Source organism: Ananas comosus, linkage group 21 (genome assembly GCF_001540865.1).
Source record: "Ananas comosus cultivar F153 linkage group 21, ASM154086v1, whole genome shotgun sequence".
Classification (NCBI taxonomy): domain Eukaryota; kingdom Viridiplantae; phylum Streptophyta; class Magnoliopsida; order Poales; family Bromeliaceae; genus Ananas; species Ananas comosus.
In genome coordinates this window covers 1,197,734-1,268,880 of record NC_033641.1, presented here as the reverse complement: position 1 = coordinate 1,268,880, position 71,147 = coordinate 1,197,734, and the positions used below count along the sequence as shown (strand labels likewise).

Below are 71,147 nucleotides of genomic sequence, written 5' to 3'. Positions count from 1 at the left end.
ATTTAGATGCCAAATTGGCTAGCACCTAAACAATTTGGCCATAAAAGCACCTAGAAGCACAAGGTATCTCTGACAACCTTAATAAAAGATCTTTACTAGAATATGGTCTGTCGCCAAAACCTAGAGGTGAAGAAAATATCATGATAAAACATATACAAAGCAGACGAAGATAAAAGCATTACAAAAATATGGAGTTCAATCCACAAAATCCTGTTAGAACATAAGATTAGAAGGAAGCAGAAGAAAAGAATTACAATGAAATAACTTAAAAGTTAAATACCGCATACAAGTAACAACGAAAAAGGGTTCATGCAGCAATGACCAAGCGAAAGAAGGTTAAAAAAACACCATACCAGGGGCATTTCATCTATATCAGGATCATCCTCATGTTCTGCAATCCAATTGATCGCGCCTTCGATACTGCTATTACCTAAGTAATGAAAGCTCTATAATTATTCAAACGCATCAACAGATTCTTATTGTCAAAAGAAAACACAATAATAGGGATAAAAGGCATGTCGCCAGCCCATTGACCACCCAATGTGACTGTCCAATGTTACTCAAACTCAAAGCAACACAGTCACATCGTGTTGGTTTGCTCAAGAAAACACTCTGGTATCACAGATAAGACTTTAAACACAAGCATATTACACAACAAGGCTAATGAAAATTGTGGATACCAAAGATTTCAGAAACTAATAGTGCGACCAACGACGTGAGATCAGGAAGGGCAAGTTGTATAACTTGTGAGCATGGTTCAGGATATGAAGAAAAGCACTTTTAAATTTAAGATTACAACCGTCATGGATTCATCGATTGGAAGCTTCATAGTCAAGTTATTTTTGGATCTTAACTGAATCAAAGGAGCTAAGACCTAGCTTGATGAAGTGTCGAAGCCTCTATAACCAAAACAAGAAACACTAATTCTCTCTTCCTTTATAGGTAGCAGATACATCAATATGATTCCATTTGATGTCATAGTAAAGTGGCTAAGCACCACCTATTTAATTTTCAAAGAAACAAAGGATACAACTGTAAAAATAATATTTCTAATCAAAAAGCTTACCAGAAAAGTGAAGCGCTCTTGTTGCACGAGCTGTAGGAAATCCCATTGACTCAAGTTCCTCGAGCATAGATTTATTAACTTCTGGGACAACCATCTCTAGAAAACCAAGAAAAATCAAAAACACCATAAGGTAACTAGAACAAAATAAAAATATTATCATATAATTACAAGGAAAGGCACTAACAAATGCTTCTAAGTTCTAATATGAAGAAAGCAATGATAAGAGAAAGGTTTGATTACTACAAAAGAATATATTAGTAGCATATGAGACTTCAATTTCATGATTGCCTCCTCAGCATTGATTTTACTTGCTTAGTTACCATTTGTAAGTATGAACCTTTGAAAGCTTCCATTTGCAATGCACGCATGTCTCCAGCTTCACATGCTCATGAGTAGATTGTGCTTGACCAGTGCTGTCACTTATCAGTAGATTTATCAAGTTGTCCAGATCACGCAAGAGGTCTCAACACACCCATGTTTTAGTGATCCTCTTGGCAACAAAACTCATCCAACACACAATAGAATCACCTGTTCTACCAACTTTGTAATTGGTTATTACTTTTATTGTTCAAAGCCTCAAGTAACTTATGTATGACTCAAAATTAAGTTGGAGACCAGAGACCTCAGCCTTAACCTCTGGCAACAGAAAGAGCCTATTATGTCCCTAATTTAGATAATTTTTGAGTAAGTAGTGCATGCCCTAGCCAAGCCAAGAAAGCAGAATGGTAGCAGCCGCAATAGCTAATAGTCATACTTTCATCAGCTTAAAATTGCATTTTATGAAAAGCTCATCTCAATTTTTCTGGTCCTTTCATGAGGATTCAATAACCGAGCAGGCGAGCAGATTCGAGCCCTTGCCACATGACGAACAAAGTCCAAATTCTCTCAAGAAGGTTTTACAAGCTCAGGACAAGCACTCCACATTACATTGTGGTATGTTACACTTGGTGCAGCTCTCAATGTATAAAGAAAAAAAAAATGATTCTACAACAAGCTAATGGAGCCTGAAAACAAAAACACATTGAGGACATAAGGCCAAAAGACATGGAATTTTTGGCGATAGAGATGATGAAGCCCAGAAGGTTCTTTCCTAATTATTTTGACTTAGTTCAGTAGTAAAGGTAAATGTGATAACTTGATCATCCTGATCATTTGAAAGATTTGTCCTTCTTAAGAAATTAATCAGCAGAAAGATAACTTGACCATCCTAAACCCAAAATTAAACAATTCACCTTCAGATTGGCCACCCTCGGAGGGCGCCGCTGCCGCACCCTCCTCCGCTGCCACCACCACATCATCCTTGGGCTTCGCCGCCGCCTCTAATTCGATGGGCTTCGCCGCCTCCAAAGTCTTATCGACGAAATCCGCATGACCCGTCCTCTTCGTATGCAGATCCACCTCCTTCAAAAGAATCAAATTCCCCCACAAGATACCAGCCCCGTATCAAAAAAATAAAAATAAAAATAAAAATAAAGAACCAACCCCAAAGGCAATGCTAAAGAATCAAAACCCACACCCCTAAAGAAACCAACCCCAAATCAAACAAAATCACTACCAAAATGCTCAAAATTTGGAAATACAAATAGGATCTAACTCCTTCAAAAGAATCAAAACTCCTCCCAAAGCAACAGCAAATCAAGCAAAATCACTTCCACAATGCTCAAAACTTAAACAAACCGTAATCGGATCCACCTACTTCAGTGGAATCAAAACTCCCCACAAGCAAATCAAACAAAATCACCTCTTATATGCTCAAAATTCAAACAAACCCTAATCGCAGATAAACCATTCTCAAATCAAAACAAAACCCTAATCGAATCGGAGCAAAGAGGAGAGGGGTGAGCAACCGAATCGTACGGTTTGGGATCGGCAGGGCTTGGAGCAGGTGGTGCAGATGAGGTTGAGGACGGCCTCGGCGGACTCGGAGAAGTTGGCGTGGGAGGTTAGCTCCGCGTGCTCCTGCGCCTCCTCCACGCTCTTCAGGTGCGCTCCGCAGTCGCCGCAGCGTAGGGAGAGCCCCCCCGCCATGGATTAGGGCAACAAAGAAGCTCAGAGAGAGAGAGAGAGAGAGAGAGAGAGAGAGAGAGGGTAGTGGAGAAGAAGAAGAAGAAGAAGAGACGAGAGAGAAATGGAGAAGGTAAAAATTGTACAGAGGCCCCTGAACGAAGAGTTAATTTTATACACACCCCCTGAATTTAGCAAAAACTCTCCAAAAGTGTTCAAACTATCAAAAATATTTCTTAAATTTATAAAAATTATCAAACTACTCATAATCTTCAATATTTGGGCTTTTTTTTTGCATTAAAACCCCCTTTAAAAAAAATTATTTGAAAACTAATATTACCAAAATTATAAATAAAGAAATGACTCTATATAACATATAAGCCACAGGCTAGATATGAAAAATAATATTTAATTAACAAAAACATGTTAATTCATTTGCCATTTCTAGTTAAATAATATAATGTATTTTAAATAACGCGATATAAGGTCCCTTCCTATTCACTTTTGTAAACGCGAAATACGAATCACTGTATTTATTTTAAATTTTTAAAATCACCATGCTCACTTATATATATAAAATATATGATCATATCTGAATTAATAATTTTGGTAGGAGGATACAAAATAAAAAGTTTTTTGAAAGGACTAAATACAAAAAAATATTACTATTTTGTTTAAAAATATGGCTAAATATTCATGTTGTTCGCTCTAGCTGGCTATAATGCTATTCCAGCTACGTGTAACCAAATAAATTTCTTTTTAACGCCTTTTCTTTCTTTGTTCTTTGCTGATTATCTTTACTTGAGGAAGGAGTATTATTTAGGATGCTTTTCAATGGTGTTGCAGAAACCAAATAACAATTAACCAGAGGCCTTACTTATTTTTCTTCAGTTTATTTTTTTTCCTTGAAAATTAGTTCAACCCACAACGGTCATCAGTGAGGAAGCCGTGCTGTGTCCGCTGTATAACCCTAACTTAGCTGAAATTCATCTTATATTTTCGATTAATGGTTGGCTCTATCAACCGCCGTATAATCCCGACTCAATCAAAACTCATCTCATATTTTCGATTGATAATTGACTCGGATATCAACAATAACACCCTACTTCACTTCTTAGAGAATCATCCATTCTAGAACTACTCTAACGCTAACATTCTTAACCCTCTTAACTTTTTGTATCTAACCACAACGCAAAATACTGTAAACGAGTTAAAAAGTCTAACCCTATTATATCTTATACATAAGACTATTTCAAATCTTAGGGGTGTCATATTTTCACTCCTCACCTGAACAAGCCATTTGAAGTTTTGAACAGGCAACTCCAACTGTAAAGAGATACAATAAAGGAACAAGAAAACATCAAAAGCACTTTATTATGCTATTAATCCTATATCATTATTTCCAAAAGCACTCCAACAACAACACTCTGTACAGGATCTGATACAAACAACTCACAAAAGAGGAGACAGATGAAATTGGCACAGAAGGGTCATGAAGGCAGGGCAGGGCAGACACTGTAGCTCAGAAACTTTTCCCACACTAATTTTACAGTTGCCTCAAGCATCTCTCCCACAGGGGTCTCTTCCAAATTGCCTTCCTGCAGAAGTTAAAAACAGAAAAAAAGTAAAAAAAATATGTTGTGAAAATAAGTTGGGAATCATTAGAACTTACCGAACATGTAAAGAGCTTGTTTAATAAATATAACACTGCTAGAAGGAAGAATAAACAGGATGGGAACTTGGACAAGAAATATACCACAAAATGGTTCTAGTAAAGGAATAAAAGAGAGGAGTTGCTACTTAAAATGATGAGGAATACTCCAAATTAAACAGGATGGAAAAGCTTCACTTTCTTTATTCTATATATTTCTTTCTAAAAGCTCAAATCATGGCGAGGGAAATGCAGATTTCTTAAATTTTACAAAAGAGTAATGCTATGGCTTCCTCGAATAAGAAATGAAGTTGGTGGAAGACCATAACATTAGCTCTTTTTTTTTTCTTTTCTTTTTTTTTTCCCCTTGTTCTTCGTCAACCATCAAGAAGAAAGGCACTCACTCTTAATAATTCAGAGATCGCAGACAGCTTCAGAGTAACTTCATTGGCCACTTCCCCAGTTGAAGTCTTATGGTCGAATCGGTCAGCGTGTCTCAACTTAAGCCTCATTGTCTTTGATCTATAAGCTTTGTATCTCGTAAGCCAGACTCCAACTACGCTGAATCTTTCAGCAACGGACTCCTTCCCAAAAGGCCATCGAAGCCCCCCTTTAACCTCTGAATCGATAATTGCAGACGAAATTAGTTGATTTATGCCGTTCTCAACCTCGTCCTGGAGCAAATGCATTTGAATATATAAATATTAAAACACAACAAAAGCAGTACATTTCAGAATGTGTGATGCTTCTATGTCAAAATGTTTTTCCAAATGTTAATGGTGAGTCAGCATTGTCCATGTGACAGCTAGTGATTTATTTAGTATTTGAGTTGAAATTCTAGCAAGTGCGTAGTGCGAAATTTGAAAAGCTACTCATCAACAAGATTTCGGGGGACCTTTTGAGTTAGGCATTGAGGAAATAAGGCAACTTACATCCAAATTTTTCAAGAGCTTTTTGGTAACCAGAATCAGTCTCAAGTCGAGATCCTTATGCAGACAAGATATATCTACCACCATGTGCCGCACTTGGTTTAGTTCAATCTACAGAAAAAATGAAAACAAAGAAACTAAAATAAAATAAAGACAACGAAGGAGAAGGGGGGAAAAAATGAATGAGTAGCTAGAACTTCTCATACGGTTGAAGACTACAATACTTAAAATGAGTTTAGAAAAACAAAAGGAACAAGAAACACAGATACATCGAGAAAATTCGTTATACCAGATACAAAAGGCAACGAGTAGGTACTTTATTAAGTGATAGTCAGAATGTTGTGCTCTAACATGATTACACAGGAACATAATAGTAAAATTTATGCGAGAGTATTTTCTCTATGCAATTTAAATATTCTTAGACATTTTATTCCTGGAGTAATTGAAGAAAAAGGTTAGTTACCAACAAATCAGAAAGTATTTCAACACCACATTTTGTCCATCGAGGCAACTGATCTTAATATAATATCATCAAGATTACCATAAGGTCACAAGGAATAACAAATTAACAAAACTATAGATAATAGTTAGAGTATTACAAGCTTCTAGCTTATCAAAATGTCCTAATATAGGGAAATAATATAACAGAATATTAAAAGTAAAGCACTTGTACAAAATATTGCTTAGCAGATGGAACATTACACTTACCTTATAAAGTTCAAGTCCACCATCCTTTCGCACAGTACATTTGCATGATATCGTTGAATCAGGTTGATGCTTGTCAAATACCTGATATTGAAGAAGATAACAAGCCGATAGTTCATGAATAAGCAAGTGAAAATGGCATTTGTCTTAGAAACCTAGGAAAAATGCAGTTGATTAATCAGTAAGAATATAAGATGTTACAGAACAATGTATACTGAGTAGCACCTTCACATGGTAGTGCTCCCTCTCTGACTCAAAGTCAAAGCCAATACTCTTTACAATTAACTGCTCGACGTTCTTCATAAACTCATTAGGTACATTTGTGTAAAATGATTTATGGACTCGATTCTTAAAACCTTCTTCAGCTACTGCAGCTTTCCGGATGGAGTTTAGGCATGTTGAAGGGTCCCTAATTACCAGAAAAGCACATGATACATCAATACCAACCGAATTGGTCATTAAATATCACACCTACACACAACATGACATTCATCATTTTTCTATATGACTCATCCTAGTGACAAAACAAATTGCTTAAAACTTGGCTCTTTTTTTTTTTTTTTTTTTCCTTAATGTACTTAGTCTGGTTTTTAATTTTCAAAAGCATTTCTAACCAGCTAAAGATGCAGCACAATTTTAAAACAGAAAAGCACAAGAACACCTTCGAATATAGGTTACTACAGTCTAAGCTACCTTTTAACTACAAGGTTTTTCTGATTAACGCTTGTTAAATTAAATTCTGATTTTCTTGATTCGAGAACTTCTATCTAACCGGATTTGCCATGAAGAATTATCAACAATCTCGACATATGTTGCTACATAATCATTGTTTATGGACCACACTAATTTCCCATATAATGATATAAATGAAAAACACAAATAAAAGTAAGGTTTCTTTAAACTTTCGCCATGTGGGATCAAAATATCACCAGAATCATAGTTTGAGGACCAATGTATAATTTATCCGAAGTATTTTTATTAGTACATATGCAATGCTTCCTGCGACGTTTGTGCTCGAGACATTTTACAGACCTAAGACATGGAGTAATTAAATAGGAGGAAAATACATTGCTTATGTAGCAGGACTCAAACACATGATCTTCAATTCTCTGTCTCACGTCTGAGTTCAAGACATTTTATATGCTTAAGACGTGAAATAATTAAATGGTAGAAAATTAAATAAAGCAAGCAAGCTGGTGAGACTCAAAATCAAAAACTGCAACTATAATATCGTGCTAAATAATATAAAATAATAATTTTTTCCCCAAAAAAATTAAAGAAAAAAAAAATACAAAGACTCTCTAAACTTTAGCTCTTTTATTAACAGGCTCCTGAACTCTCAATTTTGGCAATTAGATTCCTTAAACATTATAAAATAATTCAATAGACCCCTCTCTTTAATTGAAGTTATTGATTATGCAATCATTTTTTGTCGTACATATTACATATAGTTTTATATAGTTTCACATATAGGTTACTATGATCTAGCTACCACAACTAAAAGTTTTTTCTGATTAAAGCTTATTGAATTCCAAGTTTCTTGATTCGAGCACACAGCAATCTCGACATATGTTGCTACACAATCAGTGTTTATGAACCACACTAATTTCCCATATAAATGAAAAGCACAAATCAAAATAAGGTTTCTTTAAACTTTCGCCATGTGGGCAATTTGTTATATATGCTTTGGACACAAAGATTTTTCCCAAAACGTGTACGATTTTCGGATATCAATAGTCTCATATGATAGCCTCTTAGTAGTAATTTAGTAATTTACATTTTACAATGGCTAAATCTCTACTTACTCTCCATCAAAGTTCTCTCTCCTTAATTCTCTATAAACATAAGATACTGGTTTCTTATCATGAACAACAATGAATGAGCATATTATAATAAGAAGGAATCAAATCATACCCATGAAAGAGAACTTTACCAACCCTAGCCACAAACGACAACTTCGCGTTCCCATCCCCAGCATCCAACTCCTCCCTCGCACTCCGCGCGGACGCCACAAGGTTCTGCTCCACCCTCCGCGCTATCCCCACCCACGGCCTCTCCTCCTCCTCCTCCTTCCCACCATCGTCCGCCGTGGCGGCGACGACGAGAGGCTTCGCGCCGCTCCTCCGCTCGACGATCTCGCAAGGGAAGGGACTCGGGAACACCGCCGCCGCCGACGCCGACGCCGCCGACGATTCCGGCGAGCCACCAGCGGGAGACGCAGTGGGCGGCGTAGACGATCTTGCCACCGCCATGCTGAAAGGAGGAGGAGGAGGAGGAGAGGTCGCCGCGGCGGCGGCCGTGGAGGTGGGGGGAGGCTAGGGTTAGGGATTGCTTGAAGCGGGGGGGGAGGGAGGCAGGGGAGGGGGGCGGCGTCTCGGCGTCCTTGGAGTGGCGTTTGTGGGGCGGGATGTATGCCATGGGAGAGGAGGTGGGCGGAGCACGCACGAAGAAACCCTAACCCTAACCCTAACCCTAACCCTAGGAGAGGTTTTGGATAGTGAGAGAAGGTGGAGGAGTACGACGACGACGAAGATGGCGGGGAAGGTGAAATAAGAAGAGCAAAAAGAGAAGAGTGATAAATTTATATATAGAGCTTCTTTTTGCACATAACCCCTCCTAAATGTTTTTTCACACATAGCTCCTCAAAAAAAATATAATTGCAGAGATGTCCCTCTTCCACGCTAATCAGTAGAGGGTAAGCTGTGATATATAAGTTGAACACAAAAGTTTAAAAAAGAATTGTTATTGTGACTTAATAAAAAAAAAAAAACGAGAATTCAATTACGATGCTGTGGAATTGAACATGGTATATGAATTACGATATTTCTTTTAAAATTTTTAGTTGATCCTCTCTGTCTAGCGTGGCGCTTGCGGGAACAGAAAAAAAGAGTCGTTCCGGCGAGTGCAATGCTAAATACCCCAAAACATGAGGTATAAATCTTGTACCCTCTTGAGATAATTTAACAGAGCGTTTGGTCCCTCAAAAAAGTATAAAAAATTATTTTTTGAAAAGAAAAATTTTATGAACCATAGTTGAAAACATTATATAATCCTTTTTTTAAAAAAATTATTTTTTTAAAAAAAGGCTAAATTATAGAAAATTTTTATGTTAATATCCGTTTTTTTACTTTTCTCATTATCATTCAAAAACTTACACTTTATTTTTTAAAAAATAAAAAATATTCACAGGGAGTATGCTGTGATGAAATAACCAAATTACTTCTCATCTTCTTCAGGGTGGGCGTGGACGGAGAGGTGGACGAGGGTGAGGGTGAGACGGCACAGGCCAGCAAGAGCGTGTGCGTGGGCATGAACAGAAAGATGGGCGAGAACGAGGCGGCGCGGCGGAGGATGAAAAAAGAGGACGGTTTCAGGGATATTTTGGATATTAAAAAATAGAATATAAACGGAATCCTAACGGAACACTAACGGTAAGAATCAAAGTGAACATTTTTTATTTTTTAAAAGGACAAAGTGTATTATTTTCGATTGACAGAGAAAAAAAGTAAAAAAAGGGATATTGACAGGGGCTTTTCTGTAATTTAGCTTAAAAAAATAGTACTTAACTATTATTTAAATATAAAAATAATAAAACTGTATAATGTTATTATTTAAATTCATAAATGGTACAATTATAGACCTTTGTTGTTTGAATAATAAAGATGCGTCTCATCGCACCCAATAAAGCACATATTCGGTTCAAATCATCAAATGTCACATTGCCAAATGCTCAAATACCCACCAACCATTGAAAATTACAAAACAATCCTTTCTCTCCAAAATCTTAAATTTTTTTTTTTCAAAAACTTAAATTATCATAGAGCATTGATTGAGAACTATTACGCTAAAGTCCCCGTTTGGTTCTTAAATTATGAGACATGTGATACTTTAATATTCAAAGTTTAATTTATTATAGTTTTTGACTCGAACTTTCAGAATGATTACAATCAAGTTTTATAATTCAATTTAGTTAATTAAATATTGATATATCATTAATATAAAAGTGATGTAATAGTATTATAATTGATAATACGCTGATAATTAAGATGACATATTATTTTTGCATCAGTGATGCATCAATATTTGGTCAGCTAAATTAAATTTTGAGTCATAATTGTAACAGTTCTGAAAGTTTGAGTCAAAAATTATGGCAAATTAATATTTGAGGACCACAGTATCACCCGCCTGATAGTTTGAGGACCAACATGTAATTTATCCAAATTATTTTTATTATTACATATTCAACACTTCTCGCGTCGCTTAAACTCGAGGCATTTACATACCTAAGATATGGAATAATTAAATAGGAGAAAATAAATAGAGTGAAGTATGTAGGAGGACTCGAACGTAGGATGTGCAGTACTTTCTCTCACGTCTAAGCTCGAGATTTTTTATAGAATTAATATGAAATAATTAAATGTCAGAAAATTAAATAAAGCAAGGAGGCTGATGAGGCTCAAAATCAAAAACTTCAATTCTGATATCATGTTAAATAATATAAAATAATAATAATTAAAAAAAAACTAAAGAAAAAAAAATATACGGAGTTAATAGTTGTTTTTGAACTTAAATGAACAGTTAAAAATAAAATTTTTATTAAAAATAATAATAAAAAACTTAAATTTCAAATCGGTGGTATTTATCTTGTTCTGGATAGTAAGTAAAATTTTTTGTTAAAATTCTATCTAATTTGGATTGTTCAACACTGTTGAACTTACAAACGTGTCACATCAACCATTAAAATAGTTATTTTTAGATTCTTTGATCACTTAATAAATAATATTGAAAAATTATAAATTTTAATTTTTAAATAGTTCTAATAGTGTATACCATGCTTAACAGAATTGATCATCGAATCGCATGTTCCATTATCGAAAATAATTTACAAGTATAGAGGCCTTGGCGCTTTTGAAAGCACAAGACGCGTACTCTATGCCACTTATTGTTGGAAAATTAATGGCCAAATCAAGAAGAAAAACATGCACATAATCTATGGGGACAGTAAAGTTAATTTTCTTTATACAAATCAATGCCAAAATTATTGCCCTTAAGCGATTAAAAGAAATATTCGATATGAAATACTGATCATCGAGCGAAAACAAGATCTAGAAGGCTCTGATACCATTGTTGAAAAATTAATGGCCAAATCAAGATGAAAAGTTACATAAATTTTTACGTACTTTTTTTGGTGTTGAATTAACGTTGTAATTACCAAAGTCTGATATCGTCTTGTTTTATAAACTTCTTGATCCGCCTAAAATCTGTCTCGATCTCATGTTAATTCGTCTTTAGAATTGTTCTTTCTTGTCGCAATTCGGCTACTAAAGTCGATCGCAGCATACCGTCCAAATCTGTAGGGTTTCTGATGGTGCCTTGGAGTAAACCCAAGAGAGAGAGAATTTCGGTGGAGAGATTATTCTTTTTTTTTATATATTATTTATGATCAATCCCTCATATATTTATAGACCATATGAAAGACGTTAATGCTAATTCTTTTCTAATTGAATCCCACACGAATAAAGATTTAAACAGATTAGAATTTACCTTTAGTATTTATTTCTTATTATACGTGGACTAAAAATATTTTAGATAAATTTTAATATGGAGGAATCCTAACACTTTCCATTTTGTGTTTATTTTTCTTAGCCTAGAGGGCTACTAAAGTTCTAAGCACATGGTCTAATTTTCCTTTATGTGAATTATTATTTGTTGTGTTGCTTTTGTGGGGTGAAAAAGCATGGAAAAGTATAAAAAGCAAACACAATTGTGATAAAAGCATGGAGTGGTGCTGCTTTTAAAAGGGGATTGCTTTTAGAGTAAGTTTTGCTCCTCCCACAAAGTAATCATTAATCAGAGAGTTTGAGAAATTTTTATTTTTATGTGGGAATTGATATTGGTTAAAGTTGACATAATATATTATATATCTCATCATTATTTGATTTTTTTTTTTTACTTTGACAATATTAATTTTTAGTTTTACATGGGTCTTTAGTTAAAGGGGCAATTCTTAGCATAGATAATTAATTAAAAAAATTTTCAGTTTATGGTCAATCAAACAATCAAAATAAAAAATTATTTTTGTAAAAATAACTTTTTTCACTTTGGCCAAACATGCTCATAATAAAAGTTTGCTGGGCTTTTTTTTTAGGGGGTTGACTCATTTTTTATGAATCTCTTTTTTATTATTATTTACTGTACAATTTATTTAAATAAATAAATATTATAAAATTAAATTTTAATTTTATATTATATATTTTAAATTATATAGAAAGATTATGTATAGAAAATTACAGAATTTAAATTTTTATAATGAAATTTAAAACTACAGTTCATAAAATTTACTTTTACACCATATTCACAGAACATTTCTCCCCCACCATTTATCTTCAATTCAGTGTATTGGTATTTGGTACATCAAATATACTAAATTTTTTTTAAAAAAATTGATATTATAAAATTAAAACATAATCTTATAAGAGGCGATCTACGCTATATTAAAAGTATATATATAAAAATAGCTAGGGCTACTATACTCTTATGAGCATAGTCCCCTTTGTACTCATAAGTTTTCAATCATTGGACGAAAAGATGTGCGGTTAGGATGATAGTGGTTCCTGATTAGATTAAAAGTAGTCTCCTAGGGTTGAGTGGATGATTGGATAAATAGTATGATCTAACGGATGAAAATGATCAAAGAAGTAGATTTAACAATAAAAAACTTGTAAGTACAAAAATAACTATATTCATAAGAGTATAGTAGCCGAACCCATATAAAAACTTGTAAGAGTTTAAAATTTTATAATAGTATTTTAAAAATTTGACGTGTAAAATATATTTATACATTCATGATCAGGCCGTGTTTGGTTAGGGGATAGGGATAGGCCCTTATCCCTCCCTTTATACCCAAACGCTAATTTTTTACCCAAGAATAGCAGTTCTCGGTTACCTATAATAACCGGTTATAATTATCCCTACCAACACCTCTATTTTCTATATAAAACTATATAATATTTTTCTTATTCTATATTATCTATCCAAACGATATTTTTCTTATCTCCAGAAACAACCCAATTTTCATCCAAACGCTATTTTTCTTATCTCCATACTTATATCTATTTCTATAATAGTTAGTTCTTGCTTGTACCCGTACCAAACGGTACCCCAGTGCACGATACAATTTCGAATCTGCCGATCCTGCAGCACATCCTGTCGACTCTGACTCATCTCTGTCACATCCCGTCGGAAGAGCAAGGAACCTGTTGATCATGGGATTTACCTGCTTCCTCCTCTTTCCCATATCTCAGTTATTCAGAATCTGTAGACAAAAAAGGGCAAAATTACATGATCTTAAAAGCTTATTCAGAATTTGTACACATCATTAGATTACAATCTCTTCACTGCTTTGAAAGAAAACTGCTAAATTAAAAATATGAAACGCACAAAATATTGATACATTCATGAGTTGAGCTAGAATACTCTCAAAAATACCAAGAGATTGAACAGTATTCGATCCAAAGACTATTAGTAATCAAGAAGTAGATCCAAAGGCTAAAAATTTAAAAGCACCAAAAGATTAGCGCTTCTAAAAGTATTCTAGTTCAATTCTACATTCATTGCATAACAAAAGTACAAATAAAATAGACACAAACATTAATAATTTTCACTCCAAACAAAGGACTTAGTACAAGATTGTTAAAATCGCAAAATTTAATGGTTTGAGGACCAAATAAAACACTTAAGAGTTAAATTAACCTACAGATTCATCAGTCCAAAATACGAAATTCAATAGTTTTGAGGACCAAATAAAACACTAAATTAACCTACAGATTTATCACTCTTCTTAGTGAAAAAAAAAAAAAAAAAACAAAGGGGCAAGCACAAAAACTAGTAAACAATTAGTTATACATGAGCAGTAGAATTGAGGGCATTCAAGCCTTAGGAAAATAAAATTTACAAATCCAAAAAAAAAAAAAAGAGGAAAAAAAAACAGGAGCAAAAGGAAAGAAATTAGCATGAAGCTGGTGTTCAGAATAGTAAAATACATAGCAAGTTTTATTTTTCCTTTTTTCGCCGGCCATGGGGTTTCTGAACTTTGCAGAATAGCATGAACTTGCAGAACATATCGTAACTTAGTCGTAGAACCTCCGCAGGCATTCACCGCGAATAAAATGATTTACAGCAATCCATAAATTTAGACTCCAATTTTGAGTTTGGGAAGTGTTAGAGTAGGATATCAGAAGTCATCGTAGCAGATAAGACTTCAGAGTTTCAACGTGTCCTTACGCTTTGGATTCCAAGGCTAAAAGAATCTTCTTCCTCGGACCCTGAAATCACCAAAAAAACAATACGAAAGTAAACAATAGATGCAACAAACGATCACGTGAGGGTTTGAAGTTAACAATCTAATTGACAAAATGTAGAACAAGAGGTTGGGCCAGAAGCTTAGTAAAATCAACATTTCATAAACAACGTCTTCTTATTGCATCAGTAAAGAGGGGACAAAGTGATTTTTCACAGGAAAAAAATCGTTCTGAGTTGTTCTCGGTTTTCATAATAAAACGATGTACAGGAAAAGAAAAAAAGTTTGTCTCTTTGAAGGTTTCAATATCTAATTCGCCATATAAATGAATTGAGTTATATATTTTGAACGTCATCTTAAAGCATGTTTTGGACATTTCCACAATTCTATATCAGGGGAAGTGTAGTAATCAAGCAAGGAAGAGTTGATATATACATTGTATGCACGTGAACTTGGGAAAAAGGAACATCTGGGGAAAGCAAAACTGGAGTTATTTACATATAAACCCTAAAACATAACTATACAAATATATTTTGGTGAAGAGCCTGAATTTTCATGTATGCCCTCCAAAAATTTAATTTCTCATATAAATATCCTGACTTACAAAAATGTGCGGCTATAAAAAAAAAAAGAAGAATGTAGAGTGGAAAGCCAATATCAACCCATGAATTGGATGAATCATCATCTTGAGACAAAATCAAATTCTGCTGATAGATTAGATAACCCTTCAGCTTAAGATTTATTTTTGTAAAGGATTGCAAACTCGAAGAGTACATATAAAAATTCAGATATATGAGATATAGATATGTAATAGACAATTTTACAAGGATAAATATTGGTAAATACAGCAAACTGAAATTCTCAGAGGTGTCAGCATTACCATCGGAACTCCGAGAGCCTTGAGATCCTCATCTGTCATGTGAAGCAGAGCCGTCATGTCGACCTGCTGGGGCATCATGTTACATGAATAAAGACACAAAAATAGATAAATGGCAACAGAAGGCATATTAAAACCAAAAAGCCGGACCTCCTCTACTTGGAAAGTTATGGAATACTTCTCGAGGCCTAGGGACCTCAGGAAACCATCAACTGACGATTCAGGCTGCACAGTTGAAGAAAGATATTAAGTTCTATAAAAATATTTCAGCAGCAACCACAATGGACTGTTCACCAGAGACACGAAATTGAAGGTAAAAAATGTGGGGAGTCGATTTTATTTAGGATGAATTATGGCCTGGACCTGATCGACAATGGATCACTCACCTGAGATGCAATCATAAGGTACGTCGATGAATTTGTGATCTACAACACTTAAATATTTACATGCTAAAAACCATGGTTTTAGCTTTTCTAATAGCATTGGTTTTCAAGACTACCTGTTGCCTAGGTAACTAGTTTTGAAACTAATAATCTTTCATATGTAGATTACTTGGAGGTTGTACATCACATTCAATGGCTTACATTAAGGTTTCTTAGGCCTATAGTGTTGAAAATCATCGGCTGTTTCTTGCTAACTAGGTGGACCAGATCCACGCAATTATCTCAAATTATAGATCGTTCTGCAATAGATAGTACATTAAGATATGCATGAGCTAATATGGACGTGCTACCACGCATGAGAAAGTAATTTAGGAAAAAAAAAACATCTGCCAAAAGAAGATATCAATGATATATTTGTTCACTGCTTATTTAAATAAGATTACAACCTTCTGCTGAGATGTCTTCTTAGATGAAGTTGGTTTGGAGATCTTCTTAGTTTCCGGTGCAGGCGCATCTATAGGAGGTTCATATCTCGAGAGCTTGGCAACCTCTGGCTCTGACTTGGTTTTTGAAGGGATATCTCTACTTGGTGGCTGTGAGTGCATAATGCCAGAAAGCTTTTCACGAAGATCTCGGACCCCTGAATCCCTCACGCTGATAGATGATTGTTGGGAGCCTTTCTTCTGAAGCTTCAGCCTTAGATCCCTCGGACCAATGGACTCTAAACGGAACAGTGCATATAAATTAGATGTTATTGTAAAATTCTCTCCCCCCTCCCCTCTCCACACAGGAAAAAAGAGAAGAAGGCTTTTCCTTATCCTAAGAGACAATACAACAGGAAAACAAAGTAAGATATACAGATATATACTTGAGGTTTGAGGTTCTTCATCATCGTGATAAAGGTCGTGCTTCCATTTGTCATCACTTTGGCGTTGCCTGTAGTTCAATAAAATAAGTTAAGCTTGTGTAGGAAGCCCCTACAATATATTTAGCAACTTTGCAATATGCTCAGTTGCAATGTACCAGGGGAAATAAATGATGAATAATGTGACCAAATAGAAAACTATCAAGCAGAGATGAGTACAAAAAGGTATAGTCGATGAATTCCAAAAGCAATTGGTAAAAGATAAACTTATTCTGAAAACCCCTAGTGCTTAGCTTCAATTCTTCTTGCTTACCTTAGAAGTCATTTGACAATCGCTAAAAGTCTTCTTCTCTCTCTATACCTTCCATCTCAACTTTACTGAAGGAGCTCAGTAAGTGAGGTCGATTAGATCAACTTGACTGTCAACTCATTACCTGTTAGTGCGTTGACCATATTCGACTCATTGACTCGGCACATTAGGTTTAAATAAAGATTCCTTGACCCATTAGCAGGTCATGTTGAGTACTGATTAATCTCGTAAGTCTCCCTATGTCTACTCAATCTGGGAGAAAACTGACCTCCCCAGCTCTATCTTTCGATGAGAGACAACCGCACATTCTTCTAGCCAACAACTAGCCTTCTTGATGCAAGGTTCAGCGAAACCCGCCCTTCACTCTACGCCAGACAGTACACATGATTGCTACAAAAGTTCCCCGGAGGAGACCATAACAGAAATTTGGGTCCAGGGTCTACGAGGGTTTGGGACTAGTAACATCGAATCTCTCTCCACTTATGTTAGCTAGCAAAGAATGCACTAGACAATGCGGTCCATGCATGTGTGATTATCAATCATCATCCAATGATCCCCACAACAAGTGCAATTTTCGTTTCAATTTCTGATCATTAACTAGCTGTTAGCCTCGTTATCTGGCACGGAGATTCTCATCAACTTCAAAATTCAAATGTTAATGATTAAAACAATGATTTCTTGTGATCAACTTTGACAATTTACATCATCAAAAGGGTTGTCCTGGAGAAGTACCAAATGTAGATAACATTTTGGCAAACCTTCTTATTAGGAACAACAGTGTAATGGATGATAGGAAGGCAGAATTAGCCAAAGCATAATGGGTATAAATACTTCGGTTTAGAGAGGGTACAAAACTCACAAAAATGAAGAGGAAACCTAAAATCTGATCTCCTGAAAAACTTGTGTTGGTAAGTGTCTATCATGCTGCTCTTGCGATCATTTAAAGCACTAGTAGCGTCAATATAAGGATCACTCTGTACTTTATTAATCTGTCTTGAACAGGATATAATCAGAGTGATACTGCTCCATTAACTCATTGAGAGAGCTATTTGATCCACACCTTGAAGTTGAGCTACTAAAAAAATAGCTATATTAAAGGGACGATCAAAACCAAAGTATCCAATTCTCGCAGACAGCAAGCACTATAAGAAAAGAAAAACACCAATGTCATATGCTTCTATATCACTCGTATCCTCACTAACACACAACCAATCATCACCCAATAGTCATATAATTTTAACTCAGACAAATGTGAAATTCCTCAAATTGCTGCTAGGAAAGGTTAAAAGATAAAATAATAAGAATTTTCCCACATCAATGCTTTGTTATTAACTAGTATGACAGAAAGAGAAGCACTTTGGTTCCCACATATCATTAAGATAATATCAAAAGCCCCCATCTCCCCTGGAGTACAGTAACTATAATTTTCCTAGAGATTAAAAAGCATTCTTGGACTACCCATCAGAGCCTTTTGCATCACTGAGCAATCATTAATTCCTACTTTACATAAGAAACGCCAAATTTCTCTAATTAAAACAATATAAAGGTCTACTACAACATTAAACAACATGTAACCATTCAAAACCCTTGATTTCTTCTCAGAAGCAAAAGTGAACATATCTGACTTAAGAACCGAATTGATGTGAATTAATCGATCAAAAAGTACTCTTGCATAACTTCTGTTGCAAACTGCAACAAAGAAAATCTCCATCACACGTCTTTTGCATCACTAAGTAATCCTAACTAAACAAAACCTAGTTTTGTGACACCCAAAACACCCAAGTAGATCAAAACGCCAAACTTCTTAAACCAAAGTAGATATGCCCTAATTTCCCTATTCCAGCAGGAGATTAAACAAACAAAAACCATCCCAAACCTTCATTTCCCTATCCGGAGCAGAAATATGTATATCACGCGCATCTGGAAAAGCATACTCTTTTTGCATCAGTGAGGAGTCCTAAACGAGCAAAACCTAACTTTTCTACACCCAAACACTCGAGTTTCTAAAATTAAATCAAATGTACCCCAATTCCCGAACCATCCCAAGCCCTAGATTCCTTCACTGAACCAAAAAAATCACCAAACCAGAAGCATCCGGAAACGAATCAAACCAAAAAAAACCGATCCTAAAAGCGAAATTGGAGTAGACATAAAGACAAAAAGGCGAAAGATCGAACCTTTTCACGCCTCCTTGCCTGATCGGCGCGAAATCGTCGGGGAGGTCGCCGTTGAGGCGATCCTTGATGGATCTCTTCCGCGCCGCCGCGATCTGATCGGCGTACATCTCACCTCGCTCCCTTGGCGTCGCCGAGGAGAGGGCAAAGAAACCCTAGCTAGCGCGACGGGGTAGAGGAAGGAGAGGAGGAGGAGGGAGCGGTGGAGCTAGGGTTTTGGAGCGAGCGAGGAAACAATCGCGGGTATGCGAGAGTCTAATAAGGGTCGAAGGAGAAGAGAGGGAGGGGATGAAAAAGAAATATAAAGGAAGGGTATTTTGGTAAATTTAAAGCGTCCACTCTTTTGTTGGTGAAAATGTATCGAGGTACCTCAACTATAGGGATTTTTTAAGTAGACCCTTCACCTTTTTTTTTGTTTGGGGGGTGGGAATGAAAATGCGTAGAACATATTAAAACTAAGAACTGTATTGTGTCGAATATACAATCATTTAAAATTGTAATTTTACTATCTAATTTTTTAATTTATTTTATTTGAGTAAATGAATGGTATTTTAATTTTAAAATTTTTTTTTATTGAATAAATTTTTAGTGTTGAAAAGATATTTAACGATTTTTATCTTTCTACTTTTATTTTCTTTCTTCGGCTTAATGTTAATACGATATAAATTTAAGTGTCTATTGGCACACGCTGTATCCATCATGTCATATCGTATCAACAAAATATCGGTACGGTACGATCCCCGTGCCGATCCCCGTGCCGATGACATAACTTAAAACTTTTTATTCTTTAAATCAATAAGTAATTTTCTCAAAAAAAATCAAAAGATTGATAAAGATTTATAATAAATTGTTAGAATATTTATTGCTAAGAAAAAAATATTTTATGCCATTATTTGTCGGCACATATGTATTTTTTATGATTCGACTGTGCCGGCAAGTTTTCAATATGAACCCTGCCACGGCAATTAAATCCTTAGTTACAACTCCCTAAGATTGCAGACTTAAGCATTTCTCACAAAATTACAATTAAATTACACTTTTGTTCCAAAACTATGAGTTCCATGACATCTTGGTCCCCAAATGTTTATTTGTTGTAATATTAAAAGCGACACAGCATTATTGGGATTCATGATGTGATAATAATTAAAAAAATATCACATTATTCTCATGGGGCGTATATCTTAATAATTGATTAAATAAATTGGATTGTAAAACTTAATTATTATAATTATTATTTACGAAGTTCAAACTAAAAATTTCCAAATTTTTACTTAGAGGACCAATGTGTGATTAGGAATGTTAATGGATATGAATACCCGAAATAATATCCGAACCCGAATCCGAACGGGGCGTGTTTACCAGAGCTAAACAGGTATGGATTCGATTATGAGTATAGAAAATAAAAATCCGACGGATATGGATACGGATATGGATTTTGTACTTATCCAATCCGAACCCAAACCCGAACCCGAATAATTATATATATACATAATTTATTTTTATTTATTTATATAATATATAAAATATTTAATAATTTTTATTCCTTAAATCTTCATCCAATGATATGTATTTTTAAAATTTGTCAAGTTCAGGAACAGGTTCGGATTTCAGATTTTTGGTCAGGTACGGATATGAGTATGAATTTTTAAAATCCGTCGGATTTGAATCCGAGTTTAGATTTTAATTTGATTTTCGGATTCGGATTCGAATTTTTAAAAATTTGATCTAAACCCGACCCGTTGACATCTCTAAATGTGATTTAGTCCCAAAAAAAAACAAAATTTTCAAAAATGGAGTTGTGGAAAAATTTATGGCAATTACTAGGACTTGCAAACAATCTCAACCGTTGAATGGTAGATGGACGGATGTGATGAAACCGAGCGAACAACTTCCGCACCCGCACCTTCTAGAAACAACACGCCACGTCTTCTTCCTCCTCCCCCCCCCTCTCTCTCTCTCTCTCTCTCTCTCTCTTTCTCTCTCTCTCTCTCTCTCTCTCTCCCGTTCACACTGAAACAAAAACCGTTATATCATTAGCACCTCCGAGGGGGAAACGGGAAACGCCGTTACGTAGGGTTTGGGTGGGAGGGGTGGGGGGGAACGCGGAAACGCGGGAACGCCATGGGCGCGGGGAAGAGGACGAAGCTCGTCCCCGAGTGGCTCAACAACCCCCTCTGGTCCTCGCCGCCGCCCTCCGCCGCGGCGGTGGCGGCGGCGCAGCCGGCGCCGGCGCTGGCGCGGTATGAGTCGCCGCCTAGGGCTCCTCCTCCGCTGCCGCCGCCGCAGACGGAATCGTCGATGCCGCCGCCTCAGCCGGCGCGGGGTGTGAAATCGGAGGCGGCGGAGGAGGCGAGCCCCTCCGGGGCGTCGCGCGCGGAGGAGTCGATCCAGTCGCACCTGTTGGCCGAGTTCAAGCTCATGGTTAGGGTTTCTCCCTCTCCCTCTCTCTCTCTCTCTCGCGATCTGTCCGGGTGATTAGGGTTTTGGTTTTGGAATGGGGTTTTACTGATGGAATTGGATTTTGGTTGGTGATCAGTTGTCGAAGAGGGTGGTGAATCTCGGGGAGCTGCGGAGATTGGCGTGCCAGGGGGTTCCGGATGGTGCCGGTATACGCCAGACCGTTTGGAAGGTCTTGATCACTTCATTTCAATTTGATCTTTTGGAATTAGAATTTGTGCTACTTCTTTTCTCCTTTGTTTCATTTTTGTTTTGAATATGATGGTGTTGGTAGTTGATTAGATTTTAACTCTGCATTTTTTATGTTATGATATGAAATTAGGGTCAATTGTGAACTCGAATGATGCTATGTAATGAACTTTGAATGTGGTTGTTTGCGAAAAAGATCTAGCATGATTGGTAAGATGAAGTGGGGATTGTGCATTTTAAGGCCGCAAGGCCATGCATGATGGAGCTATCGATTCTTCATCGTAAGAAACGACAAAGAAAAGGAAAAAGATTTAAGTATGAAGTTATACATTAAAGAACACTTAATGGTCAAATGCTCTGTCAAATGTCAATAGTAATCACACAAAAAGGAAAAAAAAATAATTTTAGCGTAAGGATTACTAGATGAATTCATTAGTAATGGAAAGTGGGATGTCTTTGGCATCCAACATACTCTGCATATGGCAGAGATTTGGTTTGTGGTGAAACACAGAATCACCATTCATTGGCTATGGTTGGGGTGAAGATTTTGTTGAATTACATGGGTTCCTTTACGGTGTTGTTTGGGATGATATTAGTTCTTTGCCATTTTAGCCGCCTCAATTATTTTTCATTTTGCATTATTCATCAAGTATTGGAGTGATACACTAATACGTCAGAAACGTCTTATTTCCTTTATCTAGTTAAACTAGAAATTCGCTTGACTTTCTTGGTAGTTAGCAGCTTCTATTGGGATATTTGCCAACCGATCGTACATTGTGGGCACATGAGTTGGAGAAGAAGCGTTCTCAGTATGGTGCATTTAAAGATGAGCTTCTTCTGAATCCTGTAAGCTCTCTAGATGTTTCTAATTGAATCTGTCCTAATTTCTAAAGTCTCAGTTCATGAGCAATTTTACAAAATGTATCATCCAAACTTTATAATTCCATCTAATTTACAGTGACATTCCAAGCACTTTGTCTAATAGTGTGATGGTATTAACTTGATCACTTTTTGATGGCTAATACTTTTCATTGCTGGTCAGTCAGAAATAACGCGAAGAATGGAAGAATCGGAGGGTTTCAAAACTATAGAGTTGAAGTCTGAAGGGACTGGCTTGCTTTCAAGGTCAGAGATTACTCATGGAGAACACCCACTGAGCCTTGGGAAAACTAGTGTGTGGAACCAGTATTTCCAGGTACTCCTTCGAGATTGAGTAATATCCATCTATCTGTGGTCTATTGTATGGATTTCTGTTTATTTTGATGCAATTCTTCATGCTACATTACTGGTATTTATCGAGTACCTCACATAGCTTGAATCTCAACTTACCAAGATAACAAGCCTGGGTAAACTTTTCCAACCAATAAGCCAATAAATAAATCATATCATTTGAATTAGTCTTTTGTACTGCGCCTTTTTGTTGGAATTGATTTTCATACCTTGCTACCTTGCTGCCAATTTGGAGTTACTGCATGTTGCTCAAACATTAGTTTTTTGTTTCTTTGGAAGCACTGCATTTTCCAGCTAGATAAAGAACTGAACTAGGTAGTTTTATGTAGAAAGAAGCAAGTGAAGTTTTCGTACTAAATCCATCATTCAAAAATATTTTTTAATTCAGTTGAGGTGACTCCATCTCCTTCCCTTCTAGAGTACTGGGCTACTAATCTCATATAAATAACAACTTGACTATTGTTTTGGACAGAAGTCAGGAAATGAGACTCACTCTATTATATTTATAGTCGTTAATGGTTTGAAAATCATGCGGATGCCTCTTGTGTTGCTGGGTGTAAATTGTTAAATGACTTTTAGAATTTTTAATTTTCAGGAGTCAGAGATTGTAGAACAGATTGACCGAGATGTAAAGCGCACCCACCCTGAGATGCCATTTTTCTCCAGTGATACATCTCTCGCAAAGTCTAATCAGGTGAGTACCTACGTATATAGCAGAATGCATTTATTACTTTTCGATATGGTTACTCTAGAACCTGCAAAATTATCTATCTACTAATGCCTTTCTGCAATATCTTAACTTTTATATAGGCTCTTAGAAAAATTAATCTTTTACATATAATCCTCTGTAGTTACAAATATGCCACTCTTTAAATTTATTTTTATACAAAACCAACTTGACCCCATGAAATGTTTGACTCTCCAACTTAAGGCAAGTCTATTTTTGTAGGAAACTGCACTTTCAAGGGCTATGTATGAGAATTTATATTCGCAGGCTATACACAAATAGATGTAGTACTGATATATATGTTTAAGCCTCTTGTATATTTGTACATATCCTGATCATTCTTTTTCTTATGTTTTCAGGAGTCTTTGAGGCGGATACTTATAATATTTGCGAAACTAAATCCAGGAATAAGATACGTGCAAGGAATGAATGAAGTTCTGGCACCTCTATTCTACGTATTCAAGAATGATCCAGACCAGAATAATGCGGTAAGGGACTAAGGGTTATGTAATATGGCTATTCATTTGCTTAAATAGCATTATCCATCTCTTATATTAGTGTGGTGGCTTTAGTTTTTAGCTTATATGGATTTCCTATTGAGGCTCATTAGTGAGAGATAATTCAAGGCCTTCAAATGTGGCTAATATGAGAATATTGAACTTTTAGCACTTAATCCGAATGGAATCTTGCTCCTGTTATGTTGGTTATTTAATCTGCATATCGCCTTAATCTTTTAAGGAGCTGATCAGACTGTATGATAAATGATTTTTTTAAATTTTTTTTTAAAGAAAAACTGTACTTGAGATGGAACAGAGGCAACGGATAACCTTTCAATGATCGTGTAGTCTAGGATTTAGTTGAAGTGGACAGTTGGATATTTGATAGCTCATGACTCTTCTATTGTGAAGAATACGTAAGGACCTAATATTACCTGATTACAAGCTTTAAGGACCATTAAGTGATTTTTGTAGGTGCAAAGTGCAAATTTCATTAGGAGAATTTTTTTTATTTAAAAAAAGATTATCAACAATACATTTTCTGTAATGTAGTGATCATATTTATTCATGCTCAAGGAAAATCCTTGTAAATCACAGCAAATATATAATTGGTAGCTTAGGGATTGAGTCTCATCATTTTATTATTCTCCGAAAAGGATTTGCTGTGATTTACAATTGGCCTGTTGAATCTCATCATTGCCACAACAAAAACATATGTAATTCTTGACATGAGCTTTATGTATGGTGGACAACATTATGAAGTTCATCTACTAATTTATATATTGATTTATATCAATTATTTGTTCCACTTGCTTACCACATTATTATTCTTGCTCAACAGGCCTATGCAGAAGCAGACACCTTTTTTTGCTTTGTCGAGTTGCTTAGCGGTTTCAGGGATAACTTTTGCAAGCAGCTTGATAATAGCGTCGTGGGCATACGCTCTACAATTTCCAAACTATCCCAGCTCTTAAAGAGGCATGACGAAGAGCTTTGGCGCCATTTGGAAGTTACAACAAAGGTAAGATTTTTACAACGAAGATGTTGGGTGTATTTTAATTCACTGCTTCTCCTAGTAGCACCGCTAGTTGGACTTTGAAATTCCTATTCTTCTCTATTCTTTCCAGGTGAATCCACAATTCTACGCATTCAGATGGATCACATTGCTGTTGACGCAGGAGTTCAATTTCGCTGATTGCCTTCACATCTGGGACACCCTATTAGGGGATCCCGAAGGTCCACAGGTTTGTGCGCCAATAATTCCTTCTATAAAACCGTTCTGGTAAATGTGAATTATGGACTATTTGATTTCGCCACCCAAGCTTTCAAAATTTTGATTTTACTATCCAACCTTTCAATTTGTTTGGTTTGAGTCCGTCAACAATATTTTGACTTCAAAATTTGAATGTTTTGTTAATCTTTATAGATTTGGTAAATTTTGAAGTCAAAATTGTTTATAGTTCAGGTTAGTTCTATTAGGATTTACCAACCATTTTTTTGTAGTCGAAGTTAATTTCAGAGGAAAATAAAAAAAAAAAAAAAACTGAACTGTGTCGGAACATTACGATATAAAACGGTGAAATTCTTGAACAGGACACTTTACTACGGATCTGCTGCGCGATGCTGATACTCGTCCGCAGGCGCCTCCTGGCCGGCGATTTCACCGCCAATCTCAAGCTCCTGCAAAATTACCCACAAACTAACATCGATCACCTCCTACATGTCGCTAACAAGTTGCGCGGCCTGGTGGCCAACTAATCCTAATCCCTTGATTCTTCATATTGGTTTTTTTTCGTGGTTTTATTTTTCTCTTGTTTTTCTTTGTGTTTGTTTTACGCTTTACTTTATCTTAGCCATGTACATGCTATGTATCTTTTTGTGTGTGAATGTAAAACATCAACTTCTATGTTTTCACTGGTCCTTTGAATTACTTGGGTCTTTACCTCCATATATGGAGTATATACTTTTGATCCGAATTACGGATCAAATTAAGTTCGAAGATAGATTTTTCTTGTATTGTAAAGTGGATGGATACGGAAAAACTCGGTTCGAATTATGCTGGAGTATTATTTTGAGAGTAAATTTCAATTGAGATTTGACGGTGATCTTGAGACTCAGGTGAAAGATGATCTTGCAATTTAAGAAGGGTTTGTATCTGTTCATGCATTTGATGGTGGAAGTTACAATAATCATTTTGTAAAAGTATTTTCCATTCGTTTGACTTCTAGAAAGAATAGTTTTTTTATTTTATAAATTTTTTTTTTTTTTAGATTTTGTAGGAAAGAAGTGTTTTTATTTTTTGATTTTTTTTTTCTTAATATGGAATTTGAAAACTGGGAAAAATATTGGTGGAAAATAATTTTTCATGCTTTTTTTAAGAAACAAACACTCCTGAAACTCTTTCTTGCCTCTTTGTTTGAGTTTTGTAATATGTTTTTTTTTAATATATATTTTAATTCTTTTTACTGGGTGGTAATCTAACAAGTGATTTGTGAATAACATGCATTTAGATGCGCCGAATTAAGTAGACAAGTGATTCTATCTTATGATTCTTTAATTTGCGTTGCGATTCAAAAAATCAGAAACTGCTTCGCATATTTTTGTGTTACAATAAATTTCTTCTTATTTTAAAGAGCGATAAAAATGTTCGGATATTTTCTTTCGCTCCAGCAGTTTTTTCTCTTTTTTCCGCATGTAGCAGAATTCGAATTTAAGATCTCACTCAGAGAGAGGGGGAGATAAATTGGTAATAGATTGATTAGTACATTGTTGTCGCCATTGTAATAATTGCTTATGTGAAATAATAATTCGGTTGTGATGCGTTAAGATGATGATGAGATGCCATGGATGAACGGCCGAGATTTCTCATATCAGGAGTAATGAAGAAAATTAAAACAATTTTTTTTTAAAAAAAAGCGAGAGACTGCAAATAACATGGAAAAATAAAACAAAAACATTTGAACAAAATTTAGAAAAAAAAAAAGGGAATGAAAATAAAATAGAGAACGAAAATAATAAGGATTTAAATAAAACAAAAAGAAATAAAAATAATGTGGAGATGCGGGGTATCGATCCCCGTACCTCTCGCATGCTAAGCGAGCGCTCTACCATCTGAGCTACATCCCCTTTTGAGTTTATATTGCAAATTAAGTTTAATCAATGTCAACAATTTTCTTATATTTTACTATATTACAGTTGCGAGAATTTCATGATGTATATATACTAACGAAACCTGTAAAAGTAAACAATGTATTTAAATTTTAAAATGAAAGTGTTATCGACCGACTCAAATCAAACAAATTAAAATATTGAGTAACATAATTAAAATTTTCGAAGATTGGATAGGTAAAGCAAAATGGTCAGTAGTTTAACAAGTCCTATGCGTTTTTATCTCTTTTTCTGAAAAAAATATAACAAGTTATCTGGTCTGTTTGTTTTCGTTAGAAAAATATGAAGTAATTAAGTTTTAAACTTGTAATTCTGATAGGGATGTCAATAGGTCGGGTTCGGGTTAGATTTTTAATAACTCGAATCCGAAGCCGAAAACCAAATTAAAACCTGTATTCGGACCCGAACTTGGCGGGTTTTAAAAATTCATACCGTTAAATGAAGATCTAAGAAATAAAAATAATTAAATATTTTATATATTATATAAATAAATAAAAATAAATTATGTATATATATAATTTATTCGAGTTCGGGCTCGGGTTGGGTTCGGGTTCGGATTGGGTAAATAAAAAATCCATACTTGTATTCATATCCGTCGGATTTTTATTTGGTATACCCATAACCGAATCCATACCCGTTTAGCTCGAATAAATCCGCCCCGTTTGGATTCCAGTTCGAATAATATTTTGGATATTCATACCCATTAACATTCCTAATTGAAGAAAAAGTTCACGATGTACGAATGCACCAGGTGTAAGGAATTATTTACCACTTTACACCTCGTCTCTTTCGTTAAACCCTAGCAAACCCTAGAGAGAGAGAGAGAGGGAGAGAGAGGAAGAGGTTGGCAATGGCGAAGGGGAGAGGCGCGGGGAAGGAGGTCGAGGGGATCCTCGAAACCCTAGGGGACTTCACGAGCAAGGAGAACTGGGACAGGTTCTTCGCCCTCCGCGGCTCCGGCGACTCCTTCGAGTGGTACGCCGAGTGGGTCGACCTCCGCCGCCCCCTCCTCTCCCAACTCCCCCCTCATGCTCCCTCCTCCTCCGCCGATGAGGAGGCGGAGGTGGAGATCCTCGTGCCCGGGTGCGGGAGCTCGCGGCTCTCGGAGCACCTCTACGACGCCGGGTTCCGCCGCATAACCAACGTGGACTTCTCCAAGGTCGTCGTCTCCGACATGCTCCGGCGCTACGTCCGATCCCGCCCCGAGATGCGGTGGCGGGTCATGGACATGACCGAGCTCCAGGTAACCCTAATTGCCCTAATTGCTCCTTTTTGAAATCTTTTGATGGGGATTTAGTTCAAAAAGGTGGCGACTTGGCGTTGCTCGAGTTGTGAGATGTGTTAACTTGGATAAAAAACTGGACATTTTTGGAGTTAGTAGTAGTATTTCGGGATAATTCCGGGGGGTGGAACACTTCCTAGATTGCGTTTAAGGTGAATTATACGTGATTGGATGTGCTAACCGACGAAATTTTTCTTTTTGTCATTGCTGGTTAGCTTGTGATTCAACCTGTCGGAATTGGAAATATAAAAAAGTGGAAAAAGTTACTACTAAGTTTCCGTCTCTCTTGCCGAATAAATCTTTGAAATGTATGGACCGCAAGTAATACCCCATCTGCGGCACACTGCATCGCATAGAAAATTGAACTTTTTAAATACCAAAAAAAGGAGTTCATAACAACACCAAATGAGGATTTATTTTGTTGTTTTATGAAGACTTTTTAAGTTTTAACAGAGTATTGCAGAAACTTATGTTTTAGGGAATTCAAGTTGTTATGTATAAAAAATAGTTGCTGATATCATGAGAGATCCTTTAACAAGCCTGAAATTTGAACCTTTTCATTTTTTTTCTTTTTGTTGTTGTGTTTATAAAAAATGTAAGAAGCATTGTTATACTTGCGCTCTTTCCTTTCGATTCTTCGATCAGTGTCTGTTCCACGCTTCTTCCTATAAATATCCTTAAATATCTGCCTTATATTAAATTCTTAAATTCTTCAAAAACCCTTAGACTTTACAATCTTCTTCACTGTAATTTCTGCCTTTTGATAACTTACTAACCGCAGCTTAGCTTTAGCTGACTTTTGCAAACTACCCAGTTTGCAGATGAATCTTTTGATGTAGTTCTTGATAAGGGGGGATTGGATGCTTTAATGGAGCCAGAGATTGGCTCGAAGCTGGGAAGTAAATATCTTAAGGAGGTATTTCTCACTCAAATCTTGCAAATCTTCCCCTATATTTTAAGAAATTAAATCTCAGAATTAATTCATGAGCTTCTTACACCCTTGTCCTGGTTTTGATGAATCACAGGTGAAAAGAGTTCTTAAATTTGGAGGAAAATTTATTTGTCTCACCCTAGCGGAATCTCATGTGTTAGGTGAGCTTATACAAAGAGTTTGGATGTAGCAGTGAAAAGTCTATTTAGGTGCAGCAATTTCTATCTTGCACATGAAAAACTTTGGACCATGTGTACTAGTTTAATGTCTAATTTCCTTTCACTGTTTTTTTTTTTATTTCTTATAATCCTTGTTTTGTCATAGTTTGGACTTTTGACTTTACAACTTTTCATGCTCTTTGTAGGTGTACTTTTCTCAGAGTTTAGGTTTGGATGGGAAACAAGTATTCATGCTATCCCTCACAAGCCCTCTAATAAGTCTAAGTTTCAAACTTTCATGTTTTCTGTGCTAAAGGACAAGTTGGGAACCGTAAATCCAATTAAACAATCTTTTGACCAGTCGTCTGTAAATTGTAATGCTAAGCAGGTATAATAACTTGTTCTCTTGCAGTAAACAATCTTAAGAAATGACACCTTTTATGCGTTCTTATTATTCAATCTGTATCTTCAGGTCCAAGCTATTATTAATGAGGTTGAGAATGAGAATACCATCCGATTACAGTATTCTTCCGGTGCCGATATAGTGTACTCTTTACAAGATTTACAACTAGGGGCTATAGGAAATTTGGAAAAGCGTATTCCAGGGAGAAGGTTTCAACTTATTCTTGGAGAACAAGAAAGTTCGCTTTACAGCTACAAAGCTGTTCTTTTGGATGCTCAGCAGAAATCTGGACCGTTCTCATACCATTGTGGCGTTTTTATAGTGCCTAAGGTGGGAATGCTGTTCACTTCCACAAACATTTTTCTCATGTAGTTCGTAAGCTACTTCATGATCAATGAATTGTTGTTTAAACTCTGTTAATACTATAGGTCTGATTGGTTTAGCTGCTCCTGCTATTCCTGAAGGGTGAAATTAAAAAAGAATTTTAACTGGGATTTGTTGTTGCAATTTACATGTAGATTCACTTTAGTAAAGGAAAAGAAAGAAGATTAGAATTAGTTTACCACTGAAAGTAAACTGAAGAGTTCTAATTGAAAAATGAGAAATTTTCCAAGAGAAAGAAGTCTGAATCTTATATCCAACTTCAATTAGAGAAATGGGATTGTGCTACCGTGTTAAAATTATGCTTCTGATTTCTGTGAAGCAAATAATGAAGCTCATGGAATGGATAACGTTGGACTTGTCAATTCTATTCTGCGTCTAGCTATGATCTTTAGTCGTTGTACAAAACTTTTCCATAAAGTTGGAGGAGCATTTCTAACAAGCAAATTTCCATTTTCCTGTCAATGCACCAAAACCTTTTCTTATAGTGAATGTTTCAATTGTTGTGTTGTTTCATAGTTTTCGTTGATGAGCCTTCGTTGTCATTTTTATCTGCATCTGGCACAGTATGTTGTTAGACTTCTTGAAGTTTTTATAGTATTTATCAGATGTTCTTTACTTTAGCCTTAGTAATCTTCCTATTCTGTTAGGATCTATTATTATCCTATTGGCTATTTTAGACATTACTATGTGCAATACATGGTTCTTTTGATGTATTCTTTTCCTCTTTTTATTCTGCTCTCAAATCATGCCATCAATATGTTAGCACTCTACTTGTGATGTGTAACAAAATAGGTTGAGATGTATAACCAGTTATTAGGTTTCAGACTCGAGCTCACGAATGGCTGTTTACTTCAGAAGAAGGACAATGGCTTGTTGTTGAGAGTTCAAAGGCGGCTCGTCTAGTCATGGTATCCCTGCTTATTTAAATTAATATTTTGTCCTGAAAATGAAAAGATTCCTCTAGATTATTACTTATTCCATGTCCTGTAATAGGTATTCTTGGACTCAAGACATGTCGTTGCTAGCATGGATATTATCCAGGTCATGGTTTCTCTAAGTAATTATATGCATTCTACAAGTAACTCTTGTCATTATTCTCTTATTGGAGTCTGATTTGTCTTCTGTTTTTTTTGTATATTTTGCAGAAAGACCTCTCCCCACTTGTTAAAAATCTCGCACCTGGAAAATCTGAAGAAGAACCTCCAATACCGTATGTATTATAATGTTACCCAGTTTTTAATGCATGGTGGCTTACTAGATCATTCAAGATATGCCAGGACAAATAAATTCCCCTATTTTCTACTATTGTTGCTGCACCTTGTGTGTTAGTGAAGTTGACTTGGAGAGTGATTATTTCATCTTTCTATGACCTTGAGGTGCCGTGCTGATTCATGCGGTAGGATATACTTATTAAGAGAAAAGGCTATTGAAGGAGGTTTCACATTTTGATTTTGCGCCGTTCCCTAGAGCTAGTTGAGTGTGTAATATAAACGACTGCTTATTTCCCAATACAGAAAATAGTCTTGGTCTTAAATGAGAAGTCGTTGCAGTTAAGAAGAACTGATACATAGCTATCACATTAATTGGTCCGCACAAATGAACTGGTTAGCCACCTTTACTTGTTGAACAATTTGCTCCTATTAACCTCCTGAATTAACTGAACATTGAAATAATATAATTTAAGGCTTAGTTGGATGCAAATTGATGCCAATTTCATGAGTGTCGCATCGACTCTGGAATGGATAAGTTTCTAAATAGATATTTCTTCTTATGTTAAGATGTCTACAGTTATACTGCCTAAACTTCTCTCTATGGCTGATAACATTACAAATAGTGGTGACACTATTTGTGAATTAGCATCTAAATTTATCATTGCTTACGAAAGAAGAAACTTTTTGTTCTACAAATAGGTTGGACAACGCTAGCTATGTGAATTAGCATCTAAATTTTAGAAGTAGGCGCTATGAAAATTGTCTCTTGAAGCAATTGTTTAGTGGTGACACTTTCTCCTGCTATTTTTGATTTCATGATAACATATTTTTAGGGGTGGTATATATGGTGAAAAGTTTTCTGGCATATGTGGTGCGCATTATGCATTGTAATGTACTTTGGTTGGTTTATTTAGTTGATTGTTGATTTTGCTTTCCCTTTATCTTACCCAAAAAGAAAAGCTCTTCTTTGGTTGGCTGCTGCTGCTCCTTCAACTATTATATATATCTTCAAAATTTGAGTATTTGAGGACTCCTAACACTAGGAACTTTTGGCCCTTGTATCGTATTCGAAGAAAATGCAAGCAGAGAATCTGCTCATTCAGCAGTATATTTGCTGAAACTAATACTCCAAGTGTTTTTAATTCCATGTTTGGGCTTTTGACCTGTTATAATTTCTATATTTGTTACTTTACGACAAGTGTAATTGTGTCATTACTTGCTATTGCATTCTTTTGCCAAATTGATTTTGGAGTCCATTGTCGCTTCGTGTGGGCATATCATGAAAGTGGTGATTTTGTCAGCTGCTTAATGTTTTCTCAGAGTCATAATAGATTCTTTTCTTTCACTCTCTTTCTTTCCTTTGTTGTAATGATATTTTCCCCCTGTTATAATTTATGAAATAAGCAAGATATAAAGCATCGGTTCCCGTTTTTGACATATAAATGTGAATGCAGGTTTATGATGGCCAACGATGGTGTCAAGCAGAGAAAAATTTTGCGACAGGTATGATCTGTATAATTTCTGTGGAATATGTCTTGATGACTTCATGTTTTTAGTTTATTTGCATTGCTGATATACTAGTTTTCTTTGATTTCTTTCTGATTATTTGTTAATTGCCGGCCAATTGCTGTCTCTATTACTGCTCTATCTTATTTCTGCTGTATGTTTTATGTAGGTTACTTCTCCAATTACGGGATCTATAATTGTGGAAGATGTGATTTATGAAAATGCTGATGGGTGCAGAACAGGACCGAGCTCATTGGAGGATAAAATGTTCAGGCGGCTTACTTTTGAAAGAAGTGTTGGCTTGGTGCAATCTGAAGCACTGGTCATTAGTACTGATGGAATTGAAAAAAAGAGAAACAATTCGGCCTCCGTGTCTAGAAGAAAAAGAAGCCAGAAAAGAAATGATGGTAAGTGTTTTGTCACTTCCCTTGCTCTTAGTTCTTATTGTCGATGTTGGAACAACTTATGCAATGATAATGGTGCTTAAATTCTTTTTTTACGTAGAATACACGAGTAATTTGAAGATTGACCACAGCTCCCTGGCTAGTTCTTACCATGGTGGTATTATTTCTGGTTTTGCTTTAATATCATCTACTCTGAGTATTGCGGCAGAATCCGGAGGAAAGGTGTGACAATTTATTGTGGAAACAGGTTCTTTTTTGGGTTTAGAATGTGTGATCATTTTAGAATATTCAAGTTCTTGCTTCATATTAATATTGATGAATTTGATTTTAATAGTAAGAAGTTCCATTGCAGGTTAAAGCTGTAATAATTGGTCTTGGAGCTGGGCTTCTTCCAATGTTTCTTCGCGGATGTTTTCCTTTCCTTGATATTGAGGTATCTGATTGTGCTTTCTTGTTTATAAATTAAAATGAAGGGTCTTATATTTTTTGCACATTTACCTTCTTAAATATGCTTAGTTGCATCAATTCTCTTGCATTACTGCTATTTCTGAGGATTGCATTAATGCCTCACCCAAGGTATATATGGGAAGGGCTTTTCGCATTGATACCTTGGCAGGGGCATGTGCGCAAATAAAGTGAGTTTTTCAGGGGTTCATACACAAAATGGGCAATTTTGCATATTTGTTGGGGTATAGATGTGAAAGATCGCAGTATAGTATGTTCAAAATCCCGTGTTCGCGCAGGTGGTGGAGTTGGATCCTGTGGTTCGAGATATAGCAAGGGAATGTTTTGGCTTTGCAGAGGATGAGCAGTTGAAGGTGATTAACCTTTAACCGTTGTTGGATAAAAAAGTTTGTCATTTATTCTTGGTCTATTTGCTCTTGCTTATCTTAGATATAAATATAATTCATGTTTAACCTGGCTTCTGAAACAACTTCTCTACTTTAAAAAGCAATAGCGAAGTATTTGGGAAATGATATGCTTGTGGCTTTTGCTTTGGTAGGGAGCCAAAAATGAGCTCCTGAGCAATTGGAAGCATATGCCTTTTCTGTAGCAGGAACTCGGGAAGCTTTTGAGGCGAATATTCATGAAAATCTGTTAGTACGTGTTCGAACAGATTTATGCTAAAGCTCCAGTCAAGCCAAACAGGCACTTAATTTAGTTGACTTCACTTATTATATATGTATGCAGATGCGCCATTATATCTAAGTCATTTGAGATTTTATTAATATAACTGTGGTTTAACTTGTTTGGAAGTAATGAATTTATCACTCCTGCTGCTGGAAAATCCGAACTAAATTAAATTCCAACTTTATTATCAAATTTCTTTTTTTTTTTAATTTTTTTTCCCCCTCCTTAAGAACTCCCCATCAAGATCAGTTTCTTAAGGTCTCTGAGCTCCTCCTTTCTCTCCCGTGCCTTTTTCAGATAAATTATTGTGTAAAACTAATTGTTCCTTTTCGCTATTAAACGTTTTCTGTTTTATGTTGGAATTGAGCTAACCCTTTCCATCCTGGATTAATGATTAGAAGTCTAAGAATTGCTGTTAATAGCAGTTCGCGTGAAAATTGTTTCTAGATTTGCCTTTTCAAGTTCTCATAATCTGCATGACAGTCTTATTTATTACCTTGTTCGTGATTTTAGGTTCATATCGGCGACGGAATCAAGTTTATTTGTGATTCAAGTGTTGCAGTATGTGAAACAGACACAAAGAAGAATGAAAAGGATAATTCTTCCTCCACTGGATCAAGTAATGGTGGAAATAAATCAAACTCTCTATTGAATGGAGACAAATCTGCTGGACCAAAAATTCTCATTATTGATGCAGATTCCTCCGATCTAAGGTGAAACTCTTTAGTAACCTTCTAACTTTGTTTGTATCTATAAAAAGTGTAGGTAAAAAATGGTAACATCCTAGCTCTTCTTCCACCTCTGCAGCTCTGGGTTGACGTGTCCTCCTGTCGATTTCATCGAAGAATCATTTCTCTTATCAGTGAGGGGTTTTCTTTCTCAAGGAGGTCTATTTGTCATTAACTTGGTCTCTCGATCCTCTTCGGTCAGGGAAATGGTCGTCTCACGGTTGAAAGAGGTATATGCTATAATCAGAACACTGATATTGTCTTATTCATTAAATATGCAAATTAGCGTAAACGCAAATTGTCACCCAAACTTTAAGAGTCAAAAGAAGGATCTAAGTGATAACCTTTCTTTTGCAATCAACCATCCCGGAGTGTAAGAGTGGATGTAACGACCTGACCCAGTAGAACTAATAACTCGTTGGGCGCAAATCATTTGCCCAAATGCTTAAGCCCAGTTTTTAGTATTAAAGCTCTTGATCTTTATATTTTCAATTATGATTCTTTATCCATACGATGTAGAACTATTAAGATATTACAGACTCCTCCCGTTTAGATCCTGACGTTTTTGTCAAGTCCAAACCCAAACACATGCATACACCAGAATTATTAGGCAATGTGAGATTCTAGAGGCGGCTTCTATTAAACCTGTGGTGTAGCACTTTGTTTCGCATAGAATTTAGCTCTCACAGTTTTGGCTGGTATTCGTCTCTGATACTAACTGTAACAATCCGACCCACTAGCACTAATAAACCATCGACCCAAAGTGTTTAAACCCAGTTATTAGTATTAGTCCTCAATTCTTATATTTTCAATCATAATTTCTTTTCCATTTGATGTGGGACTATTGGGATGTTACAGTGGTAACATGTGACTGTCACGGATGATTTTATGTGAATCTAGTTTGCTAAGAGAGACTATATGAATCTAGGTTGGTGGTTAGTTTGACTAGGGCATATTTTTTATTTTTTCAAGTTATTTTACTTTTTTAAACTTTAGGTGGTCGGTTTGCGATTGTGCTTATATTTAAACTTCCATAACGCCAATCGTCATCTGGGCCTTTAGTGGAAAGTGCTCTGTTGGGGTCTCGGTCCGTCACTCGACTCTTTTTTTTTTTTTTTTTCTTTGTCACTTATTGGCGAGATACAATTTGGTAAACCCTTACATTAATGGAAAACCTATATCAGGTCTTCGACCACCTCTTTTCGCTTCAGCTGGAGGAAGATGTGAATGAGGTTCTCTTTGCTTCTCCTACGAAAACAAGCGCCGACCTCGACGTCGACTTCGACCTCGACCATTTTCCTGAGGCTGCAGCGGAGCTCCGAACACTGATGAAATTTCCCCTACCAGAATTAGAAATGGGTCCAAATAAGCTCCAAAGGTTAAAATAATTTGTTTAGTTCATTATTTTCCACTTTTAATTTGTCTCACTTCTTTTGGGATATTTTGCATGTATACCCCCTCAAGAAACATGTATTTGTGTATACTCCTTGAATTTTTGCTTGTATGGGTGCATGCCCCTCTACATTGCACAATAATTTCGTAATTATGGGTATTGGTGAAAAATAAACTTTTGAGTGGTATACACACAAACACAGGGTTTTATAGACTTTAATAAAAGTATATATATATGTGTAACACATGTTTTGCATGAAAGAGTTCAAAGTTTTGTTTTAAAATAATTTATTTATGAATTTTGATTTAGCTTGATTGTGAATCATTTAATCTGGTAGAAAAAAGAGGAAAAATTATAGCAGATTTAATTAAGTTCGGTTTATTTTAATTAGGGGCTGTTTGATTTAAGGTTTGTAATATTTAGGAAATCTATAAATTTCATATTTGGAATGGTAAATTTGTTACTAACTTATCAAATTATTTGGATTGGGTGGTTTTGAAGAACTAGTTTATTGTTATTAATAGGCTATTAATAATTTTTGTCAAGCATGGAAGTGAAGGTGCCTCTTAATTCTTAATAATTTAGTATTTCTATCACTTAGGAATCAACAATGATTTCACTATTTTACTGATATTTTTTTCAATTATCCAATTTAAGTTGAATAGTAATAATTTAAATATTTTCAGTAAAAATTATAGAAGATCATTGAAATATTATAAATCGTGAATCAATCGGGCTCTTAAACTTAAATTATGTATCTAACACCCTACTTCTCGAAGGTCGCCATCATTCTAGAACTATTTTAGTCACAACACGGTTTAATTCACTTAATTAATCTCTCAGATCTAATTACCGCCTAAAATATTATTACCGGATTAAAAAAATACTAGTGTAGGAATCCGCGTGATGCGGCGGATATAATCATATTTGATTAAATTTAATACTATAAAAATACTTTAAAACTTTTAGAATAAAATTATAATTTAATAAAAAATAACGAAAGATAAAAGAAATTATAGGAGAAAAAAATGTGTTACATAGAAATCGGACCCCTTTGTATCCTCATTTAGGGCATTCTCTACTAACACCGATACTTTCGTGAAATATCATAGCGCCTTCAATCCTTTTTCGACAAGTCTTATACATTACAAATATAAATGGTCGACATCGAGGGAGAAAGGTTCGAGGCTATGGTTAGAGTTCGACTCACTCGACGTTGACGGTGAGAGCGAGGGCGGTGCGCTTGCGGGCTTGAGGGGAGCAGACGTAGTAAGCAAGGTCGTTGTCGAGAACGCCATTTGCCGTGCCCACAGGCTTCTTGGGCAACGATTCTTAGAAAATAGAAACTAATGAGAGGGAAGTCGAAATAGCGACGTTACAAAAAAGGAATTATGAGATGGGAAGTCGAAGAGACATACGTTATGAAAAAAAATTCATAAGACGGGAAGCCGAAGAGATAGACGTTATAGGGAAGGAAAGCTGAAGAAACCGCTTAGTCATTTGGTTCAAAAGAGGGGCAAGTAAGGATGAAAGATAGACTGCCACGTGGTAAGATTAGGAGAAATAATGTTTAGGTATAGATAATTCTATTATATCTTATATATAGGTATATTTTAAGTTGTAGAGATGAGGTATTTCTCTCTCCTTCAACTATGTCAACAAAAATATCCAACCAAAGTTTATGTACAACTCTCAATAAAGAAAGGAAACTCCTTATTAGAGTACTCAATTTTCTCCTATATACCCTTTGAATTATTCAAACTATATTATTATCACAACATGGAAATTTGTTAAATATAGAAAATAATATTTAATAATAACATCACCATTTTCAAAAGAATGATCCAACTACATGACAACTCATGTGGCACCTAAAAATGGGAATGGACTCACATGCTTGTTAACTTTATGTTATAAAATGTAGGTTTAAAAAAAAACCCCTCAACTATAATATATATATATATAAATAACTATATTATATATACTAGTATATATAATTACATTGAAGTCAAACAATTTTTATTACTTTGATTTTCTGATAATCAAATTTAAGTATGTGTTTTAAATTAAAAGCATAGAATTTAACACATTACTTTAAATTTAAATTTAATTTTGATCCACATATACAAAAAATTAATTATTGGATCAAATTTGATATAAAAATTAATTAAATTTAATTATAATTAAACTCAATTTTAATTTTAATGTTAAAATAGATAATAGGAATCCCGTATTTTTTTTAACAAAGTGATCATAACCATTTATTTTTATTGAAGATATTTAACAAAATTGATGTATAAACGTAGGATATAAATGTATAGATGGATGAATGCCATTTTTAAATAAATGATCAGTAGCTGTCTTTTTGAAAATATCTTTTTAACAAATAACTCATAAACATAGAGAAAGATTCAATAATTTAATAGAAATTTAATAGATTGATCAAACCGTCTTCTATTGAGATATTTTTAACAAAAAAATTATAATCATTCGTAGGGAATATTTTTTTATTCCTTTTTGGATTCCGTCTGTCATTGTCGGAATTCCTATACGCTTATATATATATATATATATATATATAAAATTAAGTTTTTGTACTTTTAAAAGCACAAAAGTATTTGTGCTTATGACTTTTTAGCCGTCAGATTTTCTCAAGATTCGTGTAGCACTATTAACAGTGTGTCCCGTGAAGTCTCTTTTGCTAGTGCTGCACGGATTTTAAGGCAATCCGATGGCTAAAAAGTCACAAGCACAGATGCTCTTGTATTTTTAAAAGTATAGAAGCTCAATTTTTCATATATTTTTATATATAAAAATTGATTGGGACCTTCTATTTTTATTATTTAAGTTTTTACGTTTAGCTAAAAAAAAATAACTCAACTCTATTAGTTCTCAACTGTTAATTGATCTAATTTTATTTGTTAACAAGCAATTAAAGTAAGACTAAAATATAGAAAACTCCTCCCTAATATCTGAAAACTCTCGAATCCTAGTTAATTCACATGTCCAGCTAAGTTTATTTCTAAATAAAATAAACGAAGCGGGTAGTATGCTACCTATCTCTCTTTAAAAAAAAAAAAAAAAAAAAAAAAAAATCTGAAAACTCCTTTGTAATACCTGTTTTTTCAATTTTCTCTTTTGACTTTCAAAAATCTGTATTTTATCTCTTAAAATTTTATAAATGTTTTTAGGAGATTACGATATTAATAAAGAGAGCAAAATAACCAAATTACCCTTGCTTGTTTAATACAAAATATTTTTTTAATATATTTTTATCAATTTTAAGGCATTTTTAGTATAAATTATGACAAATGGACGAAATAGTGATGAAATTGTAGGGGTTAAATGGATTAACTTGAAATTTGGGGGGGGGGGTAAAATATAGATTTTTAAAAATTATAGAGAAAAAGTTAAAAAAAAAAAGTATTTACAATGGAGTTTTCCGTATTTTAGCCTTTAAAGTAATTAAACTTGGTCAAATTATCAATGAAATTGATAAAATTTTTTAAATTTTTTCGAGCGAAATCACTTAATTTCAAAACATTAGAAGTTGAGGGGCCCTACTAAAAGTTGTTTAGGGAGCTATTTCATAATAATGCATTGCTGAGGGGGGCCTCTGTACATTTTTTGCATAAAATAAAATAGTCCCTAGCATATATATATAGTAAGTATTCTCATGTTGACTTGACCAGTTCTATGGTTATTTTATATTCTTTCTAATTTATTTATTACTCTGAAACTTAAAACCCATATGTGATCTAGATTTTTTTTTTTTCTTTTTAAATTGTTGTTGACTTGACCAAGTAATAAAATATTTCAGCTTTTAGAGACCTTCCTATGTGATCTGGCTATCATCAAGTGGAACACGAGCGGGCTGTGACCGATTCATGTTCGCCCGGTTATTAAACGAGCCGAACACAAGCTGTCTTGTTAAAATATTAAGCCGAACAATTCAGCTATTGTTCTCCTTGTTTCTTAACGAGTCGAATGCGAGCTGACTCGCGAACAACAAGTTAGATTGTCAGCCCTATTACTGGGTGGAAAGTTGAAAGAAAATTTTAAAAAAATAGAATCTTAATTTAATAATAGAAATTTACAAAATATAGGTTTTTTTATATTTGGATTGACCTAAAATTCAAATAGTAAAAGTTTATAATTTTAATAGTCGATATAAGGGATTTACTCGTTTAACGGTATTAACAAATCTAAATCAATTAAATTTTGGTTAGATAAATTATTTAAATAAGATGTATCATCTTGATCTTGATTACAAAAATACAAAACTCCTATTATCATTTTGTAAAATACATTTATTTTTAATCATTCATTTTTATGTTCGCTTGATGGACAAGAGAACAATATCAATATATATATATATATATATATATATTATATATATTATATATATAGAGAGAGAGAGAGAGAGAGAGAGAGAGAGAGAGATTACAATACTATCGGTGGTAAATAGCCTAGTTTACTACTGATTTATTTTCAATGATAGAATTTTCAAATTGATGATTGGTATCGTTGAACAAGATCTAGACCTTGTTAACTATTTAGAAATCAAATTTCATATTTTTTTGATAATTTTTCTTTGTCCATCAGTTGACGTAAAATGAAGACCTGAAACTGAATATCCTTAAATAGTTTACAGAATTTTCTAATAAAAATTCAGCTAATTTGGACTCTTCTATATCGTTAAATAATCAAACGCATCTTATCGGCCATTAAAATTTACAAATTTTATGACCCTTTGGTCGTTCAATTAGTGATGTTGAAAAGTTGTGAATTTGATTTCTAGATTGTTTAAATTTTAAAAGATACAGATCATGTTCAACGGTGCCGATCATCGATCGGAAAACAAATAAAATGAAAATAAAAATGATAATTAAGCGTAAGTTTTTTAAAATAGAGGGTGGTAAAGTAAAGACCACTAAACCAGAGGGAGGCGGAACGAAGTTTACCCATGAAGAAAAAGTTGAGGGACCTATTTCAAAAAATGTCCTACCATTTGAGGGACCTATTTCAAAAAATGCCCAACATTTTCTTTTATCTTTTTTAAATATAGGAGCCAATCCAACATAATCATTTTGTCACTCTCATCAAATTATTATGAAAAAAAAAACCACTATTGATTTTATTTTTGTAAATATATGTAGAGAACCCCTTCAATTATGATATTATTAAAAATAAACCCCTCAACTTCTTTTCTTATTTACACCTCGTAACTTTTAATTTTTGTTAATTCGAGTTTTTTTTTTTCTCAATTGAGTTACGAGTTGTTAAAATTTAATGACTTTGTTTGTCTATTAGTTATTGACAAGTAGTAAAATTTGCAGTTCGATCCGTTAAAAAAATTAAATTTAACGAAGTTATCATTGAACTTAACAAAAATTCTAATTTCATTAGTGGAAGTAATGCAAATAAAAAAAAAAATCATATATATGTATGTAAAGGGATTTTTTCAAAATGACATATAGTTGAGGGGGTTCTCGTATATTTTACTATTTTTAAATCTCTATGTTTTAACTACATTTGTAACACTATCTAATTTACAGCATCTGTAACACTTTTTAACAACATTTTCGTAATCTAATAAAATATTAGATGAAATAATAAAAGATTAGATAGTAGAACCATACCTTTTAAATTTTAAATTTTAAATTTTAAATTTATATGGCCATTTCAAAATCAAATTTCCTAAATTTTGGTACCAAATTTCAAAATGGGGTATTTTTCTACTTAGGGAGTATTTGGTTGCATGCAAAACTGTGAAAAATACCATTCTCTGGAAATAATTTTTGGTATTTTTTTTTTTTTACGCTTTATAGTGTTTGATTTGTAGAGAAAAAAAATTTTCATCAATATTTATTTGGTTGGAAGGAAAAAAAAAAATTATTCGTTTGGTTCAGTAAAAATAAATAAATTAAAAAAAATTTACACAGCTTGAGTTTTTATTTTCAGCTGAGAATCGACAAAAAACGAAAACACACTATGTTTTACAAATTTATAAAAATAATTTTTCATGAACACACAAGAAATTATTTTTCAAATTAAAAATTACTTTTTAGTATATTTTACGGTTAACGAAACACATCTTTTATCTCTTCGCATTTCCCCTCCTTTCACATAAAAAGAAGAAAAAACTTCAAATGTTATTTCCGTGGTCTCACACTTTCTTATTTTAGTACTCTATGGTTTAAAGTGTATCAATTTAGTGCCCTGTAGTTTTATTTTTATCTTTTTATTATTGATTCCACTAATTTTTTTTGTTAAATCAGTGACAAAGTTAAAACTAAAAGGTACTAAAGTGAATATTCGATAAATTCAGGTGAGGTATCTAAAGTCCTTTGTATATAATTTAACGAAATTATAAACGAGAAGCTGACGAAAAGATAAAAATAAAATCACAGGACACTAATTTGATACACTTTAAACCACAAAATATTAAAATGAGAAAGTGCGAAACCAGAGGATCGTATTTGAAGTCTACCCTAAAAACAAATATAAGTTTTTCATTGACTTTGTCTTCTTTTTTTAGGCTATAGAGAGAGAGAGAGAGAGAGAGAGAGAGAGAGGAGACTTCAACTTTTTATATTGGAAAGACAGAGGAAAAGGAGGGAGAGAGAGAGAGAGAGAGAGAGAGAGAGAGAGAGAGGAACAACTCTTTAATTCTTTTGAGAGGATCAATTTTTTTTTTTCCCCCTCTTGCTTTGAGGATAATTTTGGAGCAAGTTTATTATGGCTGTGAGTTTTGCTTTTCTTTTTTTTTTTATAAAATTATTTTGGCAATTTAGAGTGCTTTTTGATGTGGGATTCTAGTTAAGCTGAATTTTATTGTTTGGGTTTTTGGTGTTTGATGATTTTAATTTAATTTGTTGGAAATGAAGTTTGATGTGTTATTAATATAATTAGTGATTTATTCCTCTTTATTCCTGTTTATCTTTTTCTTTTTTTTTTAAGTCTTAAATTAGTGATTTTAATTCTCCTTTGTGTATGATGCTTTGTTACATCATNCGTAATAAAGTTTTGTATCATTTATATGATAATGAATATATCACTAGGATAAGTGAGAGAATATTGGATGTGGCCTACGTGATTTATTCAAGGTGCTATTAATATAATTAGTGATTTATTCCTCTTTATTCCTGTTTATCTTTTTCTTTTTTTTTTTAGTCTTAAATTAGTGATTTTAATTCTCCTTTGTGTATGATGCTTTGTTACATCATATTATGCTTATGTCCATGTTCCTTAGTGAGAAAATAAGATGTTAAATTTAGGATTTTTTTTAAATTTATATATTATTATATAAATATTTTTGTAGAGAGTAGTTTGTATTCTAATTTGGTAATTTTAACATTAATATTTGTACTCTTAATTCCAAAATCATGTCATAAAAAGACTTATTTTTTAAAATTTGATTTAGGTTCTAAAATATGAGAAATTTAGAGTAAAAAAGTGCAAAAGTTTCAAAATATAGATATTTTTCAATCTTATTTTGGCTCCTTTTATGGTTTTTTTAAATATTTTTTTTCTAATTAGTCCTGTAATCTTGTGTTTTTTTTTGAAAAAAAGAAAAATGTTTTTTTTTTTTTTTCACTTATGCAACTAAAAAGCATTTCTAAAGTGCTTATGAATGCATTGAAAAATCTATATCATCATGATGAATATAATGGCATTATTTGTAAGATCATATTTAGATTATTATTATTTTTTTGTCCTTTACTGTTTCCTTGAATCTTATTTGGGTCAGAAATTCATTAAGAGGCATTTTAAAAGATAATTGCAAATGAAAAAGAAATGTTAGTGGCCAATGATTTCATTGAGAACTTGAATTGATTTGTATTTGGCATAATCTAAATTCAAAGAATTGAATTTAAAGTTTACAAACTCAATTTATGTAATGACAAAAGAGCAACTGAGAAATTTGTGCATGCATTTTATAAGGTTTTTGAGTTGGAATCATGAAACAGATACTGTACTGAAACAAGTGTAGGGATCTGTTTTTATGAACTGCTTTTGTTGCAGGTTTCATAGCTGTTATAAAATTTCTCCAAAGTAGTGTGACTGACTGCTATGTTTAACTTTCATTTGAGCAGCAGACTTACATCCCTCCATTTCCGAACTTGAGAAACGGCGACGATGTCAACTACACCGAATGCTTCGACATTGCTCGAGAGGAACGAATCGCCGGCATGACGGTTGACCCGAATGACTCGAATCAGAACCCGAAAACCAATCCACCACCACCACCACCACCGGCGAAAACCAAGAGCGAGGGGCACCGACCCGTTAAAGCTTCGACCCGACCCGATCCTCAACATTACAAGGACAAAGTGGATGATGGCTCTTCGCGCCAGAAGTCGAGTAAAGCTGGTAGTAGAGGAGGGCCATCCCCACTCCACCCAGCTCACGAATCGAAACCGTCGAGGAAAGACGGAGCGAATCCTCCCGCGGAGAGATATCCGACACATAATTCTCATCATCAGCAACACAAGGATCAAAGGGATGATGGTTCTTCCCATCGAAGGCCGAGCAAAGCAAGTAGCAGAGGACCATCTCCACTACACCCAGCTCATGAGTCGAAATCTCTGAGGAGCGACAGACCGAATCCTTTCGCAGAGAGAGTTCCGTCCGATGGGCGCGGTTCCCATACTCCGGGAAGAAGTCGGAGAAAACATGCAGGAGGCCAAGGCTATGAACCTGTAAAATTGTCTTACTCGTTTTCACCTTATGTTTCCTCGAGAAATACATAGCTAGAAAGTTGTTAGTGTCTGTTTGGTCTGGCTTTTGGAACTGCTTCTCTACTGTATAAAGTAGAGCTATGGTAAACTAAATGTTTTCACAATTCGTCGAGTAGAAGCCAAAATGAGCTTTTGGGTCCCAAAAGCCAAGACGCTGATTTGAGACTTTTGCTTCAACTGCAGTGAGAAGTTATTGAGGAGATTCTAGTAAACATTTTCTTTGTGCTCCTTGAATAGATCTAGTCATACGACACTTCTGTAGAACTTCCAACCGGGCGAAACAAGCCCTAACTATTGTTCTTCGCAAATTTAATGAGTCCAATGTCGGTTTTCTTTGCAGCAGAAGGAAGACCATTATGCGATCCCACCGCTCACTAATTTCGATGAAAATAACGCGGTAAATATTACCGACGTCTTCAAGAAAGCGAAGGAGGATCTATCATCTGCATCACCTAATGTTCATGCCCAGCCAACTTATCCAACTTATCAAACTACCAAGCACGAAAAGAGTTCCCAGAAGGTAAATTAAGTTCCTATGCCTATATATTTTCCTCCCATTAAGATCTTAGCCAATGCAGATCTTAAAGCAGATCTAATGGCTAAGAACTTATGAGCACCACACCTATCATACCAATAAGAGTATAGTAGCTGCACACTCTCTCTCTCTCTCTCTCTCTATATATATAATCTCACTTTTGATTCTCTAATCTTTTTTTGTCAATGCATACTAGAGTTGAGAACTCCTGATGAAGAAACACTATGACTCCATGAATGTCCAATTAAATCCTTATATGTTTTCATACTGTTAATCTTCATAATATGTTCCTAAACCTGTCGGATTTCGTCGCAAAGGATATTCTCATCTGCATCAAATCCATCACTTTTGATCAGTCACATTACGACGAGTCAGATAATTTTTTGTCAAAAAGATCAATTCTAAGTGGATGCCTAGTGCTATAAACTTGGGTCTAAACAATTTTTTCTGTTTTCGCAGAGTTGCTCGTGCTGCGCCGTGATGTGATTGGAAAATTATATGAAGATTGAAGAACCTGTATATATTTTTATATACATTCCCAGAAAAGCCTCTACTCTTGTGGAGATTTAAATTTCATTTATCAAAGCATTTTTCTTCTGTTTCCATGTGCCTTGTTCTTTTGTTCTTGTAATTGACTATTGAGTGTTTTATAAGCAAATGAATTGGCTTTTGCAGCTTTTCAATTTCATTTATTTGATTACAAAAGAGAGGAGGACATCCAAAAAAAAGAAAAAAAGAAAAAAAAAAAAAGGGGCTATCTTAATCTTCTGACAAAACATTTGTTATGCAGTTTTTTCTCATGTCAGTGATATTTCAATTCATTTCAGTACAGTTTTATATCTAAATTCAACAATTATTCCGAGTTTTTGTACCGATTTGAGACATCGGTAAAGTGAAGGATTGAAATTGATGCAATTATTTATGCAATTAGCCAATTTAGTGTTATTCATAGAGAAGAGAAATACATGGTAATTTAGTTTTGCACTTTTATTTAATGTAGTAAAATATAAAGTTTCAAATTCTATAAAACCAACATCAATCCAACATTATATTACCTAAAAGCACCCATTGCAGCTTCCACAAAAAGTAATTAAATATAAATAACACTGTGAAGTAGTTCTACAACATTCATACATATTTAACTCATGTTCAAAGATTACAAGAGAGAAAAGGCTCAACAATAGCTGAGAGTTGTAAATAATCACTATATTGGTAATGTAAATCGATTGAGATTAAGTAAATTGATAGACGAAATAGACAAAGAAAAAAAGAAGAAACTACCTCAGTTTCCTTATCGGCAATGCGCGACCGAAGACCTTTTCGACCTCATTTGCTTCCATCTTCATCTCATTCAGAAGGTCCATCTCTTCTTTGCCCAACCCCTTGAAGAAATTCTCCGCGTCTCTTATCACTTCCATGAACCCTTTTGCGAGCTTCTGAAACAACGTAAGTTCGGTTCTCCCCAGCTGCTCGACCTCTCCTTCTATCTCTTCTACTTCTCGGATAATGGTTTTCTCGCCTTCTTCTACCGTCTTCTCTATTCTCTCCACTAGGGGAGGTTCGGGCCCGCATGTGTTGTCTGTTCTGATGAACTTACTAAAGTCGCGACTGACACTTTTTGTGGCTTTTTCTAGCTCAGGGATTATTGTTTCTGGTAAAGAAGCACTTCTAGTATACACTACTGCGCCACCGTATCCATCCCATGCATCGTTTCTACCGCGGTAGTATACGAAAATATAGTCATCTGGTTTGTTTTCGACCTTGGAGGATATAATATACCTGCAGAGTTAAGAGAAAATAGACTTTAAAGAAGCATGGGCTAGAATAGTTCCCGAAATGCTACAATACTCGCAGTTAGTATCGAAACTTATTTCATTTAGCCTTATTTAGATGCATGAACATCTTACCGAGAATATCTTTTTGATTTACTCAACAAGCTTACAACATTTGGTAAATAAAAAATATGATTATATAGCTAGACTGGAATATCAAATTCAATCTTTAAATCATTTTTTTTAAGAATAAAATAAATTACATCAAAGGTGAAATATACTGTCCTACTAAATAAAGGATGCCAATACCTTTTAGGGAGAAAAAAAGAAAAAAAATCAAACTCCTGGCTTCCAATCGCACAAGAAAATCTCCATATCGTATAAGTTATCATTGGATAACCCTGACCCTGACCCATTTTACTTTCTAATTTTCACAATGCCACATGCCCCTGACACATGATCGATTTCTTACACAATGATCAGTTTAGTACTACCAAATGACCCTCTTAACCTACATGCTAGGTGCTTGAGACTCGTGTTGCTGTTATAATGGTTATTTTGAAGGGAAAAGGATTATGCGGAAAGCATGTTGCGCAACACACATTAGGTTTCTTTGGATAACAAAATGGGGTCAGAAATGCATAGCAAAATCTAAGAAAATTCATCGACTGGAAACTTTTAAACCTAAAAGTGCAGGACTAAGCTGCAAAATCATCAGTACATTATATCCATTAAAAAAGTGAGAGAATTTCTCTGTTTTCAAGTTGAGATGAATTTTACTTCCTTTCATTGATGTAAAAAAGTGTACCAGTCATCTTGGTAATGGAGGTACTCATTGTCGTGATTGTAAAGTATCCCGGGCTGTTGAGGATCTTGAACGAATCTCTGTACCGCCGATCGAGTAATGAAACCATTATCCAGAGTCTTTACCCTCCAAGATATATTTCCGACAAGTTTGCCCGATTCCACGTGAAACTCATGTAATTGGCAATCGAATGTGTCGAATGTAGGGTTCAGTCCACTTGTGATAAACCATTTTCCGTTGAAGTCTGAGATATTGAAGCTCTTAACAAGAGCAGACGGATCAGGTACGGGAAATTCACCGACATCAGACTTCGTAGGAACACATTTCTTGCGTGAGACTGCACACTCATTGAACTCGTCGACGACACTGTTCTCAAATAGATCTCCACATTTAATCTGCATAATAAGAAAAGCAGTTTTAAGTTTAGTGGTACAACTAAATAGGGCCTTTTTCTTTCTCTCCGACAGCTTTTGTGTACAATAGAAGCGGAAACTTCCCCAGAAGCTCATTTCAGCTTCAAGCCACAACAAAAGCACTAGAACTTTTGTTTATCAAACGTGTGGGTAGTGCTTCTTGGAGTAGAGAAGCTGGTACAAAAGCTACAGCAAAACAGGCACTTAAGTTACAAATGGACATGACAAAAAACTGAAAGCAACCTGGCATTCAGTCTCGTCAGGACGATCGTTACAAGTTTGTAAACATGCTATGTTTGCTGCGCATGATGGGTTAGCAATGCACTTGGCCAGCTCCACCCTGAAATGGAGAGAAAGAAGACATAAATTTTATAAATACATAATACACAAATTTATATTTGAATATGTTAATCGAAATTTCTTCACACGGCACAATAAATGTCGATTGGCATAGATCGGCGCGCCTAGCATATATTCTGTTACTATTGGAATCAATTGCCTTATTCTCCTTAAACATAGATTGGTATTTTTTCTCAATTTTGATACAAAAATTCTCAGTACTATCAGTCGCAGTTTTAAGACCACAGTTATTTTTTAAAGTGAATAAGAGCGACGTAATTTCACGTCATTAAGCTAGGAAAGTGTTGCGACAGTTACTGCTAAATTGTCATATTATGAAAATACAACAAGAGGACCTTATGACCCAATTATTTGATTTATATAGCAAAACCACTATCGGTGTTTGAAAAATAAAATGATTACCGCACTCATAAGGCAATTAAAGCACAGATCCTGACATACGCGACGCGATTAAAAAACAAATTCTCGAACATCAGTTTTCAGAAAACTTATCATTTCATACATACGACAGGGAAAAGAGGCAAAATATCTTCTGCAAATCTGTTACCTGCATTCCTTCAACAGGCAAGTGCATGTCTTGAGCGCGTCAGCTGCATCGGCCGTTGGAATAACTATAAAGCTGCTTGCTATTATTCCAGTTAAGGTGATGAGATGCAACCGCCACCAATGCTTAATAGGATTTGAAGGAACTGATATCGAAAATGCTGCTACATCGGCCCTAACCTGAAAATCAAATCTTTCACATGATTATACAAATATGGAATAAAAAAGGTAAAATGCAACAACAACAGGCCATTTTGAAGTGGGCTCTTTGACTCTTTTGTTTCCAAATCAGCACACCCTCAACTTTTGTTTTATAAATTGGGGATTTTATTGAATACATAGTGAATTCCATTAAATTTAACACCTTTAATCATTTTTCAGCAAATGAAATTTATAGCTCATAGTGCCAAATTTACCAAAGCCCTCAATCTAACAAACTGAACTGAGATTTTTTTTTTTTTTTTTTTTTTTAAGTGAGGGCCCTATTATAACATGGCCATAATCGACGATGGTGTGGTACAATTTTCACTAAATTGCACAAAATACCTTAAGAATAATTAATACTCACATCAGGCCTGATTACAGCAGCAGTACCAGCTTCACCAGAAACAAGATTAGATCCCCTGCACTCCAGCCGACAATAATGTATACGAGAATTCGCCCATGAACTAGATCTTGATAATCCCCTGCCCAATTTCACCTTATCGCGGCTTCTGTAATTCTTAGCGGTGCCTCCGAGTATCCTTCCACTGCTTGTAGAAAAGAATTTCCGGCACGGAATAGAGCTTTCATCCAGAGAGAAACAGTTTGTGCAGAAACTAAATGTCATGTCTTGATGAGTGGAAGTGACAATGCAACCTAGAAAAGATTTAAGGGGGCAAAATAAGTAAATGTTATTTACAAATAGAGCCCTGCAAAAATTATCTACTTATGTGTAAACCTGTGAAATCTGAAAATTTTCATATATGCGACACGTCCTTGAAAAGCTTCATTTTCTTAAATAAGTGAGAATTTTCCCCATGAATTCGAGGACGCCTCGACTTAAGATACAGGTTTGAGTATGTGTAGAAAGACAATATGCAGATAAGGACTTCTCTTCTCATCAGATCCTAGATGGAAATAACATCAACACATTTTGGAATTCTAAGGCATTTGCGTAGCGTCAACTTCACAATAAGCTGTTATATTCCTAGATTCGCAATAAGCAAAGCTCAGCATATACTGAATAACTAGTGCACAATGGTTTCAGTTATACCATTTATCTACCACAGTTAAAAATCTAACCGCCCTGCGACAATAGCGAGAGGTTTCTGGCAATGGTGGTACACACAATCCCCACTTTACAGTTGAGTGGGAAAAGTTAAACCCCTCATAGCAAGCTTATTATCGAGGAATTTCGATGTCCCGATGGCTAAGCCTTTATGCCAAGTAATTATAAGTAACCGCTAGCGATACCTGTTAGGAATATTACTGAGCAGTTTCCTGTCAGATCGGTCTTTTAAATAACATGTTATCTGAGCCAGTCATGAGTCCCTCCAGTTTCACGAGGTCCAAGGTTCAATTACTATCCACAATGTAGTGACACAAGTTCCATTCCGTCGCTTCCTCTATCACCTCTCCTATTAGAGCAGGTGACATGCATTTCCTATTAGGCTTGCTACCAGGAGCAGAGTAAAACTCCTATTAGAGATATTTTCTTATATCCGACTTATCGCGACGGTAAAAATACTTCTAGAGGGATGAACACAATTGAAATAGAAAGTAAAGTTCAGTGCATTAGCCGTAACAAAGTTCGGCGCACCAATATGACATTTTGCAGCAAGTTTAGCAACCAGTGATGTAAATCACACAAAATGCGGATTCCTGAGGGCTTAAATCAACTCCCAAGTGGACTTTCTCATTCTCCTCACATAATACCTACCGTTTTGCTAAAACTCCTAAAACACCTAACACAAATACTTTTAGTTTGCCGTAGTCGCATTTGCATGCTACTATTGCATTTCAACCTACGTCCAAATTGAATATAGTTGAAAAATGCAGCACCTCACCTGGAGTGAATAATTCATTAATTATACACTAAAGGGTAAACAAAAGATAAAAGTCTTGTTCGCCATCGTTGTCTTTTTTTAAAATTTTTTTACATAAATAATGTAAGAAGATATGGCGCATTGCTTGCAATCCTTACATCCAAAGTATTAGTTTGGCAACAAAAAACAAAGACTCAAATACAACCCTTTTTCGCTTCCGTTTTTTTTTTCCTTTTTTAACAATGATAACAAGAGAAAAAAGTCCTCCTGCTGATATTCCAAATTACGCACTCACACACGCGCGCGCGCACACACACACATATATATATAGAGAGAGAGAGAGCTACGTGCAGAGGCCTACGTGTTTTTATTTTCAATAATGGGATATCCAATTCGACGATCGGCTTTGTTCGACACAATCTACGCTATTAGAAATATCAAAAAATCAAATTTCATAATTTTTTGACATAATTTGCGTAATGAAAGAATAGCCTTAAAATGAACAGCTGAAAATAAAAATATCACAAAAACAATGATAAAAAATTTAACTTTCAAATCAGAAGTATTGATTTTACTCTTGATGGTAAGTAGAATTTTCTATTAAAATTTCGCCTAATTTGAATTATTCTATACCATTGAACTTATAAACGTATTACATCGAACATTAAAATAGTCATATTTGAAAGCTTTTGATCACTTTTATTAATGATGTCGAGAAATTATAAAATTTCTAATAAAGTAAATCGTATCTAATGGAGTCAATTGTCAAATTAGATCTCTCATCATCGAAAATAACTTGAACACATGAAGTTCTCCGTGCGTTCGAAAGCGCAGAAAACATACTCTCTCTCTCTATATATAATATATAATATATAATTAATATTAAAAAAATGGAAAATACAGCAACAATACGTAACTACGTAGCGCCAAAGAATACTAAATTTTCCGAGGAACCAAAAAGAGAAAAAGAAAAATGTATGACACAAATTTACGTACCTGGATGAAGGAGACGAAGGGGACGAGGGCATGGTGGGAGAGAGAGAGACGGATAGATAGATAGATAGAGAGAGAGATAGAGAGAGAGAGAGCCGTTGATTAGGGTTAAGAAATGGTGGGAACGAGACTCGGATAAGGAGAGCGTGTGGAGAGGGCGATGGGAACGTAGCCCACCAGTGAGGAAACTGTACCTGGACCAGGTCCACCACGTCAGCGGTGGTGGACCGCCTATAAAGGTTTAGTACGATGTAGCGGTGTAATGTTTGCCTGGCACTTGAATTTTTTTACTTTTTAAAAAAATTTTAAATAATTTTTAAATATTTATTTTTTTAAAATATATTTAAAAAAGAGTTTTTTTTAGAAAAACCTCTTCTTTTCCTCACCGTTAGGAGTTGGGGAGCCAGGTTGGGTCCCAAGTCCTAAGGTCCGTAGGAGTTTGGGCTGTGCTCGCCCAGTCAGCCCGTGCTGGCCCGCGGCCCTAACTGCGGGCATGGCCCAAGCCCATAACAGGCCGTGTCGTGTCGGGCCGGCCGACGATTGAGTTAGAGGGGCCCACCACGATCCGTGATGTCGGATAGGGTCCATCATCTTTTTCGGGGTGGGTGTGGACAGAGAGGTGGGCGAGGGCGAGGGTGAGGAGGCGGCCGAGGGCGTGTGTACGCGCATGAATAGAGAGGTGGGCGACGGCGAGGCGGCGCGGCCAAGGATGAGGAAGGATGAGAGTTTCAGGGATATTTTGGATGTAAAAATAGGATATAAATGAAACCTAATGGAATACTGACGACAGGGCCAAAGTGAACATTTTTTATTTTTTTAAGAGAGCAAAATGTAGATTTTTGAATGATATTGGGTAAATAAAAAAGTAGGTATTAACGGGTTTTTTTTTTTTGTAATTTAGCCAATAAAATATATAATAGATCATATATATATATATAAAAGCACTAAGCCATTGGTGCTTTTAGGTTTCTAGCCCTTGAATCTACTGTTATTAGCCTTTGGATCAAACACTATTCCATCTACTACCGCCTACTATTATCATCATAATCCTACATCACTCCATCTAAGGACTACAAATCCAAAAGCACCAACCCTTTGGTGCTTTTGGGAGTATTTTAGCTCAATTCTATATAGAGAGAGAGATGTGAGCTGAAATACTATTAATAGTGTTTGAACTTTTTTGCTATTGACAAAAATTCGATAGCAAAATAGTCTTAATATTATTAATAGTATTCCAGCTCAATTATATATATATATATATATATATATATATATACGAGTGAAGCTAAATACCCTCGACTAGAAACCAGGTGCGTTTACTATCGAGTTGTTTTCGAGATAGATCGCTTCCAAATTGACGAATCGGTGACCGTAAATATATCTAATCATTTAAAACTACCTAGAAACAAATTTCAAACGAAGGACTTGCGATATTGTCTCTTATCCATCTAGTGAACAAAAAACATGAAGGCTAAACGAAATATTCTTTAAAAATATGATAGGATCCTTGCAATCAAGACAAAGTATAGATCTGTTTTTAAATAGTTTAAGCGAATTTCTTAACAAAAATTCAAATTGATTTGGATTTCTTTACAACCGTTCAAAGCGAGAAAGCGTTCCTTAGTCTACGCACCATTATTCATCAAATTTTTTAATGCTGCCTTGTTAATCATTAGCAAATAGATCAAAAGATTTGAATTGATTTCTAAACACTTGCAAGTGATAGATCATTTTCAATACGGAGCCGATCGTCAATGTTGAAGCTCTATATCGATAAAAACTCGATAGTAAAACGCCGCCGTTACTATCGAGAGATTCTAGCTCAACCTATAATTAAATATATATGCAATAATTAATAATAGGTATATTATATAGTTTAGGTGAACATCATAGCACGGAGGCTCTCCGGTGCTACCTATCAGCGGTTGTCTCATTTTCATATATATGCGTTTCCAATCGACGATCGCTCCATTAGACTTGACTACACTATGAAAATATTGGAACTAAATTATAATTTTCCGACATCATTTGCTCATAGTGACAAAGGTCCTCAAATGACAATTTATGGTAGATGAACGCGTTTGAATTTAACGTTAAAACAATCAAAATCTGATAATAAATTTTAAAGAAAATTCTTGTTCGACTATTTAGAGAAGATGCTCATAACTTGATTTTAAATGTAACATTTTCATCATTTTTTATGATGTTTATTTCAGTTTCCGTCATTTTTAGATTACTCTTTGATCTAGGTAAAATGATGTCAGAAAATAATAAACATTTAGTTTCCAAATACTTTTTATAGTGTAGATCAAATCTAACGGAGCCGACGTGATTGAAGCCGCATAATAAAAAAAAACTGGTAGACAGACCCTCCGTGCTACGAATAGATATCACAGAGCACTCTATATATATATAATATATATATATATATATATATATAGGATAATATATAATAATATTACAGAAGTTTATAGAAGTGATTTTGAGTCCAATAGTTATCAATAAGATTCTTCATTTTAACACTTGCATTGATAGTAAGGGCTGTTTGGTTCTCTATAAAATCGCGGGAACAAACATTTTAATTAAAAGTTATGATTTCGAGCGTCTGTTTCCGTAAAAATTTTTTTTCGAAAAAACTTTTTTATTTATAAATCTGAGGAAAGACAGAGATTTTTTGTTTCTCTGCCTCGATAACGAGCAGGAAACAAAAACATTTTCCGCCGCGCTGGGCAGAGTGTGAACCTGCGTGGTCCGCATGCGGACGCCCACTCGTGGACCCGCGAGAGAAGATCCACTGGGTGGGACCTCCTCTCTCCCCACTTTTTTTTATATATATACAGTTGACGTACGGCAAAGGTGCACGTAACAATTATATTATAAATATACTTTCAAAACCAAATATAAATGTGTACAATTAATAATCCATAATTTTATATAATAAACTATATTTATATAATTAATAATATTATATTTATTAGAAATAATTCACACCATATCCACGCTCTTTTTTTTTATTATATACGAACATATTTCATATACTTTTTGATTTTTGATGAATAAATTAAAATAGTGTTTTTAAACTAAAAGCATCAAAAATTAATTTATATTTATTTTCAAATTTAAACATTTAAGATTGATTCCAACTGTAAAAAAAAATTAATTGTTATTAAATTTGATATCAAATAAATTAAATTTATAATTAACTCAATTTTAATGTAAAATAGCATAAATTTGAATGCTATTATTTTTAAGCAAATTGATCAAAACAGTTTGTTTTTATTGACAGGTATTTTTTAACAAATTGATTCATAATCGTTCATAAGAAATTTCTAGATGATAAAATGCTATGTTTTTTAATAAAATAGATCAGAACTGTTCTTATTTGAAGATTTTTTTTTAACAAATTGATCCATTAGCATTTTTAGAGAAAAATTTTCTTATAAGTAAGATTTAATAGATTATCATACCGTTCTTATTGATTTGAGATCTATTTTTTAACAAATAATCAAACCATTCGTAGAAAATATTATTTTATATTTAAATAATTAACATAACCGTTTTTTTTAATTTGTAGATATTTTATAAAAATTAAATCATAATCCATTCATAGGTAATATTATTTATATCCTTTTTGGATTCCGTTCTGTCATTTGGTCGGATATTTTATTTTAAATAATATATATATATATATATAATACTATCATTATATAATATATATATTACATATATATATATAATAATATATATATTATATATATATACTATACATATTTTACAAAATATATTTATTATATAATATATTCTTATTTTAATATTTATATCCAGTATTTATTTATAGTATCTAATATATACTATTAATACTATTAATCATATATATTTAATTATTCAAATAATATATTTTAAATATATTTATTATTAAATATACTAACTATAATACTCAATATATATAATTATGATATAATTATATATTAATTTAAATAAAATGTAAAATAAAAAAATGTATATAATAATTTTTAATTTAAAACTTTTTTTTCCTTTCAACTAAATAACCTCGGGACGTAGAGGTTGAGGCTAGAATACTCTCTGATAGTAAACAGGGCGTTTTACTATCGAGTTGTTTTCGATGATAGACGCTTCCAAATTGACGATCGGCTCCGTTAAATATGATCTATACCATTTAAAACTACCTAGAAATCAAATTTCACGCACTTCGATATTGTTCTTTTATCCATCTAGTGAACAAAAAATGAATGGCTGAAATGAATATTCTTTAAAAATGATGATAGGAGTCTTGCAATCAAGATCAAGAGTATAGATCTTGTTTTAAATAGTTTAACGAATTTTCTAACAAAAATTCAATTGATTTGGATATCTTTACACCGTTAAACGAGAAAACGTCTCTTTATCCACTCATTAAAATTATAATTTAAACCCTTGATCATTAGGCAAATATGTCGAAAAAGATTGAAATTTGATTTCTAAACACTTCAAGTGGTATAGATCATGTTCAAGCGAGCCGATCGTCAATTGGAAGCTCTATCATCGAAAACAACTCGATAGTAAAACGCCCCGTTTACTATCGAGAGTATTCTAGCTCAATCTATATATATATATATATATATATATATATATATATATATATATTATATAGAGTTAGGCTGGTATACTATCGATAGCAGGAGTCTCCGTGCTACAAGTTGTTTTCAATTATGGGTTTCCAATCGACGATCGCTCCATAACTTGATCTACACTATTAAAAGTATTTGAAAACTAAATTTATAATTTTTCCACATCATTTGCTAGTGGACAAAAGGTCCAAATTGACAATTTTAATGGTAGATGTAACGCGTTTGTGAATTTAACGTGTAAAACAATCCAAATCTGATAAAAATTTTAAAGAAAATTCTTTTCACTATTTAGAGTAAGATCAGTAACTTTGATTTTAAATTAAAATTTTTATCATCATTTTTTATGAGATTTTTATTTCAGCCGTTCATTTTAAATTACTCGTTGATAGGTAAATGATGTCGAAAAATTAAAAAATTTAGTTTCCAAATACTTTTTATAGTGTAATCAAATCTAACGAGCCCGATCGTCGATTTGGAAGCCGCATAATTAAAAAAAACTTGGTAGCACGGACTCCGTGCTACGATAGTATATCAGCCTAGCACTCTATATAATATATATATATATATATATATATATATATATATATATAATATATAATTATCAGAAGTTTATAGAAGTGATTTTGAGTCCATAGTTATGCAATAAGATTCTCATTTTACACTCTCATTTGATAGTAAGGGGCTGTTTGGTTCTCTATAAAATCGCCGGGAAAACAAATTTTTAATTGAAAAGTATGATTTCGAGCGTTTGTTGTCCGTAAAATTTTTTTTCGAAAAAACTTTTTTTTTATAAATCTGAGGAAAACAGAGATTTTTGTTTTCTGCTCGAAACGAGCAGGAAACAAAAACCATTTTCCGCCGCGTTGGGAGAGGTGTGAACCTGCGTGGTCCACGAGGCGCACCCCACCTCGTGGACCGCGAGAGAGATCCACTGGGTGGGGTGACCTCTCTCTCCAACTTTTTTTATATATATACTAGTTGATACGGAATGCACGTAACAATTAATATTATAATATATTTTCAAACCAATATAAATGGTACATTATAAAATCCAAAATTTTATAATAAAAACTATATTTATAAATTAATATATTATATTTTATTAAAATATTTACAATATCCTACCGCGTTTTTTTTTTATATATATCGAACATTTTCATATACTTTTTGATTTTTGATGATTAAATTTAAATATTTGTTTTAAACAAAAGCATCAAAATTAATTTATATTTATTTTCAAATTTAAAAATTTAAGATTGATCCACTGTAATAAAAAAATTAATTGTTAATTAAATTTGATATAAAAATTAAATTAAATTATAATTAAACTCAAATTTTAATGTAAAATAGATAAATATGAATGCTATTTTTTTACAAATTGATCATAACAGTTTGTTTTATTTGAGGTATTTTTTTAACAAATTGATTATAATTCTCATAAGATTAAATTTATAGATGATAGAAATGCTATTTTTAATAAATTTGATCATAACTGTTCTTATTGAGATTTTTTTTTAACAAATTGATCATAAGCATTTTTAGAGAATAAATTTTTATATAGTAGAGATTTAATGATGATCATAATATAACCGTTCTTATTGATTTGAGATATTTTTAACAAATTAATCATAACCATTCGTAGAAATATTATTTATATTTAATAGATTAATCATAACGCGTTGTTTTTATTTGAGATATTTTTAACAAATTAAATCATAATCATTCATAGTAATATTATTTTATTCCTTTTGGATTCCGTCTGTCATTGGTCGGAATATTTTATTTAAATAATATATATATATATATATATATATATATATATATATATATATATATATATATATAATATATATATATTATATATATATTATATATTACATATTTTAAAATAATATTTTATTATAAATATATTTATTATTTAATATTTATATCCAGTAATTTATTTATAGTATTAAATATATAATACTATTATATATTATATTATAATTAATTATTGCATAATATATTTAAATAATTTTTATTATAAATATAAACTATAATACTAATATATATAATATGATATAAATTATATTAAATAATATAAAAATGTAAAATAAAAAAATTATATAATAATTTTTATTTATAACTTTTTTTTCTTTCAACTAAATAACCGTCGTGGAAAACTATTTTTCTTTTCCAACAAACCAAACATAAATAACGTAAAATATTTTTTCCACCGAAATTTTTTTTTTTCCATAGTTTTACGTGCAACCAAACACATCCTAAGTGAAAATGTTTTTCTTCAATCAATAAGCAAATTCAATAAAAAAAATTAATAAGTTATAAAAAATATAATATATGTTTATAATAAAATATACAATAAATTATGTTTTGTATAAATATATATTTTTTACAAAATTTTTTTATAAAACGAACAACATGCTAAAATTTATATATTATATAAAAATTAATTTTTTTTTCAATATTGTAGGCACCTATCGCTACAAATATATTGCTCAAAAAGTTAGCTTTAGCTTTGCATAGCTATCGATGGTACCCTGCTAACTACCCAAGACTTTTTTATTAGGTAATACTTCACAGCATTTTTAATTCCAAATTCAATAATGATACCGAGTTGCTTCCATATGATCTGTCTCCAATTTGAAGCCCCATGTACACAACCTAATATAATAAATAAATAAATTGTTATCAAATAACAAATATTGTTACTTAAATATTACAACTATTAATCTCTATTGGTAGATGGTAACCTCTCAAACACCATTATGAAAGCAACAATTATAAAAAAATTAATAGATATATCAATAGAGATATCAATTAGTTAATAAAAAATAATGTATATATATATATAATAAAATATACGATAAATTTTATATATATATATATATATATATATATATATATAGTTGGACTGGGCTACTATTAGTAGCAAAATTCTATTATTGCTACCAATTTTTTAGCCTTTGGATCAACTCTTTTTATTATTTCCAACCATTTGATTAAATACTATAATCCAGTGGGGACCACTCAACCCTAGGAGGACCACTCAACTCAAACTGACTAATATCCTCCTAAACCTACAATTTTTCATCCAAGAACTAAAACTTGATAGCAAAAAGAGGGTTTTACTATTAATAGTATTCCAGTCTAATTCTATATATATATATATATATACATATTACAATTTTTTTTATAAAACAAAAAATATGCTAAAATTTTTATACTATATATAAAATTAATTTTCTTCATCAGTGTAAGCACCAATCGATATATACACGCGACTCAAAAGGTCGCGCTTTACTTTTGCGTAGCCTCAAAAGGTCGCACTTTACTTTGCATAGCCATCTCAAAAGGTCGTGATTTATCTTTGCGTAGTCATCAGTACCTCAGTTACTACCCTAAAATTTTTTTATTAAATAGTAATTCACACTGTTTTTAATTCCAAATTTAATAATAGATATCGAATTGCTTTCATGTGCTCTATCTCCAATTGGGGGCCCATGTATACAACTTAATAAAAATAATAAATAATAAATAAATTATTATTAAAAATTAAATGTTGTAACTTAAATATTACAACTACTAACCTTTATTGTTAGATGTGAAAAATTCTCAAACATTATTATAGAAACAGCAATAGGGCGCGTTCTCAAAATCTCATATATCTTTTTCTTATCATGTATTGTTTCTATTTTTTTTTTTAAATATCAAATTTTCACTCTTATTTTCTACAAAATAAATTTACAATTATAAAAAATTTGATAGATATATTAATACTTAATAAAATTTATAATATAATTTAACTTACGTGTTTATTAATTTGGCCGTCCAGCATATGGATTATCATCTTTGAATGCAATGCAATGCGCTTTAATATAATCCAAACACTTATTATGAGTATATCGTATGTATCGAACACTATCTGTATAGTGCATATTAGAAGATGGGGTACCTTTTGTAAACGCAATTTACCAATTATTGCTTAGATAGTTTACGTAGTTAACCATATTGGATTGCGTATTCAGCTTTTACTATTTATATGTTGCATAGTAAAAGATGGGTACCTTTTATGAACGCAATTTATCAATTTTTGCTTAGCTAATTCACACAGCTGACCATATTAGATTGTGTATTCGACTTCCACTATCCATATGCTTTGTACTAAAAGTTGAGTACCTTTCATGAATGCAATTTATTAATTCTTGCTTAGATAATTCACCCAGCTGATCGTATTGGAATTGGATTGGATATTTAGCTTCCACTACGGTGGTGGACAAAAAAGGCATAGCAACATTATTCAAATAATTTATTAAATAAAAAATAAATTAGTTAATAAAATAATAATTATTGTATTAATCCCTAATAAGTATTCTTACGATATGTTTGTTGATTTTTAACCTCATGTCTAACTCTCTCCCTTAGTTATAAATAAATTAATTTTTGTTATATATATAACAAACATTTAAGAATTATGGTAAGAAAAAACATACTAAATTATATTGTATATTAATAAGTTTTGTAAGTGAAAACTAAGTGTGTTTTATTTTTATAGACTTTAAAGTATCTACCGTTATTCATGTGATTGTACTTTTATTAAGACAACCAATGTATCTAAATTTTATAATAAGATAGTTGGAGTCAAATAATTGAAAGATAATGCAATAGAATTAAGACATTTTAAAAAATAAAATAAAAAAAATTAAACATTAGTTGAGGTCAAAACTAACCATACTTATATATAAATTTTATATATATCATTCTAGTGTTGCACGCACCGCTTTCGTACTCCGCACCCTTCTTTAGCGTACCCCAGGAATTCTTAACAATTCAATATTTTTCTTCTAATATTTTCCTTCTTGCGGATCTTCCCCGTACCCTTCCAATAAGGAAATGGATACCTATCCCAATTAGTGACTCCATCATTATCCTGTATATAGTCAAATGACAAGAGTAAGTTGCTGCTTTCCCCACTTGCATTATTCGAGAGTCGACTAGTATCGGAGCAATCTAAAATTTGTTGCACCGATAAGTCGATCAACTCTTTTTTTTGATTGCGTGAAGACTTTCCACTCACGCAGTTGTTGCAAATGCCCAGCAACAACATGTAATGTAACAAAATAAAATATTAAAAAACATAAAATATAATTGCTTTTTAAAAAAAAATACAATATAAAGTCATTTTTATTTATTTAATGAAATATTTTATACTGACGACTTCTCAATTGGTCTTTTACAGGAGTAATTGTGCCTTTCTCTCGCCAATCGACATGTTTTCCTTCTTTGGGTGTTAGATATGTCTCTTGAAGTCATCTATGTTTTGCATATATGCAAGAGATACAATTCTAAATGCACGCCGAGGGAAAGGAATGCTCCCACCCCTGAGTTGCCCAATCAAATGAAGTGTGGTGTCTTTTGTGATGTTACATTCCCAATGGTTCTTTAGTCACCCAAATATTTTTCTTCGAAATAGATACATATGCTACAGACGGTATGCCGATTTTTCTCTCAATCGTGCACTTCATTTGACTTATAGTATAAGTTAAACTGACACTGATTGTAATTGTCCTTCCATTCAATAACTTATAAATATTTGAATATGAAAAACCTTAAAAAGTTTATTACTATGCCCCAAAAATCGCCAAAAAATTTGTTAAAAATTTAAACCTAAAACCAAAAAAAAATTAACACACACAAAAGAAAGCCATAGAAAAATTTGTTGAATATTTGGACCATTAAATGTTTTTAATTTTTCATTTTTTTTCCAAACTACACTCGATTTTAACTTAAAAAATAACTTTAGTTTAAATTCAAATTTTAAATTAAAATTTTAGTTTTGATTATATAGTAAATTTAATATTGGCTAAATTATAGAAAACCTCCTGTAAATATCCGATTTTTTACTTTCCCTTCCTGACTTTTAAAAACCTACAATTCTCAATTAAACATAAATTTTCGATATAATAATTAATTATTGTTAATATAATGAACAATTTTACCAATAATTTAAAATAATATTATACGTGATTGTTTAGTAACATTTAATTATTATTGGCTATGATTATACCAATTAATTAAAAATTAATAATAATTTAATTTAAATGATATGAAAAACTATAATTATTGCAATTATTAATGAAATATTTTTATTTAATTTAAAAAATAATAGCTATTTTAATGTAAGAATTAATTAAATAATATGTACCATCATTTAGCAAATATTTTTTAAACTTTTCATGTAGCAGCATTTGTCAAATGTTGCTAATTTCTCAGAATCAGCAATACTCTCTTTATATGTTGCTAAAAGATTCAGCAACACGGGCATAGGCAACACTAAAGTTTAAGTGTTGATAAAAGATTTAGTTGCATTTCTTGCTTATTTAGCAACATTTATAAATGCCACTAAATTTAAATTTTTTTATAGTTATGACTACAGTATTTGTAAATGCATGTACTTCCAACTATATTGTTTTTGTAACTACATCCAACAAAATGACCTCTAAGTGAGAATGATTTCATATATTAAGAAAATGCACTCGACTCAAAAAATTTAAATTTAGTGGCATTTATAAATNTTCCGAACGGATTGCACCATCGCGTTCAGCACGACGAAGGCAATGAAACTACGATTTTGTTTCATCCGATTTACTTGCCGATTTGCGACCAAACCCATCTGCTCTCCAACTAATCCACAAATTACACATAGACCTATGTATAAACCCTAAAACCTATAATTCAAATTCAAATTTGAATTCCCTACCACCAGTAGGTATCAGAAACAACTCTCACCTAACCCCAGGTCACAAGCACAGAGCACGCGGAGCTTTAAAACGCACGAATAGCAAAGAGCGGAAACCCTCTTTTTGTTAAAACTCCTTTTTCTCGAAAACCGTGCATTGGATCCGAAATTCGTCAGTGCCATTGGTTCCAGAATAGCTGAACCGTTCGAAACGAGCTATTGGAGTCCTATGTTCGGAGTCCGATACGCGCCGAAAGCCAACTCTACTCCGTGGCTTCTCCGGAAAACCAAAGTTACTATTCACTTCAAGTGAAAACTAATAATCGCGTAACTTCTCCGTTCTAGCTCATTTTCTCCTGAAACTTGACGAGTGCTTATGTAATTAAATTACACACATAAACATCGTCAACAGAGAGTCTAATTGCACTGTCAAAATCTCAGTCCTTACATATTCGGAGATACTATTGCCATAGAAACTATTATCCCTACTCACTATATGAGGTATGCATTATTAAAATCCAATAAGAAATGCATCTACACCAAAATCTAATAAGTTGGATATGTGTTTTATATGATATTAAAAGGTCGAGACAATAAACTTATAGATTTTAAATATTATTCAATTATCGAATAGATAATATTATTCTAAATATTGTTGATTTTTTTTAGAACTAGATAATAAAATTTTTAAACTTTAGATTTTCAAGATCCAATTTTATTTTTGCATTTTAAAATCTTGCAATTGGTTAAAGTAATAATTTATTTGCATGGTTTTTTTCACTTTAATCTCACTTTCTAAATATTTCCTAATTTTTCTTATTTGTTCAAATTAGTTCATGAATTTTCTTTCAATTGGATAGATACTGTCATGTAGACTAGAGTCAACGAAGATTTTGACTACATAATTTAATAAAAATAAATAATAACAATTATGAACTTAATTATAGAAATTAATGGTTGATGACGAAAGTATAAAATGGGTGAAGAGTTGGAATCATTAGTGCAATAAACCCAACACAAAATCAAACATAAATTTGAATTAAAATCGGTTTAATGAATCCATAATTTGAATTTAAATTTATAATTTAAACTCAAAAATTAAGGTTAAATTTAAATTCAAAATTTAATTACCTTATAATTTAATTGAAAATATATAAATTGAATATTTATAACTCTTACGCAAAATTCAAATTGAACCAAAAATAAATGAAAAAAATATAAACAAAACTTTGCTATCCCTAAACTATGTGATTAGCATAAGCAATTCCATATCGAGATGAACTTGTATGTAAAGTAAAGTTATAACTAGTGTAGGAACTGCGCGATGCGGTCGATTGATTCTATACCAGTAAACTAATATATACAATAATTAATCAAAACGATTTTATTATTGGCTTTCATACTCAACATACACAAGAAATTTAANGTTAATCAGTCATTAATCATGACAAGAATAATTAAATTAATCACCTGAAATATCTAATCATATAAAAAATTGTATGAATTTTTTTAAAAAAGAATGATACAAAACAAAGGCCAAGCTATTTTTATTGTGCATATAAAAATTTGAAGCCATAATTTATTACGACTTTATAAAAAATTGTATAAAAGAAATAATATATAATTCTAAGAATTTGCATGGTATCTCCTACTCTCTAAACTTGACCAATTAGGGAGAATTAAGTAAAGATAGATAAACTATTTAACTTAAGAAACTTATTTAATTATGCTATTTTATTGTATCAACTAAATTATTTAATTGAAAATTTTGAAGCGATTATAAATACATAATTTGATGCTATTCTGTCGCGCCCCGGGGTCCCTTTTAGTTTAAAATATGGCGGAAAAGCGTCTGAAAATTTTTTTTTTTTTTTTTTTTTTGAAAAGCCTGACCCCAGAGTATGCCAGATCCGCCACAAACACAGGGAATCCACTGTACACACGAACAGAGTCTCCCCTATATTTGCACTGCGTCACACAAGTACAAGAAGTAACCCAGATACAACCACAACCAAATGAACATACAAATAACCGACAATTATATATTCATACACCATTCACATCACAGGTTCACATTTATATACTCGACATTTAAACATAAATCCACATCTATCAGTTAAACTNGTAGACTAGAGTCAACGAAGATTTTGACTACATAATTTAATAAAAATAAATAATAACAATTATGAACTTAATTATAGAAATTAATGGTTGATGACGAAAGTATAAAATGGGTGAAGAGTTGGAATCATTAGTGCAATAAACCCAACACAAAATCAAACATAAATTTGAATTAAAATCGGTTTAATGAATCCATAATTTGAATTTAAATTTATAATTTAAACTCAAAAATTAAGGTTAAATTTAAATTCAAAATTTAATTACCTTATAATTTAATTGAAAATATATAAATTGAATATTTATAACTCTTACGCAAAATTCAAATTGAACCAAAAATAAATGAAAAAAATATAAACAAAACTTTGCTATCCCTAAACTATGTGATTAGCATAAGCAATTCCATATCGAGATGAACTTGTATGTAAAGTAAAGTTATAACTAGTGTAGGAACTGCGCGATGCGGTCGATTGATTCTATACCAGTAAACTAATATATACAATAATTAATCAAAACGATTTTATTATTGGCTTTCATACTCAACATACACAAGAAATTTGAAAAATATACTCTTCCAATATATAAAAATGATAGTGAAAAGTTCAACTTTATATTAGCTAAATATATGAGCCAAAATATATTTCTTATATAGTGAGGAGAAAATAATATAATATATAAATATAAATAGTCTAAAAATTAATTAAATTTATTTATGTATATTACAATCTATAATTTTTTTTTGGCATGCAAATCCTTAAACTTTAAAGCCCCTTCTTTAAATCAAAGGGCCTCCATCATTTGCTTTGAATCTTCACAAATCATTTGCTTATGGTATGCTAGATAGCATAGCATAGCATAGAAGGATTGAATACGATTGCGATTAGGATTAAATTGGTAAATAATTAATAATCCAATCCAATGTTTCATGATTATAGAATAATATATAAAATTAGATTATTTAATGAGAATTCATACACCTAAAATAAATTTCATAATTTAGATTTTAATTTGAATTGAGATATTAAATTCAAATTCAAAATTTAAAACTTAAACTCTAAATTCGAACTTAAAGCTTCAATTTTTATTTAAAAATAAATTAGAAATTCAAATTATAATTCAAATATGGGATAATTTGTGAGCCGGACTAAAACTACGGATCTTGTAGTCAGAAATCTAGTAACTTTTTCTTAAGAAAGGGAAGAGAAAGAAGGAATTCTTATGTTGAGTAGAAGGGGACAACCGTTTGCTTTCTGATGCGGACGATGATAAGTTCGTGCGCCGTCTTGACGCCATCTCCAAGGCCCCCATCTACACCGACATCAACGTCCACCGGCCCAAGAAGTATTGGGACTACGAAACCCACACAGTTTAATGGGGGTAAGCATTAGTTCCAAAGAGATAAAGGGGGATATCATGGTGCAAAGGAAAAGGTGAGGGAGAAAATTGATGTTGATAGAGAAGAGAAAAAGAAAAGAGAAGAGAGAGGAGATAGGGAAGGGGCAGTCTGATGTGAGATTATTAGGGTGTGTCACACACAGCTTAAGATCACCAGGTGATATGAGCCTTGTCATCCAGACCTTGGCATAGCCAATCACTTTGTCATAGTGACTCCGGCATAGCCTATTACCTTGTCTTTCAGATCCTGGCTCAAACGAGACTCACCACACATTCCCGACTGGTGAACTAGCTCTGATACCAAATATAACGACTCAGCCCACCAACAACAATAACTCGTTGGGCCTAAACAACTGCCCAAAATGCTTAAGCACAGTTAGTATTACTAGTGTCTAAGTCTCTTATATACCCAATCACATCCCCATTCCTATCCGATGTGGGATTATTGGGGTATCCCCATTCCTATCCGATGTGAGATTATTGAGGTGTGACATGTATTGGGACCGTGGATGCATTAATTGGGACGGTGGAGAGAAGGCGAAGGGTCGTGTACGCTTCTGAAAGTGTGAACCGCTTCATCAAAATTAGCTATGCATGACATGTTAGCTACGTATTGAGCTTTAATGAAAAGGCAAAATAATGAAGGTTGAACCCTCTCCCCAAAATAAGGAGAGTATGCCAAATTAATTTAAACACTGAGCTTTCATATAGTTTAATAGATTCGTGCACTGCCCTGACGTCACCTCCAAGGCTCGCATCTACGCTGACGTCAACGTCCACCGACCTAAGGAATACTGGGACTACGAAACCCTTGCCATCTAGTGGGCGTAAGCGTTAGTTCGAGAGAGATGGAGAGGATACTATGGTGCAAAGGAAAATGTGAGGGAGAAAATTGATGTTGATAGAGAAGAGAAAAAAAAGAAGAAGAGAGAGGAGATAGGGAATGGGCGGTATGGAGATGGAGAGGCGACGGTTGTAGTTGTATTGGGACTATGGATGCATTAATTAAGACGGTGGAGAGAAGGCGAAGGGTCGTGTATACTTCTGAAAGTGTGAACTGCTTTCTCAAAATTAGCTATGCATGACATGTCAGCTAAGTATTGAGCTTTAATAAAAAGACAAAAGTAATGAAGGATGAACCCTCCTCCAAAATAAGAAAAGTATGCCAAATCAGTTCAAACATTGAGCTGTTATATAGTTTAATTGATGTCTCTCTTATATCTGGTAGTTTTTATTAAGTCAAGAAGTGTTGTCTCTGGTTCTGATTGGGTCCTTGGTTATGAATGTCGTGGCAATGCCTGCCTGTTTTCCTGCACCACTCGCCAAATCTAGTGCATGATTGTAAATGTCAATCTCAGCAGACATGACCGACCGTCCCTAGAGCAAATGGCAAAGGGCTTGATGGTTGGTATCCGAGACCCAAGTTCGAATCCTAGTTGATTCACATTTCCAGCTAAGTTTATTTCTAAATGAAATAAACAAAGCGGATAGCGCGCTACCTATTTCTCAAAAAAAAAAAAAAATAAAATCTCAGCAGACATGCATGTTGTAATTAATTACATATTAGATATAAGAAAAATGAACCTTGGAAGCACATACATCAACGTCCATGTCTTTCCCATCATGAATACCCACAAGCTTCGACATTCTTTTGAATGAGATATGAAAGCACGTATCTTAATATGATCGTTCAGTAATAGAATGTGATTAAAAAACTGAAAAAGCAAAGTATTTTAATTTTCTTTAAATTTTGGGGCACATAGTATGGGCCTGTTTGGCCTAACTTCTGAAAAAGTGATTTCTGAAAAAGTAATTTTGGTTTGGAGAAGTGATTTTGCTTAAAAGCTATAGAGCGTTTGGCGGAGTTTAGATAAAAGTGATTTTTTCTGAAGTGATTTTAAAAAGCTGTTTGGTAAATTAAAAATTTTGAAAAGCTGTTTGAAAAGCTATTTAATTTTAAAAATATATTTAAAAATTAAAATTTAAATTTTAAAATTAAAATTTAAAATTTAAAATAATTATGAAATTTAAAATATAAAATATAAAATTTGAATATTTAAAATATAAAATTTAAAATTTGAATATTTAAAATTTAAAATTTAAAATTTGAATATTTAAAATTTAAAAATTAAAATTTTAAATTTTAAATTATAAAATTTTAAATTTATAATTTGAAGATTAAAATTTATAAATTTTTAATTTTAAAAATTTGAAATTTATAATTTGAAGATTAAAATTTATAATTTAAAATTTAAAAATTTTAAATTTTTACATTTAAATTTTAAAATCTAAATTGTCAAATTTGAAATTTAAAATTTGAAATTTGAAATTTAAAATTTGAAATTTGAAATTTGAAATTTTAAAATCTGAAATTTGAAATTTGAAATTTAAAATTTTAAAATCTGAAATTTGAAATTTGGAATTTGAAATTTGAAATAAAATTTTAAATTTTAAAATCTAAAATTTGAGATTTGAAATTTAAAATTAAAATTTAAAATTTTAAATCTATATTTCAAATTTTAAAATTTAAAAGTTAAAATTTAAAAATTTTAAAATGAATCTGAAAATTAAAATTAAATTTAATTATTAAAACTAAAATAAAAATAAAATTTTGAAGTTTAAATCCAAAATCAGAATCAGTTTTCAAGAAGCAGCTTTTTTCTGCTTCTGATTCTGAGGTCTTCAAAATCAGTTTTCTGATTCTAAAAAGCAGAATCAGATTTTAAAAGTGAGTTACCAAACGCTCTATTGAGCCGAAAATCACTTTTCAGCCCAAAAGCGCTTTTTAAAAGCTAGGCCAAACACCCCCTATATCATACTCTTTTGGATAAGTTGGAGGGGGTGTTCACACATAGCATGGCTGGGAACAGTAACATGGATTATAATTTGTAATTTACTTTATCTTCTAACATGGGAGAGTATATTTTTTCGGTTTCTTACCTTTTTTTTTTTTAATTGGTTTGATTTGAATCAGTTAACAATATTTTAATTTTAAAATTTAATCTAATTAATTATG

The 71,147-nt window shown here is 33.2% G+C and overlaps 7 protein-coding genes and 1 non-coding gene across 12 annotated transcripts in view; 3 read left to right on the top strand and 5 right to left on the bottom strand.

Annotated features, from left to right (window-relative positions):
- The window catches only part of LOC109726648 (UBX domain-containing protein 1), a 7,433-nt gene extending 4,266 nt beyond the window's left edge, over positions 1–3,167 (bottom strand). The window contains exons 1-4 of one of the 2 annotated variants that reach the window (XM_020256388.1): positions 2,924–3,167; positions 2,299–2,467; positions 1,067–1,162; positions 354–430 (exon numbers count right to left, since the gene is read on the bottom strand). In XM_020256388.1, coding sequence (XP_020111977.1) covers positions 354–430; positions 1,067–1,162; positions 2,299–2,467; positions 2,924–3,094 — 513 coding nt within the window. In that variant the 5' untranslated portion in view covers positions 3,095–3,167. Of the gene's footprint in view, positions 1–353; positions 431–1,066; positions 1,163–1,386; positions 2,257–2,298; positions 2,468–2,923 lie in introns of those variants that run through there. The other variant, XM_020256389.1, reaches the window with a different exon arrangement.
- LOC109726120 lies at positions 4,321–8,918 on the bottom strand. Of its 2 annotated transcripts, XM_020255556.1 has the most exons (6): positions 8,270–8,917; positions 6,581–6,764; positions 6,359–6,439; positions 5,654–5,761; positions 5,126–5,395; positions 4,392–4,668 (listed from the first exon to the last, which is right to left on the bottom strand). In XM_020255556.1, exons 1-6 carry the CDS (start codon positions 8,605–8,607, stop codon positions 4,561–4,563), a joined length of 1,089 nt encoding a protein of 362 aa, XP_020111145.1. In that variant the 5' UTR covers positions 8,608–8,917; the 3' UTR covers positions 4,392–4,560. The 2 variants fall into 2 exon arrangements, with proteins under 2 accessions (XP_020111146.1, XP_020111145.1); XM_020255557.1 differs by lacking the exon at positions 5,654–5,761 and having other exon boundaries at positions 4,321–4,668; positions 8,270–8,918.
- Positions 13,191–19,553, bottom strand: LOC109726792 (ankyrin repeat and SAM domain-containing protein 6-like). 2 transcript variants are annotated; one of them, XM_020256580.1, is made up of 7 exons: positions 19,267–19,553; positions 16,783–16,850; positions 16,361–16,635; positions 15,682–15,756; positions 15,535–15,600; positions 14,639–14,679; positions 13,191–13,670 (listed from the first exon to the last, which is right to left on the bottom strand). In XM_020256580.1, exons 1-7 carry the CDS (start codon positions 19,371–19,373, stop codon positions 13,664–13,666), a joined length of 639 nt encoding a protein of 212 aa, XP_020112169.1. In that variant the 5' UTR covers positions 19,374–19,553; the 3' UTR covers positions 13,191–13,663. The 2 variants fall into 2 exon arrangements, with proteins under 2 accessions (XP_020112169.1, XP_020112170.1); XM_020256581.1 differs by having other exon boundaries at positions 13,192–13,670; positions 15,535–15,597; positions 19,267–19,551.
- Positions 21,349–26,468, top strand: LOC109726392 (TBC domain-containing protein C1952.17c-like). Its single transcript, XM_020255950.1, has 9 exons — positions 21,349–21,684; positions 21,800–21,892; positions 22,651–22,755; positions 22,952–23,104; positions 23,735–23,833; positions 24,226–24,354; positions 25,205–25,384; positions 25,491–25,607; positions 25,957–26,468. Exons 1-9 carry the CDS (start codon positions 21,385–21,387, stop codon positions 26,119–26,121), a joined length of 1,341 nt encoding a protein of 446 aa, XP_020111539.1. The 5' UTR covers positions 21,349–21,384; the 3' UTR covers positions 26,122–26,468.
- On the bottom strand, positions 27,417–27,489 carry TRNAA-AGC. The gene has a single exon. It is a non-coding gene; the product is annotated as a tRNA-Ala (tRNA).
- LOC109726391 (methyltransferase-like protein 13) lies at positions 28,338–37,259 on the top strand. Its single transcript, XM_020255949.1, has 16 exons — positions 28,338–28,774; positions 29,628–29,729; positions 29,839–29,905; positions 30,109–30,290; positions 30,375–30,635; positions 31,514–31,597; positions 31,683–31,730; positions 31,835–31,899; positions 33,355–33,403; positions 33,576–33,813; positions 33,911–34,032; positions 34,163–34,243; positions 34,554–34,628; positions 35,455–35,654; positions 35,749–35,899; positions 36,854–37,259. The coding sequence occupies exons 1-16, from the start codon at positions 28,382–28,384 to the stop codon at positions 37,055–37,057; spliced, it is 2,322 nt and encodes a 773-aa protein (XP_020111538.1). The 5' UTR covers positions 28,338–28,381; the 3' UTR covers positions 37,058–37,259.
- Positions 43,646–47,029, top strand: LOC109726741. The gene is made up of 4 exons (XM_020256528.1): positions 43,646–43,809; positions 45,162–45,767; positions 46,147–46,326; positions 46,801–47,029. Exons 1-4 carry the CDS (start codon positions 43,804–43,806, stop codon positions 46,825–46,827), a joined length of 819 nt encoding a protein of 272 aa, XP_020112117.1. The 5' UTR covers positions 43,646–43,803; the 3' UTR covers positions 46,828–47,029.
- On the bottom strand, positions 47,417–53,413 carry LOC109726466 (violaxanthin de-epoxidase, chloroplastic). 2 transcript variants are annotated; one of them, XM_020256054.1, is made up of 6 exons: positions 53,258–53,413; positions 50,803–51,092; positions 50,239–50,414; positions 49,575–49,671; positions 48,922–49,313; positions 47,417–48,120 (listed from the first exon to the last, which is right to left on the bottom strand). In XM_020256054.1, the coding sequence occupies exons 2-6, from the start codon at positions 51,061–51,063 to the stop codon at positions 47,619–47,621; spliced, it is 1,428 nt and encodes a 475-aa protein (XP_020111643.1). In that variant the 5' UTR covers positions 51,064–51,092; positions 53,258–53,413; the 3' UTR covers positions 47,417–47,618. The 2 variants fall into 2 exon arrangements, with proteins under 2 accessions (XP_020111643.1, XP_020111644.1); XM_020256055.1 differs by lacking the exon at positions 53,258–53,413 and adding an exon at positions 51,690–51,853.

Excerpts from the sequence above, each read along its gene's own strand:
- LOC109726120 (XM_020255556.1), bottom strand. The coding sequence starts at position 8,607 with ATGGCGGTGGCAAGATCGTCTACGCCGCCCACTGCGTCTCCCGCTGGT. Across the intron at positions 6,765-8,269 it reads GGTAAAGTTCTCTTTCATGG|GGACCCTTCAACATGCCTAA; the intron begins GTATGATTTGAT and ends TCTGGTAATTAG. Across the intron at positions 6,440-6,580 it reads GGGAGCACTACCATGTGAAG|GTATTTGACAAGCATCAACC; the intron begins GTGCTACTCAGT and ends CTTCAATATCAG.
- LOC109726792 (XM_020256580.1), bottom strand. The coding sequence starts at position 19,373 with ATGTACGCCGATCAGATCGCGGCGGCGCGGAAGAGATCCATCAAGGAT. Across the intron at positions 16,851-19,266 it reads AGGCAAGGAGGCGTGAAAAG|GCAACGCCAAAGTGATGACA; the intron begins GTTCGATCTTTC and ends ATTGAACTACAG. Across the intron at positions 14,680-15,534 it reads AGGCTCTCGGAGTTCCGATG|GGTCCGAGGAAGAAGATTCT; the intron begins GTAATGCTGACA and ends TGGTGATTTCAG.
- LOC109726392 (XM_020255950.1), top strand. The coding sequence starts at position 21,385 with ATGGGCGCGGGGAAGAGGACGAAGCTCGTCCCCGAGTGGCTCAACAAC. Across the intron at positions 24,355-25,204 it reads ATCCAGACCAGAATAATGCG|GCCTATGCAGAAGCAGACAC; the intron begins GTAAGGGACTAA and ends CTTGCTCAACAG. Across the intron at positions 25,385-25,490 it reads ATTTGGAAGTTACAACAAAG|GTGAATCCACAATTCTACGC; the intron begins GTAAGATTTTTA and ends TATTCTTTCCAG.
- LOC109726391 (XM_020255949.1), top strand. The coding sequence starts at position 28,382 with ATGGCGAAGGGGAGAGGCGCGGGGAAGGAGGTCGAGGGGATCCTCGAA. Across the intron at positions 34,244-34,553 it reads TTCCTTTCCTTGATATTGAG|GTGGTGGAGTTGGATCCTGT; the intron begins GTATCTGATTGT and ends GTGTTCGCGCAG. Across the intron at positions 35,900-36,853 it reads TCGTCTCACGGTTGAAAGAG|GTCTTCGACCACCTCTTTTC; the intron begins GTATATGCTATA and ends AACCTATATCAG.
- LOC109726741 (XM_020256528.1), top strand. Across the intron at positions 45,768-46,146 it reads GAGGCCAAGGCTATGAACCT|CAGAAGGAAGACCATTATGC; the intron begins GTAAAATTGTCT and ends TTTTCTTTGCAG. Across the intron at positions 46,327-46,800 it reads ACGAAAAGAGTTCCCAGAAG|AGTTGCTCGTGCTGCGCCGT; the intron begins GTAAATTAAGTT and ends CTGTTTTCGCAG.
- LOC109726466 (XM_020256054.1), bottom strand. The coding sequence starts at position 51,063 with ATGACATTTAGTTTCTGCACAAACTGTTTCTCTCTGGATGAAAGCTCT. Across the intron at positions 49,672-50,238 it reads TGCCTGTTGAAGGAATGCAG|GGTGGAGCTGGCCAAGTGCA; the intron begins GTAACAGATTTG and ends TCTCCATTTCAG. Across the intron at positions 48,121-48,921 it reads CTCCATTACCAAGATGACTG|GTATATTATATCCTCCAAGG; the intron begins GTACACTTTTTT and ends TTAACTCTGCAG.